Source organism: Oncorhynchus gorbuscha, linkage group LG26 (assembly GCF_021184085.1).
Source record: "Oncorhynchus gorbuscha isolate QuinsamMale2020 ecotype Even-year linkage group LG26, OgorEven_v1.0, whole genome shotgun sequence".
Taxonomy (NCBI): Eukaryota; Metazoa; Chordata; class Actinopteri; order Salmoniformes; family Salmonidae; genus Oncorhynchus; species Oncorhynchus gorbuscha.
In genome coordinates this window covers 25,653,788-25,725,876 of record NC_060198.1, presented here as the reverse complement: position 1 = coordinate 25,725,876, position 72,089 = coordinate 25,653,788, and the positions used below count along the sequence as shown (strand labels likewise).

The 72,089-nt window shown below is 44.6% G+C and overlaps 2 protein-coding genes across 5 annotated transcripts in view; both read left to right on the top strand.

Moving 5' to 3' along the window:
- The window catches only part of LOC124015742 (zinc finger protein 281-like), a 10,129-nt gene extending 4,338 nt beyond the window's left edge, over positions 1–5,791 (top strand). For all 4 annotated transcript variants that reach the window (XM_046331188.1, XM_046331189.1, XM_046331191.1 and 1 more), the window contains 5 exons: positions 2,427–2,522; positions 2,738–2,864; positions 3,299–3,382; positions 3,554–3,672; positions 3,954–5,791. In XM_046331188.1, coding sequence (XP_046187144.1) covers positions 2,427–2,522; positions 2,738–2,864; positions 3,299–3,382; positions 3,554–3,672; positions 3,954–5,549 — 2,022 coding nt within the window. In that variant the 3' untranslated portion in view covers positions 5,550–5,791. The remainder of the gene's footprint in view (positions 1–2,426; positions 2,523–2,737; positions 2,865–3,298; positions 3,383–3,553; positions 3,673–3,953) is intronic.
- A 30,686-nt stretch (positions 5,792–36,477) lies between these two features.
- LOC124015347 (mucin-2-like) lies at positions 36,478–63,275 on the top strand. Its single transcript, XM_046330528.1, has 15 exons — positions 36,478–36,653; positions 50,432–52,186; positions 52,322–52,426; positions 54,683–54,937; positions 55,145–55,387; positions 55,518–55,624; positions 55,719–55,777; positions 56,027–56,172; positions 56,598–56,735; positions 58,401–58,443; positions 58,661–58,698; positions 58,823–58,910; positions 59,688–59,892; positions 60,309–60,341; positions 60,746–63,275. The coding sequence occupies exons 1-15, from the start codon at positions 36,602–36,604 to the stop codon at positions 60,875–60,877; spliced, it is 3,399 nt and encodes a 1,132-aa protein (XP_046186484.1). The 5' UTR covers positions 36,478–36,601; the 3' UTR covers positions 60,878–63,275.
- The last annotated feature ends 8,814 nt before the right edge of the window (positions 63,276–72,089 follow it).

Here is a 72,089-nt window from a genome sequence, read left to right as displayed (position 1 = left end):
CCTCCGCCTCCAAATCGATCCCGCTCCAGAGTACAGGCCTCGGTGTAACGCTCATTCCTTCGACGATAAATGCGAATCCGACCATCACTTCTGGTGAGACAAAGCCGCGACTCACTTTTTGCCAGTCCTGTCTGGTCCAGTGACGGTGGGTTTTTGTCCATAGGCAACGTTGTTGCCGGTGATGTCTGGTGAGGACCTACCTTACAACAGGCCTACAAGCACCCAGTCCAGCCTCTCTCAGCCTATTGCGGACAGTCTGAGTGCTGATGGAGGGTTTGTTCATTCCTGGTGTAACCCGGGCAGTTGTTGTTGCCATCCTGTACCTGTCCCGCAGGTTTGATGTTCGGATGAACCGATCCTGTTCAGGTGTTGTTTCACGTGGTCTGCCACTGCAAGGATGATCAGTGGCCGTCTGGTCTCCCTGTAGCTCTGTCTTAGGTCTCTCACTGTACGGACATTGCAATTTATTGCCCTGGCCACATCTGCAATCCTCATGCCTCCTTGCAGCATGCCCAAGGCACATTTACACAGATTAGCAGGGACCCTGGGCATCTTTCTTTTGGTGTTTTTCAGAGTCGGTAGCAAGGCCTCTTTAGTGTCCTAAGTTTTTTGAACTTTGACCTTAATTGCCTACCATCTGAAAGCTGTTAGTGTTTTAACGACTGTTCCACAGGTGCATGTTCATTAATTGTCTATGGTTCATTGAACAAGCATGGGAAACGGTGTTTAAACCATTTACAATGAATATCTGAAGTTAATAGGATTTTTGAAAGTCAGGATCCTGATAAAGGAATGTTTCTTTTTTTGCTGAGTTTAGTTTGACATGTACATTTCTGAAAAATAATCAAATTAAATTTCTCAAAATACCCAAAAATCTCAATTGATAGGTAAATGTAAAAATATAATTTCAGCCTATGGTGTCTGGCCTTGACCCACACCAAATGTCCCTCTTTTGTTATGTTAAAAAATAAGATGTTCTCCATTGAAATGTCTAATTTACTGCAGCATTACAATTAGTAAAAAATAATAATAATAATAATAATTACTCCGGGGGTTTGGTTGATCAGATGTCCACCTGTCTTTTGGGGTGTGGCCATGTTACAAGCCCAATCTCACCAAAGACTGATGGATTGGGTGAATGTGTGAAAGGGTGGGGGCAGCGGAGAGGGAGGATTTAGTAATGGTGACCTAAATATAAGGCATCAAATGCAAAATATGTCCCTCTCAAAATGATTGAGATTGGGCCTCCGTGTGAATGGAAAGGTCTTGGCAAGGACACGGTCGTCTTGTTTGAGCTTGCACTCACACATTGGCTTTACACACACATGCTCTCTCTCTCTGCCTAACAATAGCCAGACTCCAGAGGTTTACTAGGCAGCACTTGGCATGCTCATTGAAAAGCTAGACATATCATTTCCTGCTCACTAAATATGGTTTATTAGTTTATCCAAGGACATCTTAGAGAATACATTACATTAACTTTGAGATGTTTTATTTATTTAACCTTTTATTTAACTGCGTTATCTATACACATGTATGATTATATTACTGAGGAGACAATCATTTTTCTCCACTCAAAAAGCCGATTCCCTACTAAAATTATGAGTAGTTTCATTTGGAGTGCAGTCGGAGCGCACCAAATGGTGCTATTATTTTCAGGATAATGACATGCATGTGAGCCTGCAGACATTTTTGAGCCCACTGATCCTGCGCTCGTTGTGTTGCGGAAATGAGACGGGTTTGTTTTGGCTAGCTTTTCCCCTGATCTAATACAATGATTGGTTGATATTTGAGAGCTCCGTCGTATTTCACATGCACCCATCCACACTCATAGGCTGTGTCCGACTTTTGACCAGGGCCCATAGGCCGTTGGTCAAAATTAGTGCACTATATAGGAAATAGGATGCCATTTCAGACAGCCATGTTCTTAGTATCCATATGGTGTTGGGAAGTGTAATTGAAATCCCAGTGGCCCTTTCCTAAACCACAGACCCTTTTGTTTGAAGATTGCTCTTCATAGTGGGTGAACATGCTGAATATTAATGAGTCTGTATTTACACTTGAGTTGCTAGTTAATAAGCATAGGCCTTTTCTATGGGATTCTATGTGTCTCTCAAATGACACCCTATTCCCTTTATATAGGCCATTTTGATATGCATCCTAAATTAACAGCAGCTCTCCCATTTGAAGGACTGCTTAACTGTCTGGAGAGATGCACAGGGGGAACCATAAATATGTGGTTTATTACTCTACCTTCTGGCACTTCCCCAAGGCAGCCTTCTGCAATGGCTGAAATGAGCTTTCACTAAATGCTGCATGAGTCTGTTTTTGTCTTGTGTACACATGCAATATGTCGGCTATGTGACTGAACTAGGCCCTTCCCATTCTCTCAAGTGCTCACTCTGCGCCTCCCTTTTGTCATCCAGCTGCCGAGTCGGTTAGGAAAGGAGTCCTCAGGAAAGAGAGGTCGAAGGTCAAATGGTGAAGAGAGCAAGCCCCGGAGGAAACGTGGAGAGCCTAAGGTGTGTGAACTTTCCTTTTTATTCAAGTTGTATGTGTTTGATATGCATCCCAAGTTATCTTGATTTAGATATAATTCATTTTTCAATAGTTTAGGATCCATTACATCAAAGTACTTTTTTTTCCTGAACTTAGTTTCTATCTTCAGTGAAACGATCATGCATTAAATAAATTAAATTGCATTTGTTAGTTGAATTGACCTTCTTTTGTCCAAAAGCAATCAATGATGCTGGATGCAGATGGTGGCAGCATGTGGCCCAACGGGAAGCTCCACATCTGTGAGCACTGCAGCGCATCCTTCAGGAGCTCATACCACCTGCGCAGACATGTCCTCATCCACACAGGTACCCAGGACCCTACTGACTGATCTATTAGGCTAATTTTTAATCTGTTTGTTTTTTAATTAAAAATTATATCTTGAGGGAACATTTTTCACTTTCACAAATGAAAGAAGTTTAGTATTTGTGTTTAATTTAATAGACAGATGAGATGATTGTTATGAGAGGTCCTCATTCACACGGGTACCTAGGCCACTGATCAAAATGTCTGTTCATTTCTAGCATTCAGTGTGGTCTCGGTTAGTTTCTCACTAGAGTATAAAAGCAAAAATATCTCCAGAAATTTTTGGAATAGATCGTGTGGTTAGAAAAACCTAGTTTTTCAGTCACTGTAGGAAACCTTGAAATTAAACCAGTGCAGTATTAGTTTTGAATAGACTAGGCAGACACAGAGGATTTAACTTAGTAACCATGACTGTGTGGCTGTGGTGTTCCTTTAGGTGAGAGGCCGTTCAGGTGCAGCCAGTGTAACATGAGTTTCATCCAGAAGTACCTACTACAGCGGCACGAGAAGATCCACAGCGGTGAGTGGCATGTCATACATCCCACACACACATGTCAAGCACACTAATGACGCGTGAGAGGCAAACAGTCAATTACCTTTGTGCACCAATAGTTCGATGACACAATGAGCAAACCTATGTTTTGTAGATGGTTATTTTTCTTTAGATCTTCTGTGATGTTTCCCATTACAGGAGAGAAGCCTTTTTGCTGTGACCAGTGTAACATGCGCTTCATTCAGAAATACCACATGGAGAGACACAAGAGGACCCACAGTGGAGAAAAGCCATACAGATGTGAGACCTGCCAACAGGTAGTGACCTCCACATGAGAAATCTACTGAAATAGGTTGATGTGTGTTGGGGGGGGGGGTGGTTATGATGCATGTCTGCTTTTAACCTGTGGAAGCAGCAGCACTTTTGAATGGCTGAAACAAATGTCCCCTCGGGGACAATGCATCCTAATATGCCCACTTACATTATGGCATGAGGCATGACCTGACAAGTTATATTTCTCGGGATGGAAATGTTGTCATGTCTATCCCATTCTACTGTTTACAATCTGTACCCTACTTATGGTCTCTCTGCCCTGCAGTTTTTTTCTAGGACAGACCGATTACTCAAGCACAAGCGAACCTGTGGAGAAGCCATAAAGAAGGGTCTGGAGCCCGGGATGTTGGACCTGGGCTGTGAGGACATGGGGCAGGGCAGCTACGGAATCACTCAGGGAAACACTGGGGCCTCGGTCCGGAAGAGGGGCAAGTCCAAAAACTCTGAGGGAGGGGAGCGCAAGAGGAAGAAAGCGGCGGGACCGGTTGAAGCAGGAGGGCTGGGCGAAGCACACATCCACGGGGCGCCGTCGGGAGGCTACAGTCTCCATGACTACAGCGTGGAGAATCACACTGTGTCCTCGTCCACTCCGCCAGGGCCCAGTATGCACCACGAGCATCAAAGCCGAGCCCCTAAGATGGCCTTCAAGAAGGCCAACCGTAAGGCCCTGGACCAGGGGGGCTTGGGGCAGGCCAAGCAGGGCACTATGGAGCAGGGTGAGGGGATGGTCGGGATGGGCCTCTTGCAGGGCTCTGAGGCCAAATCGGGTCCCACCAGCAGCAACTATGATGATGCCATGCAGTTCCTCAAGAAGAGACGCTACCTTAACGCGGCCAACAGTGCAGCATCAGGGGCCGGGGTGGCAGGGAGCAGCACCAACGATTATGAGGTCAACGTTGGTCACCTGTCATCCCAGCAGTCGGTTATCCAGGGGGTGGTCTCAGGTGTGATGGACAGCGACTCGCCCCTGAGTCTGCTCGACTCCTCCCCCATGGGCGTGGACAAGCACGACAGGTCGGGGATCCCTGACGAGGTACTGCAGAGCCTGCTGGACCACTACACCCAGAAACCAGACAGCTCACACCACGATGTGCACTTTGACCTCAGTGACCAGCACGTGGCGCTGCACCCTGTCTCAGCAGATGGCTCTGACCTGAGCCACGATGCAGACTCTCCCAGCCCGTCTGGAGACAAGACGGTCATTATGCATGAGTACTCCCGCTTCTTGCTGCAGGCCCTGGAACGCACCAGCCATAACACAGGCTTCCCCCTGGGCCCCGGGCCTCCAGCTACCGGGCCCTTCACCAGCACCCACCAACGCAACCCACTCTTTACAGACAAGCACATGTACACTACATCCCCTCTGGAGTGTGGCTTCGGCCAGCCGGTGGCCTCTCCCACCCTGCCCTCCTCCGTGCCAAAGTCCCACTTTGCAATGCTGTCAGACTCCTCTTCGCAGCACAGCTTCCACCTAAACAGCCTGGAGCCTGCCACCCACCAGCAGCTTACCCCTTCTCAGGAGCTCACCGACCAGATGGAGAAGCAACACTCCTCCTCTTCCCCCTCCTCCTACCAGATCAACCCGTCTGACCTGGGCAGCCAGAAGGACTCGCAGAACCTGGCTTCTCTGGACCCCTCTAAGGGCTCCTACACGATCGAGAACTTTGCCCAGGCCTTTGGATCCCAGTTCAAGTCGGCCGGCCGCGGCGCCTTGTCGTACGACGCTGACTCTTGCGGGGAGGTGGACCACAGGATAAGGACACCAGTCTCCGAATTCTCAGGGTATACTAGTTTGTTAGCCGACGTCAATGAGGCAGTAAGTACAGGTTCCAAAACCCCAACAAGCCAAAGCTACAGATAAGGGCCTGGGAGGGGACAGCATCCTGTTGGGAGTTTCATGTTTTGTCCATTTTTTAAATTTTATTTTCTAAAAAAAAATGAGTGCTCCTATTTTATTCTTATTTTTATTAAGTGAAGTTTTAATTATTATTATTACACTGCCGCTATGTGTATGCCTCAACCCTCTCCCCAGGACTGGTCTTCAAGGACTATTCAAATGCAATTTTTTAAGATATATTTTTTAAGTAAATATCTATGTATTTAGTCTGTTTTTCTTGTGTCATTTTTGGTCTGCTCGTTAATTGTTAGAATGAAAAGTACCTTTTTTTGAAAAGCAAACAGAGTAGCAATGAACTTGTTTTTTTTTTCTCCCATGAGCTTAAGGGTTTTAGCAATCAACTTTACAATTGTAGCTAGCATAATAATGAGAATAACAATGATGGTGGCAGGAAATAGCCCAGAACTGAAATAGCAAAAAATAAATAATGATATTGTCTGTTACAAGGATAAGTATTACTCAGGAAAAAGTGTAAACGGAGGAAATTGTATAGTGCAGTGAGCACTCATTTTAGAGGTGTAAATTTGCAACTACAAAGAGGATGCTTTGTGTGGTTATTTCTTGTGTTTTATACCTTGGTTGATGAGTGCAACAAATAATGGAGGCTGCTGCCAGCTCACTTACACTGAGAACACTTTCCACTTAGCTATATAGAGATTATGGTACTTTCTTGTTAATGTGAAACTCATGTTTTCTTTCAATAAGGGCCATATATATTTATAACAATATATACATGTATAATAACAGCTATAATCATTCTGGGGAACTGCCAGGTGAGGTAGAGGAATTGGGGGGGGGGGGTATAAATTGTTTTCCTTGTTAGTTTGAGGAGAACATAGTGACTCTATTCCTTGGCCAATAGAGGTTGCTGTTGGACAGCTGTGGAATGGCCATCCTCATATTTCTCCCCTCTTCTTCCTCTTCAATTCTTTTCTTTCCTTAAAAGAGTCCGATTAGCACTTTGAGCCATTGAATTCATTGAATAAACTAAACTACCCCATAAGATCATGGAAGACATTTTGAAACAAACTGACTTGCTTTCTAAAGAGATCTGTTTATTTGGTTGGGGTTACTACCGTATGCAGATGTGGGGTTGAATGCATCTTGAGCAATGGGTTGTTAGGGGAAGGGATGCCCTAAGTTTGGATGACATGGTCTCTTATGGGGGGGTTCGGGCCTGGGGAGTTTTTATTTTATTAGCATTATCTCCTGGATGTTATCATGTGTAGGTCATGGGGGGTTGTTTTAAGGAAATGTATTAATGGTGAAATTGAGTGTGAACGTGTTAAGTAATTCACCACTCTGTTTAGCATCTTTGCTTTACTATTTAAATTTAAAGTTAAGTGTATAAAAGTGGCTGAATATTTCTTCCCCTGTTCCTGAGACAGCCTGGAAACCATGTAAGGAAGTGATCATGTGATTAAATATAACCCATATACCTATAACAAACCCAAAGCATTAGACATTTCTGGTGTGCTGGCACTACCATAATGGTATTTTATGGGGAATGGGGGTGCCTAGTCCTGGAAAATGTTGTCTACAAATAAATTCAGTGCGTCCCAAATGGCACTCTATAAAGTGCACTACTTTTGACCAGGGCCCATAGAAGAATAGGGTGCCATTGTGGATGTACACATTGTCTAAATGGAATGTACATTTCTCTGTGCATGTGTCTAATGCATTGTTTGATTATGTAATTTCTTGCGGTCCTAAAATTAATCTTTAATTTATTTGATGTACTTTTGTAAATCAAACAATTGCATTTTCTTCCATAGCAACAACTGGCCTTTTGTGCTAGAAATGCTGTCACACTTTCTTTTTTTTAAATATATATATTCTATTTTTATTTATCCTTTTATTTCCTTATGCCCCTTTTTTGTCTTGCAGTCATTCAGCCATGTTTCATGATTCTGTAACGTTGCAATATCATAGGGAACAATGACTGACCACTACAACCATGCTCTGTTTTTATTGGATAGGTGGCTGAGAGGTGAACAATAAGGACATTGACCTTTTTCTATACCTCGTTATCTCAACACACAAGCAGGGACAGGACAAAAGGTTGGATGTATGGAGCAGAGATGCTGTCGTATGTGGCTATTTTAAAACATTCTGTTAATGACATTTATTGGACAAGGAGGGTATATTATTGCTTTAGGGTTCTGTAAATGCCTAATCATGCCAGCCAGTGTTGCAGTCTACAGTTCAACTCATTGTCTCCAAGGTAACATTTGTTACTTCCTATATTGTATGCCTATTGTTTACAAAATCATTTACAAAACACTACATCTAAATCCTGCCCCGGATTATTATTCGCATAACTTTTTTTGTACAGCTCTTTTTTTCTTTATTTTGTCAGCACACCAAATTTGTAGCTGAGGTTATCTTCCCTCTTATTTTGTTCCAGATTCTTGTAATGATTTTCAGGGCTGTACCTGTCCAGTGAGTTTATAATTGATTAGGGAAAAACAATAAATGCTGTTATCACGATTTTGTTGATTTTGGTTTGACACTTAAACAAGTGGTTTGTTCTAATGGTGTTTTACACGAAGTCCATGAGGTGTGGGTCAACTGTTTGTTCACCCGCCCGCAACTACTAATAACCCATTGCTAAAATCTGATGCCCTGACCCTAACCTGCAAATATAGAAAATATATTGTAGGCTACAGTCAGACAGTGAAATTATTTTTTATTTTTTTCAGGGGCTGCGGGATTTTTTTGGTTTGTTGCCTAATGTAGATGTAAACTCGACAACAACACACAAAAAAGGCCCTTTTTCAAGACCCTGTTTATCAAAGATAATTTTCAAAAATCCAAATAACTTCACAGATCTTCATTGGAAAGGGTTTGAACACTGTTTCCCATGCGTGTTCAATTAACCATAAACAATTAATGAACATGCACCTGTGGAACGGCCGATATTAACTTCTTATGGCTGGGGGGCAGTATTGAGTAGCTTGGATGAATAAGGTGCCCAGAGTAAACTGCCTGCTCCTCAGTCCCATTTGCTAGTATATGCATATTATTTGGATCGAAAACACTCTGAAGTTTCTAAAACTGTTTGAATGAGGCCTGTGAGTAAAACAGAACTCGTATAGCAGGCAAAAACCTGAGAGAAAAATCCAACCAGGAATTGGGAAATCTGAGGTTGGTCGATTTTCAACTCCGTCCCTATCGAAGATACAGTGGGATATTGGTCATTTTGCACTTTCTAAGGTTTCTACTAATGTCAACCGTCTTTAGAAACTTGATTGAGGCTTCTACTGTGAAGTGGGACCGAATGAGAGGGGATTGAGTCAAAGAGGTCTGGCAGCAGTCACGCATTTCACATGAGGTATCTCCCGTTCCTTTGCTTTTCTGAAGACAAAGGAATTCTCCTGTAGGAATATTGTTGAAGATTTATGTTAACATCCTATAGATGGGATTCCTGGGAGTGCATTCTGATCAAGACCATCAAAGGTAAGTGAATATTTGTGGCCCTCAGGTTCATTATTAATTTTAAAAATGTCTTAACATATGTGATCTCTACAGCGCTGTTTGCTGGTCGTCACTGACCTTGTGCAGGTTTCAACATGGGTATATACTGATTTAAAATGCCATTTTATGTTATTTTTAAAATCAGGTCAGTAAATACATGAATTACAGTCCCATTCTCATTTGCTTTGAACAGTACCAAGAATTAGAACAAGTCATGGTAGAAATTGTTTTAGTTACTCAGCTCCGTGGTTCTGGAATTCTCTCTTGAACATTTCAAAACATTGATCTAGTCTCATTGGTGGAGTTTAAACACTTGATTGATGTAAATTTCATAGAATAGTGTAATTGTCTTTTGGACAGCTGTTTTTTAGTCAAGACGTGTTTAATGTAATATATAATTGTACTGTATGTGTGTCTATAGTTTTGTTTAATGTTGTTAGTGTATGTACGTTCTGAAATGTTGTTCCCCCTGCTGTTATTGGACCAGGTATTTTGTGAAAAAGAGATGAGAAAAACCTGTATAAATAAACTTTAAATTTAAAAAAATATATATTAGGTAGAGACCATTGCACAGAACAAGGCTGTCAATAACTAATTTAACGAAAATGCTGATAGAACCTTCTAGTCCCAAGTTTTAAAAAATAGCCTACCAAAATGTCAGAAATAAACTTGGCAAGAAAATAAACGTCCTCTCATTGTCAACTGCGTTTATTTTCAGCAAACTTATGTGTAAATATTTGTATGACCATAACAAGATTCAACAACAGATGTAAAATTGAACAAGTTCCACAGACATGTGACTAACATACATTTAATGTGTCCCTGAATAAAAAGGGGCGGGGGGAGGGAGTTCAAAAGTAACCGTATCTGGTTAAGCGCTGCAGTGCATCTCCTCATGGACTGCACCAGATTTGCCAGTTCTTGCTGTGTGATGTTAAAACACTCTTCCACAAAGGCACCTGCAATTTCCCAGACATTTCTGGGGGGAATGGCCCTAGCCTTCACCCTCTGATCCAACAGGTGAGATCCGGGCTCTTCGCTGGCAATGGCAGAACACTGACATTCCTGTCTTGCAGGAAATCACGCACAGAACAAGCAGTATGGCTAGTGGCATTGTCATGCTGGAGGGTCATGTCAGGATGAGCCCGCACTGCGTTGAGATTGCTTGCAATGACAAGCTCAGTCCGATAATGGGGTGACTCACCGCCCCAGACCATGATGGACCCTCCACCTCCAAATCAATCCCGCTCCAGAGTACAGACCTCGGTGTAACGCTCATTCCTTCGACAATAAAACATGAATCCGACCATCACCCCTGGTGAGACAAAACCGCGACTCGTCAGTGAAGAGAACTTTTGCCAGTCCTGTCTGGTCCAGTGACTGTGGGTTTGTGCCCAGAAATCTCAATTAAAATTACTCAAACATACAAGTATTTTATACCATTTTAAAGATAATCTTGTTAATCCCACCACAGTGTCCGATTTCAAATAGGCTTTCAGGCGAAAGCACCACAAATGATTGTTAGGTGAGAGCCAAGCCACAGAAAAATACATTTTTCCAGCCAAAGACGAGTCACAAAAAGCAGAAATAGAGATAATGAATCACTAACCTTTGATCATCTTCATCAGATGACTCATAGGACTTCATGTTACACAATACATGTATGTTTCTTTTCGGTAAAGTTCATATTTATATCAAAAAATCTCAGTATACATTGGTGCGTTACGTTCAGTAGTTCCAAAAACATCTGGTGACTTTGCAGAGAGCCACATCAATTTACAGAAATACTAATTATAAATGTTGATGAAAATACAAGTGTTATACATGGAAATATAGATATACTTCTCCTTAATGCAACCGCTGTCAGATTTCAAAAAAACTTTACGGAAAAAGCAAACCATGCAATAATCTGAATACAGCGCTCAGACAAACAAATACATGTATTCTTTACATAGTTGAATGTGCGGACAACAAAATCACACAAATTATCAATGGAAATCAAATTTGGGTCAGGATTTGGAGTCACGCTCATACCAGCTCCTTCCTGGTCTCCAGAGAGAAAAACAGCCGTATGCCGGTAATAAAAACGTATTCTCGATTTTGAGTTTCCTTATCAAGTTCTCTACATACACAGTGAAGCTCAGCTTATCAACCCACACACCCAAATATTTGTACACTTTGACTTGCTCTGTAGTATGTCCAGCCAATGTCGCAATGACAACTGTGACAGACAAAATGAGAATTTAAAAAAACAGAAAATCACATTGGCGGATTTTTTATGAATTTATTTGTCAATGATGGTGGAAAATAAACTTTTGTTATTGACCAAATACTTATCTCAATACTTTGTTATATACCCTTTGTTGGCAATGGCAGAGGTCAAATGTTTTCTGTAAGACTTCACAAGGTTTTCACACACTGTTGCTGGTATTTTGGCCCATTCCTCCATGCATATCTCCTCTATAGCAGTGATGTTTTGGGGCTGTTGCTGGGCAACAGACTTTCAACTCCCTCCAAAGATTTTCTATGGGGTTGAGATCTGGAGACTGGCTAGGCCACTCCAGGACCTTAATGCTTCTTATGAAGCCACTCCTTCGTTGCCCGGGCGGTGTGTTTGGGATCATTGTCATGCTGAAAGACCCAGCCATGTTTCATCTTCAATGCCCTTGCTGATGGAAGGAGGTTTTCACTCAAAATCTCACGATACATGGCCCCATTCATTCTTTCCTTTACACGGATCAGTTGTCCTGGTCCCTTTGCAGACAAACAGCCCCAAAGCATGATGTTTCCACCCCCATGCTTCACAGTAGGTATGGTGTTCTTTGGATGCAACTCAGCATTCTTTGTCCTCCAAACACGACAAGTTGAGTTTTTACCAAGAAGTTCTATTTTGGTTTCATCTGACCATATGACATTCTCCCAATCTTCTTCTGGATCATCCAAATGCTCTCTAGCAAACTTCAGACGGGCCTGGACATGTACTGGCTTAAGCAGGGGGACATGTCTGGTACAAAAGGTACAAATCTGTCGTTCTGCCCCTGAACAGGCAGTTAACCCACTGTTCCCAGGCCGTCATTGAAAATAAGAATATGTTCTTAACTGACTTGCCTGGTTAAAAAGGTTAAAAAAATACAAAAAAAACTGCAGGATTTGAGTCCCTGGCGGCGTAGTGTGTTACTGATGGTAGGCTTTGTTACTTTGGTCCCAGGTCTCTGCAGGTCATTCACAAGTTCCCCCCGTGTGGTTCTGGGATTTTTGCTTACCATTCTTGTGATCATTTTGACCCCATGGGGTGAGATCTTGCGTGGAGCCCTAGATCGAGGGAGATTATCAGTGGTCTTGTATGTCTTCCATTTCCTAATAATTGCTCCCACAATTGATTTCTTCAAACCAAGCTGCTTACCTATTGCAGATTCAGTCTTCCCAGCCCGGTGCAGGTCTACTATTTTGTTTCTGGTGTCCTTTGCCAGCTCTTTGGTCTTGGCCATAGTGGAGTTTGGAGTGTGATTGTTTGAGGTTGTGGACAGGTGGCTTTTATACTGATAACAAGTTCAAACAGGTGCCATTAATACAGGTAACGAGTGGAGGACAGAGGAGCCTCTTAAAGAAGAAGTTACAGGTCTGTGAGTGCCAGAAATCTTGCTTGTTTGTAGGTGACCAAATACTTATTTCCCACCATAATTTGCAAATAAATTCATTAAAAATCCTACAATGTGATTTTCTGGATTTTTCCCCCTCATTTTGTCTTTCATAGTTGAAGTGTACCTATGATGAAAATTACAGGCCTCATCTTTTTAAGTTGGAGAACTTGCACAATTGGTGGCTGACAAAATACTTTTTTGCCCCACTGTACATAAGCAGATTTCCATAACTTGGATTTCCTTAACATGAAGTGTGAGGTTAAAAATACATGTTTTCTATCAATTTATTTCAAGGCTTTACACACATCTGAAACGGAAGGATGAAAAGGAGAACCTGGCAAAGGGGTGTCAGGTAAATTTATAGGGGGCTCAATTATACCTTTTGACCTTTTTAAAATAAACTGCCTGCATCTAGAAAATGCTGATTTAAGGCTTTCAGAATGGAGTTTGTAACTGACAATCTGTGTGTCTACCAACAATTGTTTGGGAAGCTGTGTATCTTTTTTGCACTCCAAACCTTTCACTACTTGCCAAAATTATTTCAATTATCCAATGTAGATTTCAGGTAGTGGTCTGCTTTCAATTTACGGGTCATAGCCACACCCATATTTCGAAGACGTTTAAAAGCCATCCAGTCATCCACCGAACCAGTCCCTCTTGCTTTAGCCCACATAGCATTTCGTTCCCTTATGATTTTAGTAAATTCCTCAGTAAAGCAAGTGTTCTCTCTGCCCTTAATTCTGAATTTGGGGCATGCTTTTTGCATGCATTGTGGAAGTAAGAAAAGGCTCGTTTAACATCAGGGATTAATTCCATTCAATTCAATGCTAGATACATCATGTATAAAAAAAACTTGAATATCAAACCGCTTCCAGTTTCTTTTCGTAATGACACATGGAGATTGCTTATGAATTTTACCATCTCTCACACAGGCAATAGCACAGTGACCACTTATGTCATTTGCAAAAATACCATAAGCATTAAAACGATGAGTATTGGGTCAAATCAATCAAAGAGGATTTATTGGACCTCGTTCCACTGTTGACAATCTGAGTGAGATTATAGGTATTGCATAGAACTTTGAGTTGATCAGAGCTAGATGTTAACCAGTCCTGATTCAGATCACCCAACAGGACAAACTCAGAATTGACATTCTGTGATAACAATTTGAAAATACAATCCAGAGAGCCAGCAGTAGCAGATGGTCGATAACAACAAGATACAACAATAAGATGAGCCAAGGTTTAGGTTCAAAGACAGATCATTCAAATTGCTTAGGTTTAGTAACGGAAGTCAGAACGCCTGCCAAGAATTTGTCTTCTACGTATACAGCAACACCACCACCTTTAGATTTACGATCTGTACGAAAAACATTAACTATTTCTGCCAATATTTTTGTCTGTAATATATTTTGGGGACTGATTTTAGAAAGCATAAATACATCAGGGTCGGCAGTTTTTATCCATATAGTCACAAAATCAAGCTTCGGCAGAAGACTTTTTACATTCAAATGCAGAAACTTTAGGCCTCTCTGACTACTTAATTCGGCAGGGGTAAGAATGTCAGGACCTGGGTTAGATTGCACATTTCCAGACAGCAGAAGCAACTAGATAATGGCCAGTCTAGATCGAGGGTTACGACTTTTGGATTTATAGATTGCATTTGAACGACAATCCATAGTCACCAGTCTTTAACACCATATTTCAGTAGATGTGTGAAGTCCAGAGACATGGTTAAGTACCAAGAGAACAGTCCTGACATGTCAGCGCAAGAGTCCGATTTCTCCCATGTTTGGATAAATGTGCATAGTTCTCAAGTGCTTTTACGGAGCAAGCGTGTGGTTTCTCACACAACTCGAGGGAGAAACAGTCATATATTTCCTCATTCACAGTGCAACATGCTCCAAATATAGTATTCAATACCCCAATTCATGTTAAGTTCAAAAGAATACAAGAAAATTGCTGATGCCATTCAAACCGATCACGGTTCAGAACATTAAAGCCAATTCTCAGAATCCACCTTTTTGCAGATATAGCTTGGGGAATACAAGGTTCTATCGATTTCTTAGTCAACTGTCTATAATTGGATACATGCAGCTTCTCTTGTCATTATACACTGAGTGTACAAAACACTAAGAGCGCTTTCCTAATATTGAGTTGCACCCCCCTCCCTTTTGCCCTCAGAACAGCCTCAATTTGTCGGGGTGTGGACTCAGTGTGTTGAAAGTGTTCCACAGGGATACTGACCCATGTCTCCAATGCTTCTCACAGTTGTGTCAAATTGGCAGGGCGTCTTTCGGGTGGTGGATCATTCTTGATACAAACAGGAAACTGTTGGGTGTGAAAAACCCAGCAGCGTTGCAGTTCTCGACACAAACCAGTGCGCCTGGCACTTACTACCATACCCCATTCAAAGGCACTTAAATCTTTTGTCTTACCTTCTTTAACCTGTCTCCTCCCCTTCATCTACACTGATTTGAAGTGGATTTAACAAGTGACATCAATAAGGGATCATAGCTTTCACCTGAACAGTCCGTCATGGAAAGTGCTTAATGTTTTGTTCACTCAGTGGAAGTTGCCCATGAAAACGAAATAAGCCCTTGCTCACCAGAATGTCATAAATCGATAGAATGAATGCTTCAACCTAGTCGACTTCGATAAGGTTATCTCTGTCATCTCTGCTTCTTTCATGAAGCAAAGACATTTAGGCACAGGGGAGAAAATGCTCCCCCAAAAAAACAGGAAATATTTTCTGTGAAATTTCCAAATTGCATCAGTTTGACCAAATACTATCAGCTTTTATGATACTGATCAAGATAGTACCTCTACAGATGTCCCTAACTGTGCATTCACATTCTCTCAAAATGCTGAAGGAAATAAATATTTATCCATTCCGGCTCCCAAGTCAAAATTGACCCGCCCTGATCTGTTTCACTCGTCTTTGTGCTTGTCTCCACCACCCTCCAGGTGTCGCCGCTCTTCCCTATTATCCCCTGTGTATTCATACCTGTGTTCTCTGTCTGTTTGTTGCCAGTTCAAGTTTTTAGTTCAAGCTAACCAGCGGTTTTCCTGAAAGCTCCTATCGTCTCCCAGCCTCTTTCCTCTTCCTACTGGTTTTGACCGTTGACTGTCCTGACCCTGTACACGCCTGCCTGACTACTCTGCCCGTCCCTGACCCTGAATCCACCTGCCATCCCGTACCTTAGCCTTAACCTGGATTTTCGACTCCTGCCTGCCTGGTTGCTACAATAAACATTGTTACTTCGACGGTCTGCATCTGGGTCTTACCTTGATTCCTGATAAAAAACAAAATGTACATTTGGTGTATCATTTTACTGCAATAAATGCTTAATTCTGAGTTAATAGTAAGGTTATGTAGACCTACAGTCGGTGTCCAGATTTCAACTAATCTGAACAGTAGTCTACAGTTCCCTTGACGTGCTGTAGGCCGTATTTGAAGTCCCCGTCTTGCCGACTGTGGAATTTGTATAGCGCCTCACAATCATCACACATAACAAAGCCAGTACTGCTATCATCTTCTACCACTTCACCAAATCTTTCTCAAACATGACTTTCTTGGCCCTCCTTTCTCTTTCTTTTCAACTCTCCGTTTCGCAGCTTTTCTGTTAATGAATTCAACTCATTGTCCTTTTTGCCTCAGTGGATGAACCTTCATTTTTTTCTGCCATTCCTAGAACATTTGGCGATGGGCGTGTAGGCTATTTGGCTCATGTGAAGTTAATACCAATTTATGCTTGCTCTGGAAATGCATTCCGGAAGCTTCATACAGAGGGTACCACGCAGATGCGGAGCATCCGGAGGCTTTCTGAGGCCAAGGCGAGCTCCATACCACATCGCCATGCACCCCCAAATTTTGTAACAATGGGGAGGGATCCGTATAGCTCTGCATTGACATGATTGGTTGATGGTAGGCCGGGGCGGGAGGTCCTGTATAAACACAAACTCCTCGTTTAAAGGCGCTGCATGGTCAATCCGACATCTGCATTGGCAGGGCATTCCTACTTCTTGCACTTCACCGAGCAGCGCAGAGCTGTTGTGAAGAAGGTTTTTACAGGACCTCCCACCCCCTCCTACCGTCAGCCAATCACGTCAACGCAAGAGTTATACAGAGCCCTCTGCGCTGTTGCAAAATTTGGGAGGCGCAGTGATGCGGTACGGAGCTCATTTTGGCCTCTGTATGCCTCTGGAGGATCTGCAATTGCATCCCTCCCTCCATACGGAGTCTCCGACCACATTTACAGATCAAGCTTAAATTGGCTCTTAATGCTCTGATTTCTGCATAGGCTGCATCACAGTAAATGCTGCACGGCCACTGCATATGTCAGATTGACCATCCAGTCTTTTTTTTTAATGACCCTAATGACAGCCTAAAAATAATACAATAAAAACTAAATGTAGCCTATAGATATAAATCACACAATAATTAGGCTATACATTTAGGGATTTATATTACTTTATTGAACCTGCCACCCACCCGCCCTTCATCCACACAATATTTCATGACCCTAAATAGCTGGTTATGAGTCAACCCACACTGTGCATCGTCCTTGTCATGTTTTGTCATTTATTATCATGTCTTGTCCCTGTGCTCCCCATTCTATTCGTTTCCCTCTGCTGGTCTTATTAGGTTCTTTCCCTCTTTCTATCCCTCTCTCTCCCCCTCCCTCTCTCACTCTCTCGCTCTCTCTTCTCTCTATCGTTCCGTTCCTGCTCCCAGCTGTTCCTATTCCCCTAATCATCATTTAGCCTTCCCACACCTGTTCCCGATCCTTTTCCCTGATTAGAGTCCCTATTTCTCTCCTTGTTTCCCGTACCTGCCCTGTCGGATCCTCATTTATATTCACCGTGCTGTGTCTATGTTTTGCCCTGTCGTGTCGTGTTTCCCTCAGATGCTGCGTGGTGAGCAGGTGTCTGAGTCTGCTAGGTTCAAGTGCCTTCCCGAGGCAACCTGCAGTTCTCGATCAAGTCTCCAGTCTGTTCTCGTCTTTACGTGTAGTATTATGCTTTTTGTTTTGTAATGTTTATTCTGGATTAAATACTCTGTTTTCGCCAAGTCGCTTTTGGGTCCTCATTCACCAGCATGACAGTCCTCTACACAAAATAACAATCATGTTGGCGTTGTTAGTAGAGGTTCCCACAAGGAAGCCTACTTTCAAAAGCTCTGCACTCTCCCATGGTTATGCACTGGTGAGTTGACACCTTTGTCAGTTCCTCTTCGGGCACTGTTCGAGGAATTAAAGTGCTTCCCCAGGTTAAAATCAGACATTGCCATGTATTCCATTTCTATGCATTTACATGTAAGAGTTTGTGTTGATTTCTGTTAATGTTGCCATTGTAGTGGTGATGTATTTGATAATTGACATTTTGATTAGCCTACAGATGTAGAGTGTTTTTATGAATTTGTATGACCTGAGTGAATGACCTACTTCTGTCTATTGAATTACTAGCCAAAACCAGCGTTTAGCAGTAATGTAATCAATTTCATATCTGTTGTTGTTGCCAGGCTGCATTGGCCTATGTGTTTGTCTTTCGTTACACCCTCGTGAAAGAATATGTAGCCAATTTTGATAAAAGGTTTCTGCTTTATATCTACATGAAGGAGTGCCTTGTTCATTGACATTGATTTATGGCCAGGAATCCAGGTTAATCAATTCCTTTCCCCAATGTTACTGTATGTCTGTGTTAGTTGTATCAGGTGAGCGCGTTTGGATGAATAGTGTATAATACATCAGACATGATACGTGGTTTCATCACTGGGCTTTGTCATCCTATCATACTCCCACTGATATGTGTGTGTCGCGTGACCCATTTCCTGTCATAAGGGAAACGTACAGGAAGACAACCATATGCCCAATAGGGGTGCAGCAACAAGGGAAAATATAGTTTACACACATGTTTGTATTAAAGCTCAAATCAATGGGGTTGGCTCCCAGCTTGTGCCGAGTGGAATGTCAAGGAGGTGTTCTTGGCTGGTCATCAAGAGGCCAAGCACTGACTTAACCTTGGCCTCTAAACACTGTTTTGCCAGTTTTCTTTCTCTCTTTTAGGCTTCATCAACTTGTTTCTCTCTTCTCATCAAAGCACTAGATAACTCAGCAGAGTTCTCCTACACCATCCCTCAACATCTGGGATGTGTTGGAGAAAGGCTACATGTACAGGAGATATTGAGTAGTAAAACAATAATGAGAGAGGGAGTTGATCTCCATTCATACTGACCAAGGCCAGAGCTGAGCTTGTCTGGAGCTGAAGGCTCCTCAGCCAGGACTGGAACTGGTGTTGGTTTGGGGGTGGTAACAGTATGTGAGATTCAAGGACATTTTGCCCAAATGTAGATTGAGACCTTCGACTCTGGTTGGACCCCATTTGTCGTCCTAAAACTGACTGACAGACATCCCAGATACATGATGATCAGACCTGCTGAATCTTGGATCTTTTCAATGAGACGTTCACCTATAGATGCATGTGGGTGTGTCTAGCTCTCGTCTGGTGGCCAGATCTCGTTGTGCTTTAGACAACTCCTGAAGATGGTTTTCACACCATACGGCCGAGGAGTTGGCAAAAGCACAAACCGACCTGGAAACCAGACTACTCTAGCTCATTCTTATCCTCAACTAAGTATTGAGGGGTTGAGTTTTGTTGTTTAATGCCTACCAGTAGGCTTTAAGACTTGGATGCCAAACTAATGTGTGTTATTCAAATAGTCAGTACATTATGGTATCACAGTATCGCAAATTTAAAAAACAATTTAGCACTCCTTGGGAACACACACTGACGTAATAGTACATTTGATTGACTCCATTTCTGAGTCTGACTTGAAGACTGCCTTCCTGAAGACAAACAATGTATACGAAATGCTTCAGTCTGGTTTTAGACCCCATCATAGCACTGAGACGGCACTTGTGAAGGTGGTAAATGACATTTTGATGGCATCGGACCGAGGCTCTGCATCTGTCCTCGTGCTCCTAGACCTTAGTGCTGCTTTTGATACCATCGATCACCACATTCTTTTGGAGAGATTGGAAACCCAAATTGGTCTACACGGACATGTTCTGGCCTGGTTTAGGTCTTATCTGTCGGAAAGATATCAGTTTGTCTCTGTGAATGGTTTGTCCTCTGACAAATCAACTGTACATTTCGGTGTTCCTCAAGGTTCTGTTTTAGGACCACTATTGTTTTCACTATATATTTTACCTCTTGGGGATGTTATTCGAAAACATAATGTAAACTTTCACTGCTATGCGGATGACACACAGCTGTACATTTCAATGAAACACGGTGAAGCACCAAAATTGCCCTCGCTAGAAGCATGTGTTTCAGACATAAGGAAGTGGATGGCTGCAAACTTTCTACTATTAAACTCGGACAAAACAGAGATGCTTGTTCTAGGTCCCAAGAAACAAAGAGATCTTCTGTTGAATCTGACAATTAATCTTAATGGTTGTACAGTCGTCTCAAATAAAACTGTGAAGGACCTCGGCGTTACTCTGGACCCTGATCTCTCTTTTGAAGAACATATCAAGACCATTTCGAGGACAGCTTTTTTCCATCTACGTAACATTGCAAAAATCAGAAACTTTCTGTCCAAAAATGATGCAGAAAAATTAATCCATGCTTTTGTCACTTCTAGGTTAGACTACTGCAATGCTCTATTTTCCGGCTACCCGGATAAAGCACTAAATAAACTTCAGTTAGTGCTAAATACGGCTGCTAGAATCCTGACTAGAACCAAAAAATTTGATCATATTACTCCAGTGCTAGCCTCTCTACACTGGCTTCCTGTCAAAGCAAGGGCTGATTTCAAGGTTTTACTGCTAACCTACAAAGCATTACATGGGCTTGCTCCTACCTACCTCTCTGATTTGGTCCTGCCGTACATACCTATACGTACGCTACGGTCACAAGACGCAGGCCTCCTAATTGTCCCTAGAATTTCTAAGCAAACAGCTGGAGGCAGGGCTTTCTCCTATAGAGCTCCATTTTTATGGAACGGTCTGCCTACCCATGTCAGAGACGCAAACTCGGTCTCAACCTTTAAGTCTTTACTGAAGACTCATCTCTTCAGTGGGTCATATGATTGAGTGTAGTCTGGCCCAGGAGTGGGAAGGTGAACGGAAAGGCTCTGGAGCAACGAACCGCCCTTGCTGTCTCTGCCTGGCCGGTTCCCCTTTTTCCACTGGGATTCTCTGCCTCTAACCCTGTTACGGGGCTGAGTCACTGGCTTGCTGGGGCTCTCTCGTGCCGTCCCTGGGGGGTGCGTCACCTGGGTGGGTTGATTCACTGTTGTGGTCGGCCTGTCTGGGTTTCCCCCCTTTGGGTTGTACCGTGTCGGAGATCTTTGTGGGCTATACTCGGCCTTGTCTCAGGATGGTAAGTTGGTGGTTGTAGATTTCCCTCTAGTGGTGTGGGGGCTGTGCTTTGGCAAAGTGGGTGGGGTTATATCCTTCCTGTTTGGCCCTGTCCGGGGTGTCCTCGGATGGGGCCACAGTGTCTCCTGACCCCTCCTGTCTCAGCCTCCAGTATTTATGCTGCAGTAGTTTATGTGTCGGGGGGCTAGGGTCAGTTTGTTTATCTGGAGTACTTCTCCTGTCCTATTCGGTGTCCTGTGTAAATCTAAGTGTGCGTTCTCTAATTCTCTCCTTCTCTCCTTCTTTCTCTCTCTCGGAGGACCTGAGCCCTAGAACCATGCCCCAGGACTACCTGACATGATGACTCCTTGCTGTCCCCAGTCCACCTGGCCATGCTGCTGCTCCAGTTTCAACTGGCCTGGGCCCTAGGACCATGTCCCAGGACTACCTGACATGAGGACTCCTTGCTGTCCCCAGTCCACCTGGCCATGCTCCTGCTCCAGTTTCAACTGTTCTGCCTTACTATTATTCAACCATGCTGGTCATTTATGAACATTTGAACATCTTGGCCACGTTCTGTTATAATCTCCACCCGGCACAGCCAGAAGAGGACTGGCCACCCCACATATGCTCTCTCTAATTCTCTCTTTCTTTCTCTCTCTCGGAGGACCTGAGCCCTAGGACCGTGCCCCAGGACTACCTGACATGATGGCTCCTTGCTGTCCCCAGTCCACCTGACTGTGCTGCTGCTCCAGTTTCAACTGTTCTGCCTTATTATTATTTGACCATGCTGGTCATTTATGAACATTTGAACATCTTGGTCATTTTCTGTTATAATCTCTACCCGGCACAGCCAGAAGAGGACTGGCCACCCCACATAGCCCGGTTCCTCTCTAGGTTTCTTCCTAGGTTTTGGCCTTTCTAGGGAGTTTTTCCTAGCCACCGTGCTTTTACACCTGCATTGTTTGCTGTTTGGGGTTTTAGGCTGGGTTTCTGTACAGCACTTTGAGATATCAGCTGATGTACGAAGGGCTATATAAATAAATTTGATTTGATTTGATTTGATTTGATTTAATTAGTCATGAGTTATGGTAAATGCTGTAAACTGAGAGAGCAGTTCCTTGTGCTTTGTTATGAGCTATCAAGAGGGTGTCATTAAGTAGTCAATTTATCTCATTTAAAACAATATGTTTTTGGTCTGTTTTGTGACAGTTCTATATTAATGTTTTGCATCATGGATTCTTCCGTATTGTAGCCTGGGTGCCAGGCAGCACATTTGTTTTTCCAACTTATTGTCTAGCCAAACGATGCGTAAGCACATATGGGTCTTTCCACATTACACTTACTGAAAGTGTAACAAAATGGTAACACTATCAGTCATTTACTGTGGAAAGACTTCGATACAGTATGGTTAGCTGACCACCTTCAAATAGCTATCCTGTGGTCATCAACACTATTTGCCTGCTGGACCACACCGATCCTTTATCATCTCAATAGCACACGTAGAGCAAATAATAACAGTCCTGTCAGCTATATTGACCATCTTTTTTATTTACCTTTACAGTTGCTTGGCTACACAATATTTTCGTATTGGGTCATTTCGAGGACTTTCATTGTACATTCTGTTCTTCAACTCAACGCAGCCAATTGATTCTAAAATTGGCACGCGAATTTGAAACTCCAAAGAGAACATCAAAAGAAAATTGCCATTGTTCTGGAAGCTTTGTGCAATCAGTTTGAGACATCACGCATGGATGTGTTCTATATTACAGGCCCGACTTGTTCAGGGAAGGGGTCTCATCCAACCTGGATTCAGGAATAGATGTAAATCCGATATACTCCATTTAGTATGATATGTTACATTTCGTATGGTATGTATTCATTTGTGGATGTCCGTCATCCATGCCGTGTGATACTGTGCATCCGAAAACAAGTACTATATGGCAAAAATGGCCGGGTGAAGTAGAGTTGCTGCAGCACCCCCTGATAAATCAAAATAATTTAGCCGGAACTATATTACAATTTTCCCCAAAATGATATTACTCCTGAATGAACCAACATAAAATACGTCCAAATACTACACGAGAGAGCATAACTTCGCTACAGAGAATCAATAACTTTCGAAAAATAACTTTTATCACAAGCACTTAGTCGGAACTCGGGAAGGCCGTTATTTGGGCAGCACACCTCCCAAATATAGAACAGTGAGACGTTCCCCTATAGTATAGATAGATCTGTGTCTAGCTCTAGTCTGGTCGCCAGACCTCGTTGTGCTTTAGACAGCTGCTGAAGATTGTTTTCACACCATACGGCCGAGGAGTTGGCAAAAGCACAAACGGATCTGGAAACCAGGCTACTCGGGTAGCCGAGTTGGTTAGAGTGTTGGGCCAGTAACCAAAAGGTTGCTAGATTGAATCCCCGAGCTGACAAGATAAAAAAAATCTGTTGTTCTGCCCCTGAACAAGGCAGTTAACCCGCTGTTCCTAGGCCGTTGTAAATAAGAATTTGTTCTTAACTGACTTGCCTAGTTAAATAAAAAATAAATACTCTAGGTCATTCTTATCCTCAACGAAGTATTGAGGGGTTGAGTTTTGTTGTTTCATGCATACCAGTCAGCTTTAAGGCTTGGATGCCAAACTAATGGGTATTCTTCAAATAGTCAGTGCATTGTGGTATCTCAGTATGACAAATGTTTAAAAAACTATTGACCACTCCTTGGGAAAACACAATGACATAGTGGTACATTTTATTGACCCCATTTCTGAGTAATGACTTCCTTGATAATTAGTCATGAGTTACGTGAAATGTTTTGTAATCCGAGAGTTTACAGCAGTTTTACAATCTTTCTACTAACTTTATAGTTTTTAACTAACTTTATAGTTGGCTACACAAATAATTTGAGATTGGGTCATTTTGAGGTCTGTGCTTTCATTGTACATTCTGTTCTTCAACTCAACATAGCCAATTTATTTTAAAACGGGCAAGCGTATTTGAAAATCCAAAGAAAATCGCCATTGTTCTGGGAAGGTTTGCTCAATCAGTTTGAGACATCATATATGGATATATTAGAGGCCTCTCTTGTTTATGGAAAGGGACACATCCAACCTGGACTCTGGGGTAGAAGTAACCTAGTAAATGTAAATCCAGAACACTGAAATTAGTATGATATGTTACATTTGTATGGACATGGGTGAAAGTAGAGTTAATTTATTCCCAGTACAGGGACCTCCTACTGGATGTCTGCACACACTTTTTTTATGGGCCTAATCATAGAATCTTTTATTTTTATTTTTTACATTTTAGTCATTTAACAGTCACACTTATTCAGTGACTTAATAGTAGTGAGCGCATACATTTTAATATTGGTCCCCCTTGGGATTCAAAACCACAACCCTGGCATTGCAAGTGCCATGCTCGACCAACTGAGCCACACGGGATCCCACGTGAATCTCTATTCATTTAATAGGATCTCCATGGGCCTAATAGTAAAGGTTTGTCATTTAACTTTTTTTAAATGTATTAGTCTACCTTTTTAATGTGGCATAAACACAACTAGTGATTGTGTTTTCATGTAGGCTACCTGCGTACATTACTCAGGGACGGCGGAAAGACAGGTGGTGCAGGGGAAGAAAAAAATATTTTAAAGCCTCATTTACATATTTTTCTGCTTATCTTTTTCAACAATTTGAAGGCTGTGTGTTAGTAAACCTGTCTATAATTAGATGCATGCAGCTTCTCTTCTGTCAGTGCTCAATGATTGTCTAGAATACTAAACAAAGCCTTGCTCACAAGAATGTCACACATTTATAGACGGACCAATGCATCATCAACAATCTATACTGTACAAAAATATAAACACAACATGTAAAGTGTTGGTCCCATGTGTCATGAGTTGAAATAAAAGATTCCAGAAATGTTCCACATGCACAAAAACCTTATTTTTCTCTAATTTTGTACACAAATTTGTTTACATTCCTGTTAGTGAGCATTTCTCCATTGCCAAGATAATCCATCCACCTGACAGGCGTGGCATATCAAGAAGCTGATTAAACAGCATGATCATTGCTTACACATGTGCACCTTGTGATGAGGACAATAAAAGGCCACTCTACAATGTCCAGTTTGGTCACACAGCACAATACCACTGATGTCTCATGTTTTGAGGGAGCACGCAAATGGAATGCTGACTGCAGGAATACCCACCAGAGCTGTTGTCTGAGAATTCAATTTTAATTTCTCTATCATAAGCCGCCTCCAATATCCTTTTAGAGAATTTTGCAGTAACAACCTCAGCCCAGGACCTCCACATCTGGCTTCTTCACCTGCGGGATCGTTTGAGGGGGGTGCTGAGGACTATTTCTGTCTGTAATAATGCCCTTTTATGGGGAAAAAATCTTTCTGATTGGCTGGGCCTGGCTGGCTCCCCAGTTGCGCACTTTCCCAGTCTTGTGAACTCCATAAATTAGAGCCTAATGAATTTATTTAAATTGACTGATTTCCTTATATGAAATATAACTCAGTAAAATGTATGAGACTGTTACATGTTGCATATATATATATATATATATATATATATATATATATGCAACATGTAACAGTTATATGTATATGTATATATTCTTCTTTTCAGTATAGTTGACATCAGTAATTGAGGACGTTTACGGACTAGGGAAGGTTTCCAAATGACCAATCAGTTTGACCGGTTTTAAGGAAATTAAAAGCTGTTAAAAAAGATCCAACAAATTCTATAGCAATATATAGTGGGAAAGCGGCCGTGTGTTTGGACAATGAATTAACAGTGCAGTAAATAAAATCTAATAAAAACATTTGTCTTGTCCAGGACTGGCGCCATCGCCAGTCAGAGCTACAGTGGGCCTGTGTTCTACTGCCAGACAGGCCTGTCCTCATTATCTTTGAACTGGACTGTGTGTTTACCGGCAGTAGCACAACTTTAGATCATTAAAACGCATTCGCCAAAAGACACAAAATACACCTGAATGGATTTCTGTGAATATGTAAATACCATGGGGGTCCTCTTACATTTTGGAACTTCACAATTGTATTGATCAAACAACCATAAAAAGGTAGGCTCTCTCCCTCAGTTGAATGCATTTGACTGACAACTAAGATATGTGCTAACTCTGAATAACAGTCATTCAAATTCAGCATAGCTAGCTAGCTGGCAAAGTGATTAACTTTTCTTGCTAACTAACCGAATAACACCTGGATCTCTAGTTGTAGCCAATGAAAGAGGGGGAAAACTCAGTATTGAAAAAACAACGAATTCGCAGGTCATTTTTTTTACGCGCTACTGCGACCCAAAGTGACCATTGTTTTATTAGAATAAAAGATGTCCCTTTTATAATGTCCACTTAAGATGCTGTATATAGCATTTTAACATAATAAAACAGAAGAAGAGATCAATGATATTTATCCAGCCTTGCTGCTATGCTTGCAGATGTGCATAATATGGTGTGACCGTTTCATATGTTTTGCACTGCATGGATCACCGGTGCAGTTGAACGCATCATTGCTGTATGGTGAACTCAACATGTACTGTAGGTGATTAGCCAGCGTAGGCTACTGCCCAAACGTTGCTCCAATAGGCCTACATGTTTCTCCTTTGCATGGTGTTTTGTTTTTGGTTATTCATTGTCAAGCTTTAAAAACCGAAGCAAGACTGCAACATTTTAGGAGCCTAGTCGCTAGGAATTTGGCATGTATCTATACACTTCCCCTCCGCTGCACACTGTAAACGGGCCACACGGAAGCAGCGCAATTGATGTTGAATTCAGCGATGCGAGCGCATCAGGCTGTAATTTCATAAAGCCGTTGACTCAACTGTTGACTCATTTATACTCGCTTGTGTGTCCTATTCAACACGCAGGCCTTGTTTGACACGTGCGCAAGCCTTTTGGCCACGTTATGACTGACTTGTGATCATTGCCCCTTGCTAGTTTGATTGTATTGACATTTCCAGCCTTAGTTACAGCCTTAGTTAATATTGAGTCATTGAAACCGAATGGGTGGCGGCAGCAAGCAATGTACCAGGCCAGCTGGGATTTACAACCTGAGAGTAATATTTTTTGTCATGGAATTTTGAGTCAAATATAATCTATTTTTAAAACCTCTTATCAAGTTGGTTTTGAAGCATAAACTGGGAATTTTATATTTTTGACTGATATTATGACAAAATTGTCATAATTTTGTTGTTTGTGTCATATCTGCAAAGTGGTTAAAATGCTGTCAGTTCCACTTGAAGTAACCTTCTGTCTTATGTAACCATACCAAATGTAACATATTGTTGTTATGCTGGTGAATGAGGACCCAAAAGCGACTTAACGAAAACAGAGTCTTTATTCCAGTATATGACAAAAGTAATAATCCAGGAAAAATCAAGAAGAAAACAAAACAGGAAAAAACTTAAATCCACTCGTAGTAACGAGGACAGACTGGAGACTCGACCATTGACTGCAGGTTGCTTCGGGAAGGCACCGACCGTAGCAGACTAAGACACCTGCTCACACGCAGCATCTGAAGGAGACAAAACACGACAGGGCGAGACAAGGACACAGAACAGCGAACATCATACAAGGATCCGACAAGGACAGAAGCGGAAAACAAGGGGAGAAATAGGGCTCTAATCAGAGGGCAAAATAGGGGACAGGTGTGAAAAGAGTAAATGAGTGAGTTAGGAGAATGAGGAACAGCTGGGAGCAGGAACGGAACGATAGAGAGAAGAGAGAGAGGGAGGGGGAGAGAGAGGGATAGAAAAAGGGAACGAACCTAATAAGACCAGCAGGGGGAAACGAACAGAAGGGAAAGCACAAGGACAAGACAATATATGACAAAACATGACAGTACCCCCCCACTCACCGAGCGCCTCCTGGCGCACTCGAGGAGGAACACTGGCGGCAACGGAGGAAATCATAGATCACAAACGGTCCAGCACGTCCCGAGAAAGAACCCAACTCCTCTCCTCAGGACCGTAACGGAAGACGAAGAAGAGGGAATCTAGGGCTACTACTCTAAAAAAAATGAGACACGGGTAGAGAACTGTAAGCTTTAGAGCAAACAGGACCAAACAGGCCAGGAGAGTAACAACTAGGGACAGACTGAGACACAGCAAGGCTAAGACCAGGAACAGGAGAGAGGCGGTGGCTGTGGACAGACTGAGACACAGCAAGTGCAGGAGCAGGACCAGGAGAGATGCGGTGGCAGGGAACAGACTGAGACACAGCAAGGGCAGGAGAGATGCGGTGGCTGGGGACAGACTGAGACCCAGCAAGACCAGGAGCAGAAGCAGAAAAAAGTTACCAGACTTATTCTGCGCGCAGTCCGAACAAGCAGCCACGAAACGGCGCGTGTCACGCTCCTGAGTAGGCCACCAAAACCGCTGGCGAATAGAAGCAAGCGTACCCCGAACGCCGGGGTGGCCAGCTAACTTGGCAGAGTGCGCCCACTGAAGAACAGCCAGACGAGTAGAGACAGGAACGAAAAGAAGGTTACTAGGACAAGCGCGCGGCGACGGAGTGTGAGTGAGTGCTTGCTTAACCTGTCTCTCAATTCCCCAGACAGTCAACCCGACAACACGCCCATCAGGAAGAATCCCCTCGGGATCGGTAGAAGCCACAGAAGAACTAAAGAGACGGGATAAAGCATGAGGCTTGGTGTTCTTAGTACCCGGGCAATAAGAAATAACGAACTCGAAACGAGCGAAAAACAACGCCCAACGAGCATGACGCGCATTCAGTCGTTTGGCAGAACGGATGTACTCAAGGTTCCTTTGGTCAGTCCAAACGACAAAAGGAACGGTCGCCCCTCCAACCACTGTCGCCATTCGCCTAGGGCTAAACGGATGGCGAGCAGTTCGCGGTTAGCCACATCATAGTTACGTTCCGACGGCGACAGGCGATGAGAAAAATACGCGCAAGGGTGGACCCCATCGTCAGTATCGGAGCGCTGGGACAGAATGGCTCCCACGCCCACCCCCGACGCGTCAACCTCGACAATGAACTGTTTAGTGACGTCAGGTGCAACAAGGATAGGAGCAGATGCAAAACGCTTCTTGAGGAGATCAGAACAACAATCATACGACCGATGAGGAGGAAGGGAGTTGGTTCTGGACCGACTGAAGACCGTGCGCAGATCATGATATTCCTCTGGCACTCCTGTCAAATCACCAGGTTCCTCCTGTGAAGAGGGAGCAGAAGAAACAGGAGGAATAGCAGACATTAAACACTTCACATGACAAGAAACGTTCCAGGAAAGGATAGAATTACTAGACCAATCAAAAGAAGGATTATGACACACTAGCCAGGGATGACCCAAAACAACAGGTGTAAAAGGTGAACAAAAAATCAAAAAAGAAATGGTCTCACTATGGTTACCAGATACTGTGAGGGTTAAAGGTAGTGTTTCACATAATATACTGGGGAGAGGACTACCATCCAAGGCGAACATGACCGTGGGCTCCCCTAACTGTCTGAGAGGAATGTCATGTTCCCGAGCCCAGGCTTCGTCCATAAAACAGCCCTCCGCCCCAGAGTCTATTAATGCACTGCAGGAAGCTGCCGATCCGGTCCAGCGTAGATGGACCGGCAAGGTAGTACAGGTACTTGACGGAGAGGACAGTCTAGTAGCGCTTATCAGTCGCCCTCCGCTTACTGATGAGCTCTGGCCTTTAACTGGACATGAAATGACAAAATGACCAGCGGAACCGCAATAGAGACAGAGGCGGTTGGTGATTCTCCGTTCCCTCTCCTTAGTCGAAATGCGAATACCCCCAGCTGCATGGGCTCAACACCTGAGTCAGTGGGGAAAGATGGTAGTGTCGGAGAGAGGGGGACACAGTTAACGCGAGCTCTCTTCTATGAGCTCGGTGACGAAGATCTACCCGTCGTTCAATGCGAATAGCGAGTTCAATCAAAGAATCCACGCTGGATGGAACCTCCCGAGAGAGAATCTCATCCTTAACCTTAGCGTGGAGTCCCTCCAGAAAACGAGCGAGCAACGCCTGCTCGTTCCAGTTACTGGAGGCAGCAAGAGTGCGAAACTCTATAGAGTAATCCGTTATGGATCGATTACCTTGACATAGGGAAGACAGGGACCAGGAAGCTTCTTTCCCAAAAACAGAACGATCAAAAACCCTTATCATCTCCTCTTTAAAGTTCAGATAATCGTTAGTACACTCAGCGCTTGCCTCCCAGATAGCTGTGCCCCACTGCCGAGCCCGACCAGTAAGGAGTGATATGACGTAGGCAATCCGAGCTCTCTCTCTTGAGTATGTGTTGGGCTGGAGAGAGAACACAATATCACACTGGGTGAGAAAAGAGCGGCACTCAGTGGGCTGCCCAGAGTAACATGGTGGGTTATTAACCCTAGGTTCTGGAGACTCGGAAGACCCGGAAGTAGCTGGTGGCCCGAGACGAAGACTCTGATACTGTCCTGAGAGGTCGGAGACCTGAGCGGCCAGGGTCTCAACGGCATGCCGAGCAGCAGACAATTCCTGCTCGTGTCTGCCGAGCATCGCTCCCTGGAACTCGAGAGTAGAGTAGAGAGAATCCATAGTCGCTGGGTCCATTCTTGGTCGGATCCTTCTGTTATGCTGGTGAATGAGGACCCAAAAGCGACTTAACGAAAACAGAGTCTTTATTCCAGTATATGACAAAAGTAATAATCCAGGAAAAATCAAGAAGAAAACAAAACAGGAAAAAACTTAAATCCACTCGTAGTAACGAGGACAGACTGGAGACTCGACCATTGACTGCAGGTTGCTTCGGGAAGGCACCGACCGTAGCAGACTAAGACACCTGCTCACACGCAGCATCTGAAGGAGACAAAACACGACAGGGCGAGACAAGGAACCAGAACAGCGAACATCATACAAGGATCCGACAAGGACAGAAGCGGAAAACAAGGGGAGAAATAGGGCTCTAATCAGAGGGCAAAATAGGGGACAGGTGTGAAAAGAGTAAATGAGTGAGTTAGGAGAATGAGGAACAGCTGGGAGCAGGAACGGAACGATAGAGAGAAGAGAGAGAGGGAGGGGGAGAGAGAGGGATAGAAAAAGGGAACGAACCTAATAAGACCAGCAGGGGGAAACGAACAGAAGGGAAAGCACAAGGACAAGACAATATATGACAAAACATGACAATTGTAATGAAACAGGGCAGGGAGCAGGTCTCAAACCCTTGAACCTCAAAGTCCAGTGCGTGTGCCACAAAAGCACGCTCGTGCGGCAGAGTCGATTTCCGCGCTCATAAACCCAGGGTCGTTACACTATCATACTAATTTCTGTATTTCGTATTTATGTTTAATATGTTACTTCTAGTCTATGAGACCAGGCTGACTCATCACAAAGAATATGCTAATTATGACTGGACCAATGCTTGCATTAAGACCACCGATGAAAATAGAAGTGGAACATACATCCGAGAACAAGTCCTGTAGGCTATCACATGGAGAGAAAACACCATTATGCAACAGTCTGATGAGAAGACGACTGAAAACCGATGGCAACTGAGAGAATCCCAAAGAGACGCCAGCAGTCTAGCAATGTTGTACTCATACCAACCACGACCTCTGCCAGGTTACCCAAGGGACTGAATCTCATTGCTGTTTTAAATGCGCGTGGTGGTAATACCGGGGTGGTAATACCGGCAGTCACTGACTAAGGGAAAACACTGAAGAGTGTTGCGCAATATTGCTTTATTTGTTTGAATATCTAAGTGTGTGTAATTACCCCAAGGCCCGCCAGTCAAGTGCATCGTGGCATGGCATTCCGTCTCTTGTTCTCTCTCGGATGGTGCCCACGATTTGAATCACTGTAAAGCCTAAGCCACATAAACCCCGCTGACGTGTAGTCTATGAGACCAGGGTGCAACCCCTTATAAGACACAACCCAAGCTTTATGTTGAATTTGAGAGTTAGAAAAAAAAACTGGTCGACTGGATATGATTTTTATGCAGGCTAGCCTAGGCCTGCACATAAATGGCCCAATTGGTGGTTTTGATTGGAGATTATTTTGTCTTAACACCGCCACAAACAATAAACTGCTCGTCATGCCGTGGAGAACCTGGCCGCTCAGGTTTCCGACCTCTCTGGACAGTTCCAGAGTCTTCGTCTCGTGCCACCTGTTACTTCCTGGTCTGCCGAGCCTCCGGAACCTAGGGTTAATAACCCACCTTGATACTTGTATACATAGTGCCTTCTTCCTCTCCGGCCGGGGCGGGGTTCTTTTTTGTTAAGAAAAAGGACGGTACTCTGCGCCCCTGCGTGGATTATCGAGGGCTGAATGACATAACGGTTAAGAATCGTTATCCGCTTCCCCTTATGTCATCAGCCTTCGAGATTCTGCAGGGAGCCAGGTGCTTTACTAAGTTGGACCTTCGTAACGCTTACCATCTCGTGCGCATCAGAGAGGGGGACGAGTGGAAAACGGCGTTTAACACTCCGTTAGGGCATTTTGAGTACCGGGTTCTGCCGTTTGGTCTCGCCAATGCACCAGCTGTTTTTCAGGCATTAGTTAATGATGTTCTGAGAGACATGCTGAACATCTTTGTTTTTGTCTACCTTGACGATATCCTGATTTTTTCACCGTCACTCGAGATTCATGTTCAGCACGTTCGACGTGTTCTCCAGCGCCTTTTAGAGAATTGTCTCTACGTGAAGGCTGAGAAGTGCTCTTTTCATGTCTCCTCCGTTACTTTTCTCGGTTCCGTTATTTCCGCTGAAGGCATTCAGATGGATTCCGCTAAGGTCCAAGCTGTCAGTGATTGGCCCGTTCCAAGGTCACGTGTCGAGTTGCAGCGCTTTCTAGGTTTCGCTAATTTCTATCGGCGTTTCATTCATAATTTCGGTCAAGTTGCTGCCCCTCTCACAGCTCTTACTTCTGTCAAGACGTGTTTTAAGTGGTCCGGTTCCGCCCAGGGAGCTTTTGATCTTCTAAAAGAACGTTTTACGTCCGCTCCTATCCTCGTTACTCCTGACGTCACTAGACAATTCATTGTCGAGGTTGACGCTTCAGAGGTAGGCGTGGGAGCCATTCTATCCCAGCGCTTCCAGTCTGACGATAAGGTTCATCCTTGCGCTTATTTTTCTCATCGCCTGTCGCCATCTGAGCGCAACTATGATGTGGGTAACCGTGAACTGCTCGCCATCCGCTTAGCCCTAGGCGAATGGCGACAGTGGTTGGAGGGGGCGACCGTTCCTTTTGTCGTTTGGACAGACCATAAGAACCTTGAGTACATCCGTTCTGCCAAACGACTTAATGCTCGTCAAGCTCGTTGGGCGTTGTTTTTCGCTCGTTTCGAGTTTGTGATTTCTTACCGTCCGGGTAGCAAGAACACCAAGCCTGATGCCTTATCCCGTCTTTTTAGTTCTTCTGTGGCTTCTACTGATCCCGAGGGGATTCTTCCTTATGGGCGTGTTGTCGGGTTGACAGTCTGGGGAATTGAAAGACAGGTTAAGCAAGCACTCACGCACACTGCGTCGCCGCGCGCTTGTCCTAGTAACCTTCTTTTCGTTCCTGTTTCTACTCGTCTGGCTGTTCTTCAGTGGGCTCACTCTGCCAAGTTAGCTGGTCATCCCGGCGTTCGAGGCACTCTTGCTTCTATTCGCCAGCGCTTTTGGTGGCCGACTCAGGAGCGTGACACGCGCCGTTTCGTGGCTGCTTGTTCGGACTGCGCGCAGACTAAGTCAGGTAACTCTCCTCCTGCCGGTCGTCTCAGACCGCTTCCCATTCCTTCTCGACCATGGTCTCACATCGCCCTAGACTTCATTACCGGTCTGCCTTTGTCTGCGGGGAAGACTGTGATTCTTACGGTTGTCGATAGGTTCTCTAAGGCGGCACATTTCATTCCCCTCGCTAAACTTCCTTCCGCTAAGGAGACGGCACAAATCATCATCGAGAATGTGTTCAGAATTCATGGCCTCCCGTTAGACGCCGTTTCAGACAGAGGCCCGCAATTCACGTCACAGTTTTGGAGGGAGTTCTGTCGTTTGATTGGTGCGTCCATCAGTCTCTCTTCCGGGTTTCATCCCCAGTCTAACGGTCAAGCAGAGAGGGCCAATCAGACGATTGGTCGCATACTACGCAGCCTTTCTTTCAGAAACCCTGCGTCTTGGGCAGAACAGCTCCCCTGGGCAGAATACGCTCACAACTCGCTTCCTTCGTCTGCTACCGGGTTATCTCCGTTTCAGAGTAGTCTGGGTTTACCAGCCTCCTCTGTTCTCATCCCAGCTTGCCGAGTCCAGCGTTCCCTCCGCTCAAGCGTTTGTCCAACGTTGTGAGCGCACCTGGAGGAGGGTGAGGTCTGCACTTTGCCGTTACAGGGCACAGACTGTGAGAGCCGCCAATAAACGTAGGATTAAGAGTCCAAGGTATTGTTGCGGCCAGAGAGTGTGGCTTTCCACTCGCAACCTTCCTCTTACGACAGCTTCTCGTAAGTTGACTCCGCGGTTCATTGGTCCGTTCCGTGTCTCCCAGGTCGTCAATCCTGTCGCTGTGCGACTGCTTCTTCCACGACATCTTCGTCGCGTCCATCCTGTCTTCCATGTCTCCTGTGTCAAGCCCTTTCTTCGCACCCCGTTCGTCTTCCCTCCCCCTCCCGTCCTTGTCGAGAGCGCACCTATTTACAAGGTACGTAGGATCATGGACATGCGTTCTCGGGGACGGGGTCACCAATACTTAGTGGATTGGGAGGGTTACGGTCCTGAGGAGAGGAGTTGGGTTCCGTCTCGGGACGTGCTGGACCGTTCACTGATTGATGATTTCCTCCGTTGCCGCCAGGATTCCTCCTCGAGTGCGCCAGGAGGCGCTCGGTGAGTGGGGGGGTACTGTCATGTTTTGTCTTATATTGTCTTGTCATTTTGCTTTTCCTTCTGTTCGTTTTCCCCCTGCTGGTCTTTTTAGGTTTGTTCCCTTTTTTCTCTCTCCCTCCCTCTCTCTCTTCTCTCTATCGTTCCGTTCCTGCTCCCAGCTGTTCCTATTCCCCTAATCAATCATTTAGTCTTTCCACTCCTGTTCCCTATCTTTTCCCCTGATTAGAGTCCCTATTTCTCCCCTTGTTTTCCGTTTCTGTCCTGTCGGATCCTTGTATATTGTTCACCGTGCTGTGTCTTTGTATCGCCCTGTCGTGTCGTGTTTCCCTCAGATGCTGCGTGGTGAGCAGATGTCTGAGTCTGCTACGGTCAAGTGCCTTCCCGAGGCAACCTACAGTTTATGATCGAGTCTCCAGTCTGTTCTCGTCATTACGAGTGGAATTGTTTGTTATGCTTTATTTACCGCTCCGATTTGTCTAGGAGTATTGCATATTTCCTTTACTGGATTAAAGACTCTGTTTTCGCCAAGTCGCTTTTGGGTCCTCATTCACCTGCATAACAGTGCTGTCAAATGCCCGACGTCTTCAGATCAATAAAACCCGCAGAGCAAGAACACCTCAGGCTAATTTGATTCAATTATAGAAAAGGCTAGGTACACTCAGAAAAAAAGCGTTCCAACACGGTTCTTCAGCTGTCCCCATAGGGGAACCCTTTTTGAATAATTATTTTTGGTCCCAGGTAGAGCCCTTATGGTTCCAGGTAGAACCCTTTTGAGTTCCACGTAGAACCCTTTCCACAGAGGGTTGGTTCTACATGGAACACAAACGGGTTATACCTGAATTATTCAAATGGTTTCTCCTACGGGGACGGCCGGGGGAACACTCTAGATAGCACCTTTTGTGTATTGTCCATCATTTGCCTTTGTCTATTCAGTAGACCATTACAATGCCTCTAAATTTTGCCTAAGAGGACCATTCAGATACATTTGAATGCATAAAAGTTAGAAACGCCATGGTCCAGGAACCATATAAATGTTTATACATTGGGTTGATCTTGCCAGATGCAAATAAATGCCACGTGTATAAAATCCTCCCAATGGGAACATTATCCTACAGTAGGTTATAGCTCATAAAGACTCGCAAAATGTGTATTTATTACAGCTTAATTGCCCAGTTTGTATGAACAAGTCCTCTATGTAAAATGTAGCAGGCTTCAACTTATCGAAACGTTTCCTTCAGATGGGGACATTAGTGCAGGTCTTTATAAAAACGTTTTTATACTTGATTTGTCATCATAGAAGTTTTACTTGCAAACAATGTCCAAACGTGAGTGTTGGTTGAATAGTTCAAATACTGTAATATAAAAGCACATCAAATAATCGCCAATGCCAGACTATGCCAAAAATAGCACAGGCCGAGGTCTTGTGCGCAACTCACCTTATCTACTTTCCCGGTATTGGCGAGCCGGACACTCAGGACTGTCATTGACCGAGCTTGTTGGAGGGAGGCAGCAGAGCCCGCCCCATGAGGAGGGACTAAGCATTTAATAGGGCTGAGACCTCTAAACGGGCTCAAAGAGAGACCCACCTGTGGCAGACACGGACAGACGAAGGGAGTTAGTTATTGCGTCTCCAGTAGGACCGTTACTTCACCGCTGTTCTTGTTGCTCTTGATTATCTGAACTCGGATGAAACGTTACACAGAGTGAACATGATATTATTTTCTCATCAGCTTTTCATCCTCCTATGGATTGTTGTCACAGGTAAGCTCCATTTCAATGTTTTATAGGATAATAATGTCTTGTTGTTGAAACACTCTTGTACCTATGGATCATTCTGTGGAATATTGTTCCAAATACACTTCTCAAAGCAGGTGCCATTTCGTGTAGGATATAGATGGAAAATCCTGAGCTCTGTAGGGTATTTAAATCAATCTCCAAACGTTGCCCATTTTTGCCTATCCATTGCCATAGGCTATGTTTATATTTTTGTTCCCATAAGTTTGCAATGTCACTGGAATAACGATGTAATAACATTAAAGCTGCCAAATGGATAGCAATGCAGTGTATATACACAAACTAGGCTAAATGTACCATCACTAGCCTACCCTAGAGTCACTTAAGTTACATTTTCAAACACACTACATTACCAAAAGTATGTGGACACCTGCTCCTCGAACATCTCATTCCAAAATCGTCTAGAATGTCCTTGTATCCTGTAGCGTTAAGATTTCCCTTCACTGGAACTAAGGGACCTAGCCCGAACCATGAAAACCAGCCCCAGACCATTATTCCTCTTCCACCAAACTTTACATTGGCACTATGCATTGGGACAGGTAGCATTTCCCCCTGGCATCCGCCAAACCCAGATTTGTCCATCGGAATGCCAGATGGTGAAGTGTGATTCATCACTCCAGAGAACGCGTTTCCACTGAGTCCAATGGCGGCGAGTTTCACACCACATCAGCCGACAATTGGCATTGTGCATTGTGATCTCAGGCTTGTGTGCGGCTGCTTGGCCACGGAAACCCATTTCAAGAAGCTCACGACTAACAGTTTTTGTGCTGACATTGCTTCCAAGAGGCAGTTTGGAACTTGCTAGTGAATATTGCAACCGAGGACAGACAATTGTTACGCGCTACGTGCTTCAGCACTCAGCTATCCCATTCTGATCCCATTCTGGCCTACTACTTCATTGCTGAGCCGTTGTTTCTCCTAGACGTTTCCACTTCACAATAACAATACTTACAGTTGACCGGGCCACCTTTAGCAGGGCAGACATTTGAAGAACTGACTTGTTGGAAAGGTGGCATCCTATGACAGTCACTGAGCTCTTCAGTAAGACAATTCTAATGCCAATGTTTGTCTATGGAGATTGCGTGTCTGTGTGCCAGAATTTAAACACCTGTCATCTATGGGTGTGACTGAAATAACCGAATCAACTAATTGGCTGTCCACATACTTTTGTATATATAGTGTATGTTTTATTGTATCCATTATTATGTAAGGTAAGAAACCATTACTTAAGAAGGCTCTGATGGATCTCTTTTCATATATACAGTACTAATACTTAAAAACTAGTGGCTATCTTAGACTCTTAGCAGGAGGTTCCCCAAAAATCTCCAAATAGAGGCCAAGGCTTACTGAAGACTGAGTCATTGGTTCTAATGCTCTCTGACTGGGTGTGAGTCAGGGATGGGGGATAGTGTAAAAAGTCCCTGCGACACACATCTTAACCGTTCAGAGAATCTCTCTTCTATACTCTTTCAGCCTGCAACACTGTTGAAGTGTACTGTGGAACCTTAATGAGCCTACAGGCTCAGCAATGCTGTTGCTTAGCCCTGCTGCTCTATATGGAAGTTGATTATATTGATCGCGGTCTCTTAATTAGGGCTGCTCTGGGGTTGCTTCATCACTTTGCCAACTATAGCAGGGATGGGCAACTGGTGGCCCGCGTGCCCCCTTTTGTTGGCCCACGGATACATTTTTATTTGTATTTTTTAGGTACTGAGTCGGGATCTCAACTTACTGTTGCGAGTTAAAATAGTAGAATACACAAAGTGCAATTTCGAAATTTGGTTGTGCATCAGCAGTTTTTCTCCCTGACAATCACTCAAATAGCCAATGTCATCTAACATTTTTTAGATTGGTAAGTTAGTCTAGCATCCAGCTATCTAAACCTTTAGTATCATGGGCGAATTACCAACCAGGGGGCCCCCATTGGTTTTCCGACCAGGGGCCCCCATTGGTTTTCCGACCAGGAGCCCCCATTGGTTTTCCGACCAGGGGCCCCCATTGGTTTTCCGACCAGGGGGCACCCATTGGTTTTCCGACCAGGGGCCCCCATTGGTTTTCCGACCAGGGGGCCCCCATTGGTTTTCCGACCAGGGGGCCCCCATTGGTTTTCCGACCAGGGGGCCCCCATTGATTTTGTTAGTCACTCTCATTCAGATATCATATTAAAAGATGGCAAACAGTTCTCCCCACCCTATTGGAAAATGTGTACAATTCCAGGAAATAGGCTGGAAAACTGTAAGCGTGTTCAGCGTCCCTTTGCAAAATGAGTAGAATTGCATGAAATGAGTTATAACATTACAAAATCTTCTCTGCGCCCCATGGCAAAACCGCTTAGGGCCCCCAAAACGTTAGGACCTCATGATGAGTTCCGATTTTTTGTGGCCCTCACCTCCATCAAAGTTGCCTATCCCTGCCCTATAGGGAAGGACATATTTAAGGTCAAAGGTTACCACCAGAGGCCTGAGAGGAGAGACTGTCATGTGGCTCGGTCCTTGTTAGGTCCCCTGGTCCCTGCAGGCTGTTTTTATAGTTCAATCACTTGTCATGTGTTTAAGGACTCTGCAACTCAGGGAGAGAGCTAGGCTCTGAACTGAAGGAGGCTTGTACAAGAAGCATGACTGAGTGTGTGTGTGTGTGTGTGTGTGTGTGTGTGTGTGTGTGTGTGTGTGTGTGTGTGTGTGTGTGTGTGTGTGTGTGTGTGTGTGTGTGTGTGTGTGTGTGTGTGTGTGTGTGTGTGTGTGTGTGTGTGTGTGTGTGTGTGTGTGTGTGTGTGTGTGCGTCAGGCAGGCAGGCGGTCAGCAGTAAAAAGATACAGATGAAGGATCTCCTGAGGGTTCGATCACCTCTTCCCCTGAGTCTGGCGCCATGGACGCCATCGTCCAGCGTGTGTGTGTGCCCCCGATAAGAAACCTCTCAAAGAGGGGGGGGGGGGCATGTTCAGTGTCTCTTCTCCTCCTCTTCTTAACCCTGTCTCTTTCCTCTCTGACCACATACATTATTCATGTCAGAAGCTTCATAGTTTTGGTGGTTAGTCATGATATTATATGTGCAGAGCATGCAGGGTCTTTACGGGAGGTGATGGATGGGGTGGACTGAGCGAGGACACACACACACACACACATTCATCAGTCCTCCCTTTTAAGTGTGATGAAGCCCAGATATCAACGAGTGATCACTATGCCGAGGTCAGAGTAAAGGGGTACGATGAGTGTGACATGGGTTCATTAGTGTCTCGCTCTCTGTGTGTCAAAGTGCAAACGGATCCTAGGCCAGTTCCAGAAAGTCGAACCACCATCGGGTTGTAAATCATTTAAAGTACCCGGATTACATCATTGTCCAACAATGTCCCCCCTCCCCCTCCTCTTATATTGCTAATGCATAGAGTATTTTCAGTGGAGACTGTCTGAGACCTCTCCTTTCGCCTCACTATGCCGCTCAGACTTTACCCATGATCTCTCTCTCTCTTGCTGCCTGCCCTCCCCTTTTCATAGACACTCTTGCTTCTTCTTCTTCTTCTTTTTTCTTTCATCTTGTCTTTCATCTTGTCACCTCTCTCCCCTCCTCTTTCCTCCCTCTCGCTGAGTTGGATTAGGGCTACTCTCCGGGGCTGTAAATCTCACTCTGTAATTGGAAAGCATGTGCCGGCCGAGCTTTAACAGGATATGATATGTGAGCGAGGAGGGGGCCCAGTGAGCGAGGAGTGGGCCCAGTGAGCGAGGAGGGGGCCCAGTGAGCGAGGAGTGGGCCCAGTGAGCGAGGAGTGGGCCCAGTGAGCGAGGAGTGGGCCCAGTGAGCGAGGAGTGGGCCCAGTGAGCGAGGAGTGGGCCCAGTGAGCGAGGAGGGGGCCCAGTGAGCGAGGAGGGGGCCCAGTGAGCGAGGAGGGGGCCCAGTGAGCGAGGAGGGGGCCCAGTGAGCGAGGAGGGGGCCCAGTGAGCGAGGAGGGGGCCCAGTGAGCGAGGAGGGGGCCCAGTGGGCCCAGTGAGCGAGGAGGGGGCCCAGTGAGCGAGGAGGGGGCCCAGTGAGCGAGGAGGGGGCCCAGTGAGCGAGGAGGGGGCCCAGTGAGCGAGGAGGGGGCCCAGTGAGCGAGGAGGGGGCCCAGTGAGCGAGGAGGGGGCCCAGTGAGCGAGGAGTGGGCCCAGTGAGCGAGGAGGGGGCCCAGTGAGCGAGGAGGGGGCCCAGTGAGCGAGGAGGGGGCCCAGTGAGCGAGGAGTGCTAGCTGCTCCAGAGAACCATATGTTACCTACAGATAGTCAAGGCTGGACGAGCCCTCTGTGCTGATATAGGGAGGGGGACGTAGACACACACAACTCCCCTCCCCTTAAGTTTTACAACTAGGGCAAGGCACGGGTCAAGCTGAAGGTAGAGAGGTCACTGAGAGAGGGACCAAGGGGGAAAAGCATGTAAATAAATAAACGATGAAGAAAAAGACAAGAGAATAAACCAATGACTGCAACTTAAACCTTCTGATCTTTCCCTAATATAGAAAGTAGTACTGTGCTCTGTGTGTCCTTCCGTGCCACCCATAGTGATGAGTCCTACTGTGGTGCCCGATGTTGGCAAATACTGTGTTACTGCCTTCTGTCAGTGTGTGTGTCTTTGTGTCTGTGAGTGGTGTGTGTGTGTTTTGTTTGTTTGTTTGTTTATTTGTTTGTGTCAGGCAGGCCCTACCCCAGACAGGCAAGGCACAGGAAGACTACGGGGGGTATTTAAGCAATAAGGCCCAAGGAGGAGTGGTATATGGCCAATATACCACGGCTAAGGGCTGTTCATAGGCACAACGGATCGCGGAGTTAGCCGTGTTATATTGGTCATATATCACAAGCCCCCGAGGTGCGTTATTGCTATTATACACTGGTTACCAATGTAATCCGAGCAGTAAAAATAAATGTTTTGTCATACCCATATGGTATACGGTCCGATATACCACGGCTGTCAGCCAATCAGCATTCAGGCCTCGAACCCCTCACTTTATAATTCTGTATTAGTATTGTACTGTTAGACATTTACTGCACTGTTGGACCTTTAAACAAAAGCATTTAGCTGCACCTGCTTTAGCGTCTGCTAATCGGTGTACGCGACAAATTAACTTTGATTTGAGAACAGCGTGAAATTATCTTTCAGGAATTGGGAAACCTATTGATTCCCTCGATGTAATCTCACAGACAAACAATACAAGACCTTTAGAGAAAGGGCATACGGTACCTCGTCAGTTGTACAGCTGAATTCATCCAACTGACATGTGTTTTCCGCTTTTAACCCAACCTCTCTGAATCAGAGGTGCGGGGGGGCTGCCTTAATCGACATCCACATCTTTGGCGCCCGGGGAACAGTGTGTTAACTATCTTGCTCGGGGAAGAATGACAGATTTTTACCTTGTCAGCTCAGGTTCGGATTCAATCCTCCAACCTTTCGGTTACTGGCCCAGCGCTCAAACCCGCCAGGCTACCTGCCTTACCCAGTTATGACAATGCACATATACCCAGTTATGACAATGCACCTATACCCAGTTATGACAATGCACATATACCCAGTTATGACAATGCACCTATACCCAGTTATGACAATGCACATATACCCAGTTATGACAATGCACATATACCCAGTTATGACAATGCACATATACCCAGTTATGACAATGCACCTATACCCATTAATGACAATGCACATATACCCAGTTATGACAATGCACATATACCCTGCTATGACAATGCACATATACCCAGTTATGACAATGCACCTATACCCAGTTATGACAATGCACATATACCCAGTTATGACAATGCACATATACCCTGTTATGACAATGCACCTATACCCAGTTATGACAATGCACATATACCCAGTTATGACAATGCACATATACCCTGTTATGACAATGCACATATACCCAGTTATGACAATGCACATATACCCAGTTATGACAATGCACATATACCCTGTTATGACAATACACCTATACCCAGTTATGACAATGCACATATACCCTGTTATGACAATGCACATATACCCAGTTATGACAATGCACATATACCCTGTTATGACAATGCACATATACCCTGTTATGACAATGCACATATACCCTGTTATGACAATGCACATATACCCAGTTATGACAATGCACATATACCCAGTTATGACAATGCACATATACCCTGTTATGACAATGCACATATACCCAGTTATGACAATGCACATATACCCAGTTATGACAATGCACATATACCCAGTTATGACAATGCACATATACCCAGTTATGACAATGCACATATACCCTGTTATGACAATACACCTATACCCAGTTATGACAATGCACATATACCCAGTTATGACAATACACCTATACCCAGTTATGACAATGCACATATACCCAGTTATGACAATGCACCTATACCCAGTTATGACAATGCACATATACCCAGTTATGACAATGCACATATACCCAGTTATGACAATGCACATATACCCATACATATATTGTATACCCATACATTGTCACAAGCAACTTTCCCATGAGCAACTGTGCACAGCAGACATCATCATCATGATATTGGCTAAATGTAGTGCGATAGGACCATTCTCATTCCTTCCATTGACCATGGACATGTTCAGCTTGATTAGACTAATTAGGAATCTGTCCCCCAAGCAGCGTTTATTACTATGTGAGGAATCTTTGTCACAGAGACATTGCAGCGGCATCAGCAACCTTAATAATAGTGAATGGTATTTTTATAGAGCTTTTCAAGGACCCAAAGTTGCTTGACAAACGCCAGACTAAGCAGAAGGACGAAGAAACGCGGCGGTTCAATAGAAGGTTTATATCCCCATATCCGAGGGAAGAGGTTTCAGAAAGAACCATTATCTGTATGAGGCACCTTTTCAATGAGAGAGAGAAAGGGGGGGGGGAGGATTGAAAGAGAATAGCAGACACAGGGATATGGCCGCGGTTGGTCTGTAAGAGGTGAAAATCAAAGCTCCTCCTCATTTCCATGAGATAGGGTCACCCCTGGTGAACAGGCGTCAGCTGCCGGGCTTTGATGTGGCAGCCGTGGTAACAGAGAAATGGACAGGGCCCCAAGGGCAGATAGACTCCCTACACTAGGGGAAGCTGAAGGAAGCTGGCCTGCTTGCTGCTACTGTTTGTTTGTTTGTTTGTTTGTGTGTGTGTGTGTGTGTGTGTGTGTGTGTGTGTGTGTGTGTGTGTGTGTGTGTGTGTGTGTGTGTGTGTGTGTGTGTGTGTGTGTGTGTGTGTGTGTGTGTGTGTGTGTGTGTGTGTGTGTGTGTGTGTGTGTGTGTGTGTGTGTGTGTGTGTGTGTGTGTGTGTGTGTGTGTGTGTGTGTGTGTGTGCGATGTAAGAAGGGGAACATTCCCTACAGAGCCCCTACAAGCATTGCACCACCAGTTCATAAAGCAGTATGTTAGAAATGTCCACCTCATTAGCCGGCTCTGAGGCCTGTACCTGGGACTTCTAATTAGCGTGGACTGAAGTCCTAAATTTCAAGTCCTATGTCATGTACATGTAGTTTACATGTTTTGTCAAGTACTGAGATGTTATACATGCTATTACACCCCCTATCTTTTCAGAGTATTGGATATGTCATTTGTGAGCACTATTAGTGACTGTTAGTATATTAGTGACTATTAGTATCGAATTTGTAACAGTGAACAGCATGGACAGACAGACTAGAAGACAGTAATCAACTCTGAAGGGACGTCACATTACTGTGGTGACGCTAATTAGAAAATCCTTTCGTTTTCAGTCTCTGTGGGTTCAGTCACTAACCTGATGGCCCATATTTCTTTCTATCTTTGTCTCTCTTGTTTTCTTTATTTTTTCTTTCTTTCTTTCTTTCTTTCTTTCTTTCTTTCTTTCCTTCTTTCTTTCTTTCCTTCTTTCCTTCTTTCTTTCTTTCTTTCTCTGTTTTTCCGTGAGCATTCCGTTATCAGGTCTGTGTTTCTCACAGTGCTGGTAGATGTGATGAAAAAAAACTATTTCAAGAAAGCGTTTCGCTAATTCCCAGCCGTAAACTGGGCATGTTTCCGTGGCAACTCCAAGTGACTGAAAGTGTGTACTGGATGCAGGAGCCGTCATGACTCAACGTGATCAAGACAAAGGAGATGATCGTGGACTACAGGAAAAGGAGGACCGAGCACGCCCCCATTCTCATTGACGGGGCTGTAGTGGAACAGGTTGAGAGCTTCAAGTTCCTTGGCTTCCACATCACCAGCAAACTAAAATGGTCCAAGCACACTAAGAAAGTTGTAAAGAGGGCACGACAAAGCCTATTCCCCCTAAGGAAACTGAAAAGATTTGGCATGGGTCCTCAGATCCTCAAAAAGATTCTACAGCTGCACCATCAAGAGCATGTTTGCATCACTGCCTGGTATGGCAACTGCTCGGCCTCCGACCACAAGGCACTACATAGGGTAGTGTGTACGGCCGAGTACATCACTGGGGACAAGCTTCCTGCCATCCAGGACCTCTATATCAGGCGGTGTCAGAGGAAGGCCCTAAAAATTGTCAAAGACTTCAGCCACCCTAGTCATGGACTGTTCTCAATTTGGGACACATATTAGCTAAGAAGTACATTACAGAGTAGAGTCTGTGGGGGTTGGGTTTGAGGGGCAACAGGTAGCAAGGTAATTGTTTATCTGGCTGTCGGTTGAGTTCATAAAGGGGCACTTCACAGAGGTAACATTGTGCCACATGAAAAGAAAGCCTGTGAAGTGTGGCGCTGTGTGAAAGACGAGCGTCATCGGCATGTAGTCTCTTTCTCCTTCTCACTCACTCTCTCTCTCTCTCTGTCCCTCTTTCCCTCTCTTCTCTCTCCCCCTTTTCTCTCTCTCTCTCTCTCTTTGTCTCTCTCCCTCAGTGATTTGTAGTGTGGCCATCAGAACTTTGACAGCTGGTAACAGATGTCTCCTGGCAACGGACACACTCCCACATTGCTCAGCCTCCTCTCGACGCTGTTCCCTTTTCTTCCTGTGTGGGAAGGGGAGGGTGGGGGTGTGGCAGGGTAACAGACTGTGGCCATGTTTCGTTCATTCTGTTCGCGAGTCCGTCGGTGTTCAGTTCACTGTGGGTGTGACGCGCTGTATGACCCCGGGTGTGACACTATATGACACTAATGTATACCCCGTCGCAGTGACTTGATGTGAATCTGGTCCAACCCAAACGGAACCATTTTGTCAGTGTTTTAAGTCACGCTTTATTTGCAGTGCATTTCGCAAGTCTCAAACCACTTTACAAACATATGAGCTCTTCCTGAGTGTGTGGTCCCCTATGGTGATGTCCCATCGGTGTCCTTTGACCCCTGTGTGGTCTGATTTAACCCCATCATCTCATTGTGTCTGCCTGAGATTATCTGGCTGTCACACGAGGTTAATACCTAAAAGAGGGCTTCGGACTGTCCTGCAATAAACCTTATACATAATATACACTATACTGTACTGCAATATACCTTATACATAATATAGACTATACTGTACTGCAATATACCTTATCCATAATAAACACTATACTGTACTGCAATATACCTTATACATAATATACACTATACTGTACTGCAATATACCTTATACATAATATACATTATACTGTACTCTACCCTACCTGTACTGTGTCCCTTCTGGTTTGATATGCTTTATTCAATACAACATTACCAGTAGTTCCTGGTAATAAGTTAGTGAAGATAAAGTTTCAAAGGAGTGGTAGTTGGACAACGTGCCGGTCCTGATGTTAAAGAAGGTAAAAAATTTAATAAAAAAAAGAATGTGGAACTTGAAACGAAATAGCAGGCCGACGAGGCTGGAACGGAGTTAATGGAACGGAGTTAATGGAACGGAGTTAATGGAACGGAGTTGAACATGTTTGATGTATTTGATACCGTTCCATTCCTTCGATTCCAGCAACGGAATGAATGAGCCGTCCTCCTATAGCTCCTCCCACCAGCCTCCTCTGTTGGCAGCGCTATTTCAAACGCAAGACTTCCCCTGCGAGTTGTTTAATCCCTCGCCCGTTTAGTTTTACGTTGCTCATGAAACTGGGAAACATCACCCCACCTCCCAACAACATTCATCGGCGATGCAGTTGTTAATGTCTATATTAGAACTTTTTTTTTTTTAATTCGAATTGTTATTGTTTTTTATTTCACTTGGTCCCCTCAATGGCCATGCTGCTCCCCTTATGGCCAATCCGCCCCACCCCCTCAACAGTCTTAACTCTGCCTCCACACCAAGTATTTATTCATCACTGCCACAGCTGTCATTACGTATATGATGCTATTTCTATTGTGTTTTTTCATTGCCATTTTCATTCTTTTATTTCACGTAGTCCCGCATGTTGGAGCTCGAAGCCTAAGATTTTCACTGAACCCTGCAACCACACCAGCAACCCTGTACACGTGACTATTACTGTGAACACTCTGAATCTGCCGTGGTGGAAGTATTGTACTCAGGGACAAAATCCTCAGAGGACTCTAGAAGAGACAGGATAGCCTCTGTGTGCGTGTTTGATGAAAACCTGTGTGTGTGTGTGGTGGGGGTTCATATGTGCGTGTGTGTGTGTGTGTGTGTGTGTGTGTGTGTGTGTCAGGCGTGATATTCTTGCCTGGGGAATTGTGCCTTAGTTCCGGAGCTTCCCCCTTAGTCCAGTGTCAGATGGGCAGGGGTTATTTTATGACGCCATCAAGGCTCCCCAGTAGCTATATCTACTCATTTTCGTCAGCGATTGTTTTCAAGAGAGATTAAACTTTTCCAAGACAGAAGCATTTGAATGAGAGGGGGGGGGGGGGACTCTGTAAAGGCCATCACGAACACGCACGCACAACCACACACACAACACACACACACCATCGTGGCGGTTTTGTCAACGTTGCAGTGCTGAGAGAGAGAAGTGATCAGATATCTCTGTCACTACTTTAACTTACCAATGTACCATCTGTTTCCACTCTGTTTGCCTTGGATATCATGGTGTCCTTTGTATGGCTGTTTGCATGGCAGCAGTATTGGGGATGTGGCTAGATTTACTAATGGTGTTTCTAGAAAGGATTGTATAGTGCGGATCTGTTGATTCTACACCCAGTATCATTTTGATATCGGTTTGTTGATGATTCGACACCCAGTGTCTTCTCAATCGTTCTCAACTGTTCTCAGCTGTTATCAATAGTTCTCAATAGTTCTCAACGGTTTTCAATCGTTCTCAACTGTTCTCAGCTGTTATCAATAGTTTTCAATAGTTTTCAATAGTTCTCACCCGTTCTCACCTCTCACAACAGCTTTGCATAGCTCATGACTTAGAGTAAGGGTTCTTGAACTTTTCATGCCATGGGGCGAAGAGGACATTTAGCAATTTTATAAAACATGTCATGCAATTCTGCTAATTTTGCAATGGGGCAGAGAGAAAACCGTTTGAGTTTTACAGCTAATTTCCTGCAATTAGACCACTCTGGGTCGCGACCCCTACTTTAAGAAAGGCTGACTTAGAGGGTGCAAAATCAAGTGGCGTTTAACCGACAGCTCAGACCTACCAATGGGCCTGACCGAGGGAAAGGTCTGTGTGTTGGGTGGAGAATAGCAGGAAGTAGTGGGCTAACTGCTGACTGTGTGTAGATGCTAAATTAGACGTTGACTTCCCAGTAGTTGTGTTGTGGGGCAGGGCCTGCTTTCTGTCACCACCGTCTGCTTTGACACCCATTTACACGTTACACTACTGTAAATGTTTGCGCTTGGCATTGATACATCTTAGATAGGTAGTCAATTGGCCTGCCTTGTCCAGGATCACACTGGATGATCTAGGCTCAGCCTGCTCTTTGCTCAGGTTGCCAGGGATATTTCGTATGTTTGGAATCTGTATGGTTGCTTCCCAGTACAATGGATCATAGATTAGGTTGCCAGATGTTTAGTTAGAAACCACATTGCTAGGTTTCATCATTGTGTGTTTTTTTATCAGGTTTCTGCTAAGATGCTGGTCTGAGCAGAACACATCCTCTCAGGCATGTCTGCATCGCCAAGGTCCACTGGCAAATCTATGCGAAGGAATCTAACCAAGGAGCAGAATGTTTTCATTTGCTTACCAAGAGATTAAAGTGTACTGTGACACACTGTGGTGATACACCCAGAATGTACAGTATGAAGGGGGAAGACTCTTACTCATAGCTATGTCATCATATAATCGTATGAAGATAGCGGGATGGGCATAACTGACAGAAATCTCATTCTAGGAACATACTGTTGACTTCTTGTGTCTTGCACTGTGGACAAAATGGGATAATTCAATCTTGTGTTTTTATCTCTGGTAATCAACCAAGAACCTTGAGGCTATCTTCTTTCATTCGTAATCTACATGAGTTGCTCACAGATTGCTACAGTACTGTAAACTACGTCTGTGTTTTGCAGCATTGGTCACACACTGGTCTAGTTTCGGGAGCCGCTTTCTGGTTTCGGTCACCTCGCCTTGTTATCGTCATAACCAATAAAATGTGATCATAAAAGCATTTCTCTCAGTCCACCATCCATCCTGTCAGATAGCTCTGTATTTATTCAATCCACTCCCTCATACCACAGCGTGTGTGTGTGCGTGCTCGTGCGCTTGCTTGCGTGTGTGGTGAAAGAGTCTATGTGGATACAAGTGTGTTCTCTATCTCAAATACGGATGGACGTTACGTTCGGCCTTGACAGGTGTGTGTGCTCTTTGGTCATTCTTCATCTGTAAATGGGTTTTGGTTACCGAGCTACAGAGACATTAGGTCACACAATGCAATGTACACTCTGGCGTGTTCCTGGAAAATAATTGAATCACACACCGAATCAGATATTAGTCTTGGTCCCTCCCCACTTCCTCCGGCACCTCTGCTTCCTGGTACTGTAGGAGCAACACAGGGTTTGTATAAGGCCGTAGGCAACCACTGCATCCCAAATGGCACCCTATATTGACCAGAGCCAGAAGTAGTGCACTATGTAGGGAATAGGGGTGCCATTTGGGATGGGGCCCCCTGTTGTACGTGTGTTCCTTCTCTACTCTAGCTGGAGGAGAAAATAGGAAAAGGAGGTTGAATGTACTCAGCCAACGCATACAGATGAGGTCCAAGCTCCGCGGCTCGGGGTAAGCAGGCCGAGGCAGTACCCTATCAAGGGCCCCCTGCTGGGTGTGCTGCCCCTCAAGCTGCTGTGAAGCTGCCTGTGTTCTCCTCCAAACAGAAAGAGACCAGAGCAGGTTGGGTTTAACAGCGGCGTGGACAGGCGTCACCACAACATGCTAAGATAAGTAAGACGCTGAGTCCTCTTCGAAGAGACGGGTAATAGACTTGGCTAGACACAACGCTGACCTGTTTATTGCGTGATGGATGCAGTCAGTGGCATTTGAGGTACGTCAGTGAGGGGATGATCGTGTGCTTGTCTTTTGTCACGCTTATGACGTCACCCACCTTTGCACGTCTCTGTGACACAACTGGAATGGTGAGCTCAGGGAACGCTAAAGCAAATGCCACAATGAGTTTTCATCGCGGAGCTCAAACACGGAACACTTTTGTGATTTTTTTTCGTTTCTACCTGGTAGTTAAATTCACTCATCAGTCTCAGATCTAAGTCACCCCTGATTATCGGGGGAAGGGGGGATGAACACCAGAAGAGTAACTGGCCAAGGTCTGTTTCAGTATTGCAAGTTTTGGGTGTTTTACAGTGTGTGTATGGGGCACATGAAGCTCAGCTCATGACTTTCTGTATGTTTGTATTGGTATCTTTTTCTGTAGGGGTTGAGTCCAACAACACCGCTCCTGGCACACATGACAGTCCTGGGCTCACAGATACATCCATGACCCCAGGAGATAGATCCACCACCCCCTTATCCACAAATGCCCCAGACTCTACTGAACCCAGCTCCACCACCACAGACAGAGCCACCATCACCACCCAGGACCCCTCAACTGTCCTCCCTAGCACTGATGGCACCTCACCCACAACAGCGGCCATCTCTAAAACTGAAGAGGTCTCTACTACAACAGACCTGACCTCAACTTCTGATACGACAGAGACTAAGAGAGCAGTCGGCACCACTGCGACAGAAACAAGAATTACCTCGTCGGTCAGCACAGCAAGGTTGACTTCCTCCCACAAGACCACAGCGTACACTGTCACTTCCCCTGAGTCGACCGAAAAAGACAGTCCGTCTACAGACAGTGACATGACAACACCCACCACCACACCTGCCCTTAGCAGAGGTGACTCTACGTCTACCATGGAACATACAGGCCGTACCTCAGCTGATGTTCCCACAGAGTCAAACACAACAGCAGACATTATTCCAACCAGCAGTACCACTGATACAGGTACACATGAAACAACAGCTATCAACACAGCTACCACAGATACAGGTACCACAGATACAGGTACACATGAAACAACAGCTATCAACACAGCTACCACAGATACAGGTACACATGAAACAACAGCTATCAACACAGATACCACAGATACAGGTACACATGAAACAACAGCTATCAACACAGATACCACAGATACAGGTACACATGAAACAACAGCTATCAACACAGATACCACAGATACAGGTACACATGAAACAACAGCTATCAACACAGCTACCACAGATACAGGTACACATGAAACAACAGCTATCAACACAGATACCACAGATACAGGTACCACAGAGACAGGCACACATGAAACAACAGCTATCAACACAGATACCACAGATACAGGTACCACAGATACAGGTACCACAGAGACAGGCACACATGAAACAACAGTTATCAACACAGCTACCACAGATACAGGTACACATGAAACAACAGCTATCAACACAGATACCACAGATACAGGTACCACAGAGACAGGCACACATGAAACAACAGCTATCAACACAGATACCACAGATACAGGTACCACAGAGACAGGCACACATGAAACAACAGTTATCAACACAGCTACCACAGATACAGGCACACATGAAACAACAGTTATCAACACAGCTACCAGAGATACAGGTACACATGAAACAACAGCTATCAACACAGATACCACAGATACAGGTACACATGAAACAACAGCTATCAACACAGATACCACAGATACCACAGATACAGGAACACATGAAACAACAGTTATCAACACAGCTACCACAGATACAGGTACACATGAAACAACAGCTATCAACACAGATACCACAGATACAGGAACACATGAAACAACAGCTATCAACACAGATACCACAGATACAGGTACACATGAAACAACAGCTATCAACACAGATACCACAGATACAGGTACCACAGAGACAGGCACACATGAAACAACAGCTATCAACACAGATACCACAGATACAGGTACCACAGATACAGGTACCACAGAGACAGGCACACATGAAACAACAGTTATCAACACAGCTACCACAGATACAGGTACACATGAAACAACAGCTATCAACACAGCTACCACAGATACAGGTACACATGAAACAACAGCTATCAACACAGATACCACAGATACAGGTACCACAGAGACAGGCACACATGAAACAACAGCTATCAACACAGATACCACAGATACAGGTACCACAGATACAGGTACCACAGAGACAGGCACACATGAAACAACAGTTATCAACACAGCTACCACAGATACAGGTACACATGAAACAACAGCTATCAACACAGATACCACAGATACAGGTACCACAGAGACAGGCACACATGAAACAACAGCTATCAACACAGATACCACAGATACAGGTACCACAGAGACAGGCACACATGAAACAACAGCTGTCAACACAGATACCACAGATACAGGTACCACAGATACAGGTACCACAGAGACAGGCACACATGAAACAACAGTTATCAACACAGCTACCACAGATACAGGTACACATGAAACAACAGTTATCAACACAGCTACCACAGATACAGGCACACATGAAACAACAGTTATCAACACAGCTACCAGAGATACAGGTACACATGAAACAACAGCTATCAACACAGATACCACAGATACAGGTACACATGAAACAACAGCTATCAACACAGATACCACAGATACCACAGATACAGGAACACATGAAACAACAGTTATCAACACAGCTACCACAGATACAGGTACACATGAAACAACAGCTATCAACACAGATACCACAGATACAGGAACACATGAAACAACAGCTATCAACACAGATACCACAGATACAGGTACACATGAAACAACAGCTATCAACACAGCTACCACAGATACAGGTACACATGAAACAACAGCTATCAACACAGATACCACAGATACAGGTACCACAGAGACAGGCACACATGAAACAACAGCTATCAACACAGATACCACAGATACAGGTACCACAGATACAGGTACCACAGAGACAGGCACACATGAAACAACAGTTATCAACACAGCTACCACAGATACAGGTACACATGAAACAACAGCTATCAACACAGATACCACAGATACAGGTACCACAGAGACAGGCACACATGAAACAACAGCTATCAACACAGATACCACAGATACAGGTACCACAGAGACAGGCACACATGAAACAACAGCTGTCAACACAGATACCACAGATACAGGTACCACAGATACAGGTACCACAGAGACAGGCACACATGAAACAACAGTTATCAACACAGCTACCACAGATACAGGTACACATGAAACAACAGTTATCAACACAGCTACCAGAGATACAGGTACACATGAAACAACAGCTATCAACACAGCTACCACAGATACAGGTACACACGAAACAACAGTTATCAACACAGCTACCACAGATACAGGTACACATGAAACAACAGCAATCGACACAGCTACCACAGGTACACATGAAACAACAGCTATCAACACAGCTACCACAGATACAGGTACACATGAAACAACAGCAATCGACACAGCTACCACAGGTACACATGAAACAACAGCTATCAACACAGCTACCACAGATACAGGTACACATGAAACAACAGCTATCAACACAGCTACCACAGATACAGGTACACATGAAACAACAGCTATCAACACAGCTACCACAGATACAGGTACACATGAAACAACAGCTACCACAGATACAGGTACCACAGAGAAAGGCACACATGAAACAACGGCTATCAACACAGCTACCACAGATACAGGTACACATGAAACAACAGCTATCAACACAGATACCACAGATACAGGTACACATGAAACAACAGCTATCAACACAGATACAGGTTCACATGAAACAACAGTTATCAACACAGCTACCACAGATACAGGTACCACAGAGACAGGCACACATGAAACAACAGCTATCAACACAGCTACCACAGATACAGGTACACATGAAACAACAGCTATCAACACAGATACAGGTACACATGAAACAACAGCTATCAACACAGCTACCACAGATACAGGTACACATGAAACAACAGCTATCAACACAGCTACCACAGATACAGGTACACATGAAACAACAGCTATCAACACAGATACAGGTACACATGAAACAACAGCTATCAACACAGCTACCACAGATACAGGTACACATGAAACAACAGCTATCAACACAGATACCACAGATACGGGTACACATGAAACAACAGCTATCAACACAGCTACCACAGATACAGGTACACATGAAACAACAGCTATCAACACAGATACCACAGATACGGGTACACATGAAACAACAGCTATCAACACAGCTACCACAGATACAGGTACACATGAAACAACAGCTACCACATATACAGGTACACATGAAACAACAGCTATCAACACAGCTACCACAGATACAGGTACACATGAAACAACAGCTATCAACACAGATACCACAGATACAGGTACCAAAGACAGTGAGACCACAGATTCAAGGATCACAAAGTCCACCATCCCACCAACTGGTCAGACCTCTCTCCCAGCAACTGAGGGTAGTACCCTGTCTTCAATACCCCTCTCCGCCACTACAAGGGGTCCTGAGACCGCTCTTCCAGTGACTGATGGCTCCACGTCCTCATCCCCCACCGCTACCATTACAGGGAGCCCTCATACAGACAAAACCACTGGAACAGAGGGGACTACCGATTCTACAACCACAGCTGGCACTCCAGCTTTGCCCCCCACCTCCGGCTCTTCCTCCAGCCCACCCTCTCCAGGCTCAACCCAAACCCCAGGCAGCAGCACTGCTGCCCCCGTAGACACCTCCACCATCACCCCTGCCCCCTCACCCACCATCACACCTACAGGAGGTATGCTTTAAAATGTAATTGTCCGTGTCAAGTGTTGTAAACATGATTGGATCTGTGTTGTGTCTGAAGGAGGACTAAATATAATGCCACAAACTGATTAAAAACAAAGATATTATCTTCACTGTGAGATGTTAATCAATGTTGAAACTTACTTTCCAATTTGATCTTTGTTATGTCTTCTTTCCTTCTTCTTTATTTTTACCACAGAAACCCCTGGGCAACCAACTAGCAAAACTAGTGAGAGCCCACTTCCTCCTTTCCACACCTCCACCTCCCCTACCGGTGGAAGCACCACCCAGCCAGAGTCAGCCATCACTGCTACCACATCCCTGCCTCCACCCATCTCCATAGTGTGTCCCTCCTCTCCCTGTCCTTATGATAGCATCTGTCTCAACGGCACCTGCCAGTGTATGTCTGGGACCTTCCTCTTAGAGGGCCGCTGTGTACAAGGTTAGTGCTAGTCGTTAGTGTTATAACGAAGACGACGATGGGGATGATGCTGAGGATTATAAGGGTGCTGGGGATAAGTGGTGATGATGAGGACTCCTTTTTTGACTCCTTTTCCCCCCTTCCTTTTCAGCCCAAGTCTTCTCTGGAGACCTGCATCTCAACCAGACTTTTCAGGCTGAAATGAGCAACCGGTCATCAGGGATATTTCAGCAAACAGCAGCCAGGATCTCAGAGGCAGTAGGTCCTTGAGTCACAAAGCCCAGTAGTTACAGTGTATTCTCCTCTCAGAGCGACGGAGTGGGACAATAATCCTCTCTTATCTTATTTTCAGCTGAGAAGAGCCTTGGAAAACGAGTCTGGATACAGCCAAACTGATGTTGTGCTGCTTCGGTAGGATTCTACTTCACATTGTCAAGAATGGTTGTTATCCAATGTATAGCCCACCGTGCCAGACGTCATTTCAACATATTTTCCACGTTGGCTCAGCGTACTTCCAGTGAGACAACGTGGAAACAACGTTGATTCAACCAGTGTGTGCCCAGTGGGACTTGTTGTGACGACCAGGACATAGGTTTGACCGTGCATTTTATCAGCTGGCTTGTTATGGTAACTATGTATGGTTTTTGGTGACCCTTACAGGCGAGGCAGTGTGATCGCGACCGTGAACAACGTGTTTAAACTAGGCTCCAGTGCCACCCGGACTTCGACCAATGTCGCTATAGAGAAAGCCATACAAGCCTGTGGGACGACCTGTGGGACCATACTGCAGAGAGCTACATTTAACGGTGGGCACTGTGCCTTGCTGCTTCACCCTGTGTAGAAGGAGTGGCCAGCAGGGAGATTCTTACTACCTGAGAGCTTGAACCATACTTTATATTCATAGAAAATAATAAATAGACACGTACTTTATTGTACCGGAGGAGAATGTAATGCCAAACAACAGGGTTTCTACACCTGCATTGCTCGCTGTTTCTTTTGGGGGGGCTTTTAGGCTGGGTTTATGTACAGCACTTTGTGACATCAGCTGATGTAAGAAGGGCTGTATAAATACATTTGATTGATTGATTGATTGATTGATTGATTGATTGATTGACAGACAAAAGTACTGACATTCTCGTACTTTGTAGCCATTAAAGAAAGTCCCATAAAACATGAAGTACCGTCGCACAGTGTCACTATCCTGACTGGTGTGTCCCCATCCTTTCTCCAGCCACTGACCTATGTGATCAGACCCCCCAACCGTGTGAGGTCCGCTCTACCACGTGCGAGTACAAAGAAGATGGAGTGACCAGATGCTCCTGTAAGGCTGGCTACATCAACAGCTTCTACTCAAACCAAAGCTGCACAGGTGAGTACAAACCTGTCTCCAGTGGTTCTATGCTCATTGAAAGGTCCTTCAAGATAGGAGTCGGTGATCATGTGTTTTGGGAGAGTCTTTGTGGTTGTACATACAGAGTGCATTGAAATGTTACACAAGACACACGATAACAGCTTAGCTACTGTATAATGGAGCTGCTGAACACATTCCATTTGATGGAGAGAAAATACTAAAGGAGATACAAATAGACACAGACAGACTCAAGAGCAAGGTTAAGCGCACTTGGCTTAGCATCAGAGTGAACAAAATGGGAAAGTTAGCATCAAAAGAATGCATTTGCGTTCATTTAAATACTTTTGTGTGTGCGTGCGTCCGTGCGTGTGAGAGAAAACACAAAACAGACCCCACAGAGCCCCAGGACAGCAACACAATTAGACCCAACCAAATCATGAGAAAACAAAAATAATTACTTGACACATTGGAAATAATTCAGAAAAACATAGAGCAAACTAGAATGCTAGTTGGCCATAAACAGAGTACACCATGGCAGAATACCTGACCACTGTGACTGACCCAAACTTAAGGAAAGCTTTGACTATGTATACTCAGTGAGCATAGCCTTGCTATTGAGAAAATGCGGCTCAAGAGAAGACAATGCTATTTGCACGCTGCACACAAAATGTGGTGGAAACTGAGCTGCACTTCCTAACCTCCTGCCAAATGTATGACCATATTAGAGACACAATGCATTTGAAAACAAACCCAATTTTGATAAACTCCCATATCTATTGGGTGGAATACAACAGCGTGCCATCACAGCAGCAAGATTTGTGAGATTTGTGATTTGTGCCACAAGGGCAACCAGTGAAGAACAAACACCATTGTAAATAATACCCATATTTATGTTTATTTATTTTTCCCTTTTGTAATTTAACTACTTACACATAATATGACATTTGTAATGTCTTTACTATTTTGGAACTTTTTGTGAGTGTAATGTTCACAGTAAAATTGTATTGTTTATTTCACTTTTGTCTACTATCTAGTTCACTTGCTTTGGCAATGTTAACATATGTTTCCCATGCCACTAAAACCCTTAAATTAAAATTGAAATTGAATTGAGAGAGAGAGAGAGAGAAAGAGAGAGAGAGAGAAAGACAGACAGAGAGAGGGTCAAGTGCTGTGTCGACGTTTCTCCACTCTGATCCCATGGCACACGATATCTCTTTAATGTATTCGTCTGCAAAGGGGCCGTTGCCCTGGAAACCAGCTGAAGAATCATGGTCACTATCTGCCGAGCCAGGGGCTGGATTAGTTTTGTCCAGCAGAGAAGTTATGGGTTGGGGAGAACTACTAAACATAGATGACTCTGCTCCCCACAGCGCCATTGTTAAACTACACATAATCTAAAAATTGTACTTACTGATGTTACACCATATATCAACTTCTCTAAGAGCAAGTGTTTATTATGTTGGTTGATTGTGCAAATTTATTGAGCAAACATTGGTGAGCTTCACCTAATCCCTCCGGTGATAGTGGCGCCACAGTACACAGAGCGGCTGTTAAGATCACAGTGTTCCCATGTTAGTTCCTCTCTGTGAAACTGTGACGTCATTGTCAGAGATCCGATAATTCACATGGTTCTGTATGTAATTCTATGGCTGTCTCTCACCTATGTTTCCTCTTTCTCCATAGCCTGTCCCAGTGGTCAAAGGTCAGAGGGAGACACATGTGTGCCGTGAGTATTTGAATTGAATCTCTTATTTGTTTAGTTGACTCAGGCATAGTTCCCCTGCTGTGGATGCATTGAAGCATCGTAGATAGCTGCAAGTAACTAGCGCCCCCGTGTGCCTTTACCCTGTAATTGCACCAGGAACTACTGTCACCTAAAACAATGTATTGTGGTTAGATTATATGAAATGTGTATCATGTTTGCTATTATTGTTCTATTCCAGATGCGCGTTTGGCTACGCTGGATTCAACTGCACTGACTGTAAGTTGGACTAAAGTTCCTCTTACTGAACCAAATGGGTCCAGAGATGTGATAAAAGTTAGTGTGGTGTTTGTATTTCCTTGTTATCTGAAGTTTGTTCATGTGTGTATCTCTCTCTGTGTAGCGGCTCTGTTGGCAGTGGTGGTCATTGCCTGTGTACTGGGGGGAGTCCTCCTCATCATGCTGCTGGGCCTGCTTGCATACTGCTGCTGGTAAGAATATAACTGCCTTCTCTCCTGTCCCGTCTCTCCTCTCCCTCTTCTCCCTCCTCTCCTCTCCCTCCTCTCCATCTTCTCCCTCCTCTCCTCTCCCTCCTCTCCATCTTCTCCCTCCTCTCCATCCTCTCCCTCCTCTCCCTTCTCTCCTCTCCGTCCTCTCCTCTCCCTTCTCTCCTCTTTGTCCTCTCTTTCCTCTCCTATTCCTCTTCTCCCTTTCTCCTTTCCGTCCTTTTCCTTCTTTCCTCTCCGTCCTCTCCTTCCCCCCTCCTCTCCGTCATCTCTCTCCCTCCTCTCCATCCTCTCCCTCCTCTCCTCTCGCTTCTCTCCTCTTTGTCCTCTCTTTCCCCTTTCTCATTTCCGTCCTTTCCCTTCTCCCCTCCCCGTCCTCTCTCTCCCTCCTCTCTGTCATCTCCCTCCTCTCCTCTCCGTCCTCTCCCTCCATTCTCTCCTCTCTGTCCTCTCCTCTCCATCCATCCACTCCTCTCTGTCCTCTCCTCTCCATCCATCCACTCCTCTCTGTCCTCTCCTCTCCATTCTCTATCTTCTCTTCTCTCCCTTCTTTCCTCTCCTGCCAAGCCCTAACCTCCATTCACGCAGCCCCTCATCAGAGGTCTACCACCCTCCTCTAACCATTACTCTGTCAAGTGTTAGCTGCACCCCTGGCTCAACACCCACCCTACAAAATATTGGCGTCTCGCCACAATGTATCATCAGAGAGACTTACCGATATAGGGCTGTGCACTTACATTGTCCTATCTGTGTGTCTCGGAGGTACTGGTCGCAGTCGGTGAAGAAGCCTTCAGCAGAGTTCAGCAGCCCGTACCCTGTGGAGGACTTCCAGGGCCCCTGGTCCACCTCCCAGGGCATCACCCCCATCCCCCGGGCCAGCACCAACTGGGCTTCAGCCCCCATGGAGATGACCGAGGGGGGCAGCACACACAACCTGGTCGACATGAAGCCCCACACCAACGGAGCGGTGAGTCACCTGTGATTAATCCTGTGTTCTTCTGACCCAGTGGATTCTAGACCATATGGAGACGAGATAAACCTCCTGCTTGTACATTTCCCCAAATTGTAAATTGTCCTGTCTGCTTTCCTCTCCCTGCTGTTGTCCTCTGGAAACCTAATGCGCTAACTCAAAGATCTCATTTGTCTTGTGTAACATATTTAAGAGGTTTTTGTCTCCTTAAAATGCTGTGTTGCTACTTGTTATTTAACTCCTATATTAAAACGCGCCAGAATCGTACGTACCATTTGATTTGCTTTTTTTGCTCCGTAACTGTAGCCGTCGTGGTGGAGAATGTAGCGTTCTTCCAGTGTTGATGTTGGCTAGTTAGTTAGCATGTATGTGCTCCCTCCCTTCCTTGCCTGACTCCCAGTGTGTTGCTTTAGGGATTCCACATTCTGCCTAAACGGGGGAAGAAGGTAAGGTTCTAAGTCTAATCATGCTTTGCTTTCCCTCTCCGTAACTAATCAAGCCTATAACCTCTGCTGGACGATTTGACTAAACCTACCCTGTCCTTTGAGCTGGTGATGGGAAAGAGCGAAACTTCATGAACGCTTGACGGAACAGTCAATAGCTCTCAGTAGCTTTATGTGATCCACTTGTTGTAGGAGGAAAATCATTCCTATTGGGTTTCAACAGTTCAAAATGTACCAGGAACACAAAGCGTTCATGAATGGTCAGTTTTGTCAACTTAATTTCATGCGTGTTGCTGTTTGATTTGTGTGTTTTGTGTGTAGGTCTGCATGTATCTGTGTGTGTGTGCATGCGTGTGTGTGTGTGTGTCCAGCGCGATCTCTGACATTCCCGCCTGTCAATGTTTCAGACCGGGTCGTATGACCTGACCTCAGACAGCATGAACACGTTCAAGGGGAAGAACCCGTCTCGCTACTCCTACCTGGTGCAGGGCCACGAGAACCCTTACTTCAAACCTGCAGATGAGAGGAGACCCATATGATAACCCTTACTTCAAACCTGCAGATGAGAGGAGACCCCGTATGAGAACCTCAATAACGTCTGGAGACATTGGCCCGTACTCACAATGCGTCTCCGAGCAGAAATGCTGATCTAGGATCATTTTTTGCCTTCTTAAATCATGACTAAAAAGGGGAGACCTGATCCTAAATCAGCACTTCAGAGAGAGGAGGGAAGGCTACAGGGAAGGTGGGGGGGGGGTAATGGCATTGGCTAAAGACATGGCTAAAGATCAAATTGAGAAGTCACTGACTTCTAGTAACTCTGGGTATTGGTACATCCTCTCACTGTATTTCTTTTGAATTGTGTAGAACTTTTCCTTTGCATCAGGGTATTCGGATAGATGCTATGTACTGTCTAGGGCATCTGGAGTCATTCATGGTTTACAGTCGTTCATGGACTGGAGTCCTTCATGGTTTAATGACACAACTACAAGGGACTTGACAGCAGGGTTTTTTAAATATGTTCTTCTGGAATCCATTCTCAAAGTCAGCTTTATGATTCAGAACGATTTGGACTCCAACATGCATTGACTTCACAGGGATTCACTTCAATAACTGACCCCACCAAAAGAGGATTGTGTTCACTACAAATCCATGGTTTACTTTTGAAACGTTCCGTTCATCTGATCATGGTCTTTTATCCTGTTCTGCAATACAAGAACAAAGATTTGTAAAAAAAAAAAAATGTTTTTATTTAAAATGTTCTTATTTGTGTCCATTAGGCTGTGTTTAGACTGGCAGCTCAAATCAGATATTTTTTCTCTTTTGAAAAAATATCTGGTGTGAAAAGATCGGATGTGGTTGGTCAAAAGACCGGATTTTTGGACTGCCTTAAACGCAGCCTTATTGAATGAAGAGGGAGCTGAATATAGCTTGTCATAGCCAGTAGTTGTCCCCATTGTTCAGGGTCAAGATTTTCATGTTTTGTTTTTTCCTTCTACAGTATCCTGCTACATTTAGTTACCTGGATGTCTACGTCTTATTGAAGAGATTACTGATATATTTTAGATTGGTCATTCTGCATTGTAGTTTCTCACACTCAACGTAGTATTCCAAAGTGATTCATCTATTGCTATTTGCACTAAATTATGTATTTGCTTTACACTACATGTGATTTGTTTGGGTGGGGGGAATCATAGACACATTCTCAGTGAGAGCAAATGTTTTTCTATATTTTTACTTTAGGATTGATTGTGTTTTCATGACGAGAGCTGTGTGTGTGAAGCGCTGAAGGAGCTGGATCCCTAGTTCAGGGGTTTATACAGTAAAGGGATATTTTGTATTAGTCTGGTCTGGAGCGGAGTAGACCTACTCTACAGTCTATTAGTCTGGCCTGGAGCTGAGTAGACCTACTCTACAGTCTATTAGTCTTGGCCTGGAGCTGAGTAGACCTACACTACAGTCTATTAGTCTGGCCTGGAGCTGAGTAGACCTACTCTACAGTCTATTAGTCTGGCCTGGAGCGGAGTAGACCTACTCTACAGTCTATTAGTCTGGCCTGGAGCTGAGTAGACCTACACTACAGTCTATTAGTCTGGCCTGGAGCTGAGTAGACCTACACTACAGTCTATTAGTCTGGCCTGGAGCTGAGTAGACCTACACTACAGTCTATTAGTCTGGCCTGGAGCTGAGTAGACCTACACTACAGTCTATTAGTCTGGCCTGGAGCTGAGTAGACCTACACTACAGTCTATTAGTCTGGCCTGGAGCTGAGTAGACCTACACTACAGTCTATTAGTCTGGCCTGGAGCTGAGTAGACCTACTCTACAGTGTATTAGTCTGGCCTGGAGCTGAGTAGACCTACACTACAGTCTATTAGTCTGGCCTGGAGCTGAGTAGACCTACTCTACAGTCTATTAGTCTGGCCTGGAGCTGAGTAGACCTACTCTACAGTCTATTAGTCTGGCCTGGAGCTGAGTAGACCTACACTACAGTCTATTAGTCTGGCCTGGAGCTGAGTAGACCTACTCTACAGTCTATTAGTCTGGCCTGGAGCTGAGTAGACCTACTCTACAGTCTATTAGTCTGGCCTGGAGCTGAGTAGACCTACACTACAGTCTATTAGTCTGGCCTGGAGCTGAGTAGACCTACACTACAGTCTATTAGTCTGGCCTGGAGCTGAGTAGACCTACACTACAGTCTATTAGTCTGGCCTGGAGCTGAGTAGACCTACACTACAGTCTATTAGTCTGGCCTGGAGCTGAGTAGACCTACACTACAGCCTATTAGTCTGGCCTGGAGCTGAGTAGACCTTCATCCTCTGTTATTAGTACCTTCCCTGCTGAAGCTGCCTGCATCTGCAAATGTGCCTGTTTTGATTGGTCTTTTTGAAGAATAGGAAAATTATGCAAAAAATAAAAAATAAACTCTCGACAAAGCTTGTTCTCAGATGTGCCAATTACCATGTCTATACACTTCCGCAAAAAAATATGTTTATGGAAGTCTCACATGTCTGTGTGTATTTGTGAGTATGTGTGTCTCGTGCACTATTTTCTAAATGTAGATACAACTTTTGTAAACGAAAAGTCTTACTGCAGAGAATGATGTAAAGTGTGATGAAAATACATACATTCAAGCACACAACGTGACTTTGCCTTATGTTATCATGAAGACAAAATTGTTGTGAATAAACATCGGTGGGCGCATCTGTGTGCAGTCCACGGGTTACAAAGGAAAGTCGTCTTTTTGCTCTGATCCCAACAACTTTTCACTAGTTGAGAGGAGGACAGGGTCAGTCAGTCGCAGTGCAGAGCCCTTGGAGCCATGCCTACTGCACTTGACTCAAGTCTGAGCAATTGGGAAATCATGTGATTGTCAGCCTCCAATTTAACTCATTTCATAGACGGAAGAGCGGAGCTCTATGTTAGTGCTGGTAATCCATTGGTAACACAGTGTGTAGCGGAGGGAGGTGGAGTGGATTTGGATTTGGCCCCATAAGAACAGAGTTGGAACTGGCCCCGTCCTGCTGGTCCAAATAAATCTCCACTAAATTCATCAGAGGGTAGAGGCTCTGCTCTGACCTTGTTAAGGAAGAGTGCACTGCAGGTGCCAGATGTGCTTTCATGGAGATTCCATAGCAATGCTATCAGATACTGTACTCATTTGGTGTGAGACAACTCACCTCGATCCAGATTCGGGAATTTAGAGAGAAGGGAGAGGGACGGATCACCCTTTTAATGAGGATCAAGCGATTCACTCAAACGTGAGCAGAGCAACTTCCTGCACTGATATCAAAGCTTCTCGGTTTTCTACCTTCTGTTCGTTCGGAATGGTTTGAATTCCTTCACACGGAAATGAGGAAATACAGTGAAAATGACATCTGCTGTGGTGAGCTTCAGGTTCCAACTAAGAGACGCTACCTAGAAATTCATTTGGGCAGTTTTGTTCATGCTTCTACTTTCAGGAATACGTTTGGACTGAATTTCAACATGACTTCAATCTGCAGTCTGCACCCGCCGCAGCAGTGATGTAGGGCCTACATAATGCATTTTACACCAGTCTATAAAAAACCTGACTGGGTCGCCACACCAACCACAGTGTGATCCATCCCTGCACATAGCCCTTCATGTTATCGTTATTCTCACAGCGTTTCAACTAGCATCCCTTTATTACGCCGGATGCACTACCGAGGTTGTGTCCCAAAAGGCACTATATTCCCTTCACGGTGCACTATTTCTGACGAGGGCCCAAAGGTAATAGGGTGCCATTTGGGAAACAGCCATTGTCACCCAGGATGGCCTGCTGCCCCTGGTCTAACCTCGCTAGAGGCCTGCTGTGAGAAGAGGAATGCCTGTGAATATTTGGCAAGCAGAACGATGTTGTGGCATTAGTGTAACGGATGTGAAACGGCTAGCTAGCTAGTTATAGCAGTGACGTCACTTGCTCTGAGACCTTGAAGTAGTGGTTCCCCTTGCTCTGCAAGGGTCGTGGCTTTTGTGGAGTGATGGGTAACGATGCTTCGTGGGTGACTGATGTGTGCAGAGGGTCCCTGGTTCGCGCCCGGGTCTGGGCGAGGGGACGGTCTAAAGTTATACTGTTATATTAGGACTTAGGAGTCGGATCCTCACATGCTCTTAAGGACAAACAGGGGTTCAAACTGGTGCTGGTAATGCTGGCTTTGAGAGGTCTTAATCGTGGCTAGTGGGGCACCAAATCACACCCAGAAACCCACACAGAGGGGGCTGAAATCAGGGGCTGGCATATAAATCTCAATTTGTGTGTACGTGTGTGTGTGTGTGTGTGTGTGTGTGTGTGTGTGTGTTAGTAATTCTGTTCTGCAGCTTAACATCCATCCCTATTGGCATTCGTTTTAGATTAACACCCTTCTGCCTGTAACTACATCCACACAAATCCTGCAGCCATAGCTCTCGTGAGTAGGACCAATAGGAGAAAGCACAGTACCTTATGAAAGTATTCACACCTTGACTTTTTCCAGCCTGAATTTAAAATGGACAACATTTTGATTGTGTCACTGGCCTACGCACAATACCCCATAATGTAAAACTGGAATTTAGTTCCACTTTTTTTTTAAACAAATTAATAAAAAATGAAAAGATGAAATGTCTTGAGTCAATAAGTATTCAATCCCTTTGCTATGGCCAGCTTAAATAAGTTCAGGAGTAAACTATGCTTAACCAGTCAGGTAATAAGTTGCATGGGCTCACTCTGTGTGCAATAATAGTGTTTAACGTGATTTGAGTACAGTAACTACCTCATCTCTGTACCCCACACATACAAGGTCCCTCAAGTCGAGCAGTGAATTTCAAACACAGATTCAACCACAAAGAACAGGGAGGTCTTCCAAAGAAGGCCACCTATTGGCAGATGGGTAAAAATAAAAGCAAACATTAAATATCCCCTTGAGCATGGTGAAGTTATTAATTACACTTTGGAAGGCGTATCAATACACTCAGTCACTACAAAGATACAAGCGTCCTTCCTAACTCAGGGAGAGAAGGAAACCACTCAGGGATTTCAACACGAGGCTAATGGTGACTTTAAAAACAGTGAAATAGTTTAATGGTTGTGATAGGAGAAAACTGAGGATGGATCGACAACATTGTAGTTACGCCACAATACTAATCTAAATGACAGAGTGAAAAGGAGGAAGCCTGTACAGAATACAATACTAACCTAAATGACAGAGTGAAAAGGAGGAAGCCTGTACAGAATACAATACGAACCTAAATGACAGAGTGAAAAGGAGGAAGCCTGTACAGAATACAAAATAGTCCAAAACATGCATCCTGTTTGCAAAAAGTAGAACTGCAAAATAATTAACACTATGTATTCACGACAAAGTTATGTTTAGAGACAATCCAACAAGTCACGGAGTACCACTCTTCATATTTTTAAGCCTGGTGGTGGCTGCATCATGTTATGGGTATGGTTGTCATCGGAAAGGACTAGGGAGTTTATGATAAAAATAATCAGATTAGAGCTAAGCACAAGCAAAATCCTAGAGGAAAACCCGTTTCAGTCTGCTTTAAAACAGACACTGGGAGACAAATTCACCTTTCAGCAGGACAATAACCTTAAACACAAGGCCAAATATACACTGGAGTTGCTTACCAACACGACATTGAATGTTCCTGAGTGGCCTAGTTACAGTTTTAGTAAATAGGCTTGAAAATCTGAGACAAGACTTGCAAATGGCTGTTACGTCCAATGTTAGAAGGAGACCAAGGTGCAGCGTGGTAGGCGTACATTATACTTCTATTTTAAATGATAGCAACAAAAAAAAATGCAAACCGAACGTACTGCTATATGCAATGCAGAAAAGCAACTACACACACACAAGATCCTACAACTGAAGGTGGGAAAAGGGCTGCCTAAGTATGATCCCCAATCAGAGACAACGATAGACAGCTGCCTCTGATTGGGAACCAACAAAGAAATAGACAAACTAGAATGCCCACCCAAATCATACCCTGACCTAAACAAATAGAGAAATAAAAAGTCTCTCTAAGGTCAGGGCGTGACAATGGCTGCCTAACAATGATCAACAACCAACTTTGCAGAGCTTTAAGAACAGAATAATGGTCAAATATTGTATAATCCAGGTGTGCAAAGCCCAGAAAAGACTCACAGCTATAATCGCTGTCAAAATTGATTCAAACATGTATTGACTCAACAGGTGTGAATACTTCTGTAAATGCGATTTTTCTGTATTTCATTTCCAATACATTTTGAAAAGATTTTGAAAAACATGTTTTCACTTTGTCATTAAAGGGTGAAATCATTTTTTTAAATTCAGGCTGTAACACAACAAAATATGGAATAAGTCAAGGTGTATGAATACTTTCTGAGGCACTGTACATGGACGATGCCTCATGCTATTTAGCCTACATCAGCCCATCCCAGCCCGTAGGCACATCCAGTTGAATGAGTGTCCGTGCGCCACACTTCCCAGTCTTTTGACCCGCCGGAGCTGTGGGAATGGGGACGCAATCCAACAACTATCGAGCTTCGAGCAACCAGATTGTCGTCTCGAGGAACTTCCCCTGCTCCTTTTGAAAGGCCTTCTACAGCTTCCTCTTCATGTGTTGAACCGATAATGAGATAGACTGGATCTCCGGGTAATTTGTCTCATTCAGTCAGACTCACACGGTGAGACAGGGGCTACATTCAAAACCCTATAGCAGGACCTCTATACCAGGTGGTGTCAAAGGATGGCCCTAAAAATGGTTTAATACTGCAGCCACCCAAGTCATAGGCAAGTTGTAGACAGGTTTGGAACCAACAGAACCCTGAACAGCTTCTACCCCCAAGCCATAAGACTGCTAAATAGCTAGTTAAATCGTTAACCGACAGCTACCCAAACTAGCTGCATTACACTTTTTGCCCCAACACTTTTGACTCATCACATACGCTGCTGTTACTTTTTATTATCTATCCTATTGCCTAGCAACACCTTCCTAATATTGAGCTGCACCCTCTTTTGCCCTCAGAAGATCTCCAACTCAACAAGGTGTCGAAAGCGTTCCACAGGGCCGCTGGCCCATGTTGATTCCAATGCTTTCCACATTTGTGTCAAGTTGGCTGAATGTTCTTTGGGTGGTGGACCATTCTTGATGCACACGGGAAACTGTTGTGTGTGGACAACCCAGCAGAGTTGCAGTTCTAGACAGAAACCGGTGTGCCTGACACCCACTACAATACCTCATTCAAAGGCACCTCCGTATTTTGTCTTGCCCATTCACCTTCTGAATGGCAAACATATTCAATCCATGTCTCAATTGTCTCAAGGCTTCAAAATCTTTCTTAAACCCGACTCCTCCCTTTCGTCTACACTGCTTGACGTGGATTTAACAGGTGGCATCAATAAGGGATCATAGCGTTCACCTGGATTCACCTTGTCAGTCTATGTCATGGAAAGAACATGTTTTGTACACTCTTGTGTACATTGCTTTCGGGATTTATTCAGACCCCATGACTTCTTCCACATTTTGTTACGTTACAGCCTTGTGTCAACTGCTACCGGAGGAGATTTGAGTGTTGAAATTGTTGAAATAGTTGTTCCTATTCCATCCTACGTGTTGCTAGAGGTGGAAGTATCACCACAAACAGGTGCATGGAGAGCGGATGTCGAAAGGGTTGGCTGTGTGGGAGTAGAAGAGGTGGAACAGTGGCAGATGGCAAATCTCATTGTTTACCATCGCTATGAATTCAAGTTTAACAGTGCGTGACAGATGATGATAACATATGATAATAGACTGGTGCTACAAAGAGAGCTGGTGCCACCTGACCTGGTCAACTATTTTATAGCTGTTTAAGGTTAGGATCCCGTCCACTGTCTCCTCTCTCCCTACTCCCTCCCTCGTCTCTCCTCCTTCCTCCTACTCCTCTCTGTTTGGTGCAGACAGGCAGCAGGCAGGCTGTAATTGACTTAAATGAATGTGTCCTACTTCTGCAGAACCGCAGCTTTAAACACAATCAAACATTTCCCAGCAACCTTGCATCCCAGGCGGCAGCTGCCGAAACGTTGCACCGTCCACCTCGCTGATAGAATTATACCCCTACTTTCACTTCTTCAGTCCTGTGTCCCTCTGATCATACAATCATCCATTTATGCATCTGTTTATTTTCTCACTCATCCTATCCGGGGGGTCCTTTGTTGCCCTTTTTGTGCTCTGCAATATTGACTTTTAATGAACAGCTAGGCATCTCCAATGTAATGTGAAGGAGAAAACGGGCGTGGATGAAATGAATTCTACGCCTTTATCAGTTCCACTGAAAATGGACGGACTTTGCGGTGCTATGAGCTCATCCTATTCTCTTGTCCACGTGCAGTACCTCTGGCAGAGTGACTTATCTATCTGATAGCTTCGAACTTGAATGTGTTCCACTGTTATTGGTCGTAATCGGACCATTCTCCTAGCTGTTATCTGCAGCAGCCTGGACAGAGAAGTGGAGATGGAGGGGCCTGAGTTGAGAGCTATGGCCTTGAGAAGGCTGTCTGCCAGGAGCTAATGCAGGGAGTGGCAGGGGGGGAGGAGATAGACGATCATGTCGAACACTCCGGGCTGCTGCAGGGAGAGAAAACAGTGAGAACCTGGCGCCGAATGGCATTAGGCTAAAAGTGCATTAAGCCTCCAGTCAAACTAAACGACAGCAATGTGATTTATTTGAGAGAGAGAGAGAGAGAGAGAGAGAGAGAGAGAGAGAGAGAGAGAGAGAGAGAGAGAGAGAGAGAGAGAGAGAGAGAGAGAGAGAGAGAGAGAGAGAGAGAGAGAGAGAGAGAGAGAGAGAGAGAGAGAGAGAGAGAGAGAGAGAGAGAGAGAGAGAGAGAGAGAGAGAGAGGGAGAGAGAGAGAGAGAGAGAGAGAGAGAGAGAGAGAGAGAGAGAGAGCAATAAATATGAGGGCAGTTAATATCAGGACATTTCAGCACAGTCGGCGCTGTGATTTCTCCTTTAATCCTTTCCTATTTTTATATATCAAATAATATCAAATCCAATAATAACATCAAGAGTAATCAATTTTCATGAGATCATATTTGATCTAGACTAAGTGTAATACAAGAAAAGGGCCATTCATTGAGTGCCTATAAAGGACAGACATATTCCATAACAGAGGAATGCCCAGCTTCCTCTTAAATCAGTACTGAACCAAGTACTACTCTTGACAGAAGCTGATGCTTGGCAGTGGCACAGTCTGTGTGCATTCGGTCTTTTTATTTGCTGCTTGTTTATCTGTCTGAGTCTGTAAGTCATCCAGTCCTTTGAGGGGGGGGGGGAGTGACTCATGCCCAGTGTGGGGGCCTGTTTTCAGGCTAGGATGTGTCACGACTCCCTCTCGACCTGATCCAGGGGTTAGAACACGATGTGGGCTCCTCTCAAAGGTTGTTATCAGGAGCTGTTTGTTAATAGATGTAATGTCTGATCATTTCTATGTAATTGTTGTAATCCATTATGTAATGTTCTTATTGCAGTGAGTCTGCTTGGCTGTGGATATTGTGTTAGGCTGTACAGTACACAGTGCATTTGAGAAAATATTCAGGCCCCTTGAGTTTTGCCACATTTTGTTATGTTAGAGACTTATTCTAAAATGTATTAAATTGTTTTTTCCCCCTCATCAATCTACACACAATACCACATAATATCAAGGCAAAAACAGGTTTTTAGACATTTTTGAAAATGTATCAAATAATTAAACGGACATATTACATTTATTGAAGTATTCAGAATTATTCAGTACTTTGTTGAAGCATCTTTGGCAGCAAACACAGCCTCAAGTCTTCTTGGGTAAGACGCTACAAGTTTGGCACACCTGTATTTGGGGAGTTTCTCCCATTCTTCTCTGCAGATCCTCTCAAGCGCTGTCAGGTTGGATGGGGAGCATCGCTGCACAGCTATTTCCACAGCTATTTCCAGGTCTCTCCAGGTTCAAGCCCGGGCTCTGGCTGGGCCACTCAAGGACATTCAGATACATGTCCCGAAGCCACTCCTGCGTTGTCTTGGCTGTGTGCTTAAAGAAGAAAGACAAGAAAGGAGAGAGAAAAGGACACAGTAATTCACTCTATTTTTCACAAAGGAAGGTGGTTGTAGTTCGTGAGTGGTCGAAATTAACCTGTTAGCTTAGTCCATAGTGAAATAGGCTACATTTGCTCCCACGACATTAGTTACATAATATCTTCACAGAAAATTCTGTGTTCCCATTTCACTCCTCTTTCAGCCGACATTTATTCAATGCAGGCAAACTTTTAGCAAGCTTTTCATGCTAAATCAGTTGTCCCTGCCCCTGCCTGGTGCCAGGCCCAACAGATGCAGCTTCAGGCTCAGCAGCCCCTGTCTCCCCCTCCCCATAACCCCTGAACCAGCCCTACTCCCAAATGAAGAAGGAGGTGAGCAGCATTGTGTTGAATGACATGGCATTTGACAAAATTGCAGGGGATCCGTGGGAATGATTCCACCCTTTACGATAAGAATGAAAACACTAATTATGTTGGTCATTTACTGACATTTAGTGGTGGTAATACGCAACTGCAGGTAATTTGGGTCAATATTCTGCAGGATTCAGTGCTGTTTCATTTTTTTCCGTGGTGCATGCAGATCATTTAAGTCACCAAAATGGTAGTAACTGAAAATGTGGTTATAATGTTATTACAAATGCCATTATATTATAGGACATATGATCATATGCGTCATGTACACTCTACAGAGCCAGGACCCTCTTCATTTACATCTACATTTACATTTAAGTCATTTAGCAGACGCTCTTATCCAGAGCGACTTACAAATTGGTGCATTCACCTTATGACATCCAGTGGAACAGCCACTTTACAATAGTGCATCTAAATATTTTAAGGGGGGGGGGGGGTGAGAAGGATTACTTTATCCTATCCTAGGTATTCCTTAAAGAGGTGGGGTTTCAGGTGTCTCCGGAAGGTGGTGATTGACTCCGCTGTCCTGGCGTCGTCACTCTTCAAGTGATACAGTTTTTTCAGGGAAGTGTGTGGAAGTGGAGGAAGAGGTGAAAGACAGCGCCCGGCAGTACCAATGCAGATGATGAGGATGGAGCAAATGAGAGGAGGGGCACAGAAAGAGACAGACAAAGTCAGGATGTTGAAAAACAAGCTGATCAGTGACTTCGCTAGCAAGAAGGCTCGGCACTGGGCTCTTGTTGAGTAAGGATGAGCAAGGGCCACTGATAACTGTTAAATGGCTATGGATATTGGACCACTACACACGAG

Excerpts from the sequence above, each read along its gene's own strand:
- LOC124015347 (XM_046330528.1), top strand. The coding sequence starts at position 36,602 with ATGATATTATTTTCTCATCAGCTTTTCATCCTCCTATGGATTGTTGTC. Across the intron at positions 54,938-55,144 it reads CACCATCACACCTACAGGAG|AAACCCCTGGGCAACCAACT; the intron begins GTATGCTTTAAA and ends TTTTTACCACAG. Across the intron at positions 55,778-56,026 it reads ACTGATGTTGTGCTGCTTCG|GCGAGGCAGTGTGATCGCGA; the intron begins GTAGGATTCTAC and ends TGACCCTTACAG.